Below are 72,089 nucleotides of genomic sequence, written 5' to 3' on the forward strand. Positions count from 1 at the left end.
GTGTAATTATTAGTACACTATTTTATTTTTTATAGCATAATTACTCTACTTGAGAACTATAATTACACTATGTTATTTGTATGTTTAGTATGCTAATTTAATTTGTACAATAACCTTCCCCTATATATATATATATATATATATATATTCTTACAAATCGTACTTCTTTTTCTAAGGAACTATTAGCAAAAATTTTTATGTTTTCAGTTGTCGTTGAATAAAATTTATGTTATTATTTGCTGGTCTAACAAAAGTGAGAACAAAATAATGTGTAGTTCTTGTAGCTATCAAGATACATAAAGAAGCAAAAAAAAACAAAAAGAATTTATCACACTATATGGTACCTTTTTCCTCTATATACACATGCATTTATTTAGAAAAAATATAGAAAACAAATTGAAAATCATAAATGCACCGCCTGATCAATGTGTGGATGGACTCTTAGGCCTAAGGATATGGGGTATACATTATTCTCCTCACTCGTTACCTATATGTTACGTCAGCTTTTCCCTCATCATTCAACATCTCTTCAATTAAAGAAATACACCATTGTCTATCATTCTACACCATTCCATTATTTAATAATAAAAATAATTAAAAAAAGAAAAAATAAATAAATAAATGAGGAGGGAATAGGCATACTGAAAATGGTCAGTATCTTCACGTCATGTGTAACCCTTTTATGGGAGGGGGGGAGGGGTTTTCGTGTGAGGGATGCCATGTAGGCAGACATGTAGGACCAGTGAGCGTCCCCACCGGAAAGCTAATACTTTACCCTAATTGATTTGGATTTGGATTTGGATTTGGATTTGAATTGATGAATTTTAGGAGTAACTTTTTAGGGTATACTTTGATAATGTAGGTGAATTCACCATAAAAAAGACAAAGTACTTAAATTCACTAGGATAATGTGATTACTCGCATGCATAAACGGTTAAAAGCATGTATTTGGTGGACATCAAGACTAGCGCCTAAAATTCTATGCATCGAACGCAATGGCCGGTCGTCACTATGGTAGATAGTTGGGCAAAGGAAATCTATTGTCCAACAGATAAAAGACCCCAAAAGAGTAAAGTTACACCTGCAGCTGAGCAAAGAAGAGAAGCGTCATACCGCTTTGAGCATCTCAGTTGTCCACAAGTCCACAAGAAGCTAGCTAGGTCAATGGACTTCACTATAAAAGGAATAACACATTCTAACAAATTTCTCACTCAATACCCTCTTTAATCCAATCATATTTCTTAAAGAACATCTAACTTATTCTCATAGCGTAGGCTAATCGCAAGAGACCCTTTTCTGCGGTGAGCTAATGGTTTTTTTGTTTTGCAGATCGTGTAATTACCCTTTAACCCTTGGAGCCATCAGCATCAACATATAATGAATGAGTTGTGACAGGTGACCAACTGTACGCATGTGCATTTATGTGTCAATAAATAAATGCTTAACATCATATAAATTTTCAGACGGGCATCGTGGAGTCTATTATCATAGTGGTTGCAATGAATGATAGTGTGCTTGAAGCTGTGGATGATCATTATGTTAAGTTCTTGAGGACATTAAAAGAAACCATTCACAGGTAAAGCTTTTTTTTTTTTATTGTTTCATTGTCTGAAATTTTTGTAAGTTATTCTGTATATAAAAACTGATTTAAGACTCAAAGAAGTCAAATATAAAACATAACATTTTAAAGTAGAGTGACCGAACACCTTTCTCCGTTAAGAGAATATGTGTAAGAATGTCGTCCTTATATCTTGTTCCTTTTACTACGTGGAAAACCTTTACACATTCATGAATCATGAGCAAGAAAACAAAAAAGAAATCCATTGTATCAGGGTTGTTCTCGAGATTTTAATGCATGTACGACTAGTAAAAATGAGCCCTTGAAATATAAACTTATATATATAAACAAATTTGTTAATACGCCAATTTTAAGATGATCAGTATTAGCTTTGTTGATTTTGACAAATGCCAATGTAAGATAAATTTGATTTGCTAATTTCGAGTTTTGAGTTCTCGACAACTTCTAATCGATGTCGAATATTCGTTTAGAAGGGTCTTGGTTTGATTTTGCTACTATTATGATCTTTAGATGAAATTTTTAGTTAGATTAATTTTCTTATGTGGGTTAATTGAGTAAAGATAGGTTAAAAATGTGTTATTGGTTTATTGGCCTAAAAACTTATTTTCACCTTATGAGGATATTCCAGCTATATTACATAAAAATTAAAAATCATGCAAAATGTGAAATTGTGTCGAAACCTGGTTTCAAAAATCATGCAAAATATGAAATTGTGTCGATGCCTAGTTCTGAACTCGAGACCTTATGGATAGAGGAGTGGCACACATTACTAGCATACCAAAGTTGCATTTTATGCTACCTTAATCAACGCATACCTAATAAACAACTTACATTTATGCGTGCTTGTGGTGGATTATAGTAAAAACCTATAGTTTCTTTAATATAGTTATTTTAAAGAAAAGTATGAATAAATCTATGTCATTTTATTTAGAATCTAGTGGTTGAGATTAATAGTTTTCAAAATATTAAATAGTTTTTAGGATCTAAGACTTATGCTACATAGTTTTCTAGATAGACTCGTATAGTTTCCTAACTTCAAATTTTATGTCATTTTTACTATTTAGAGAATTCTCATCCCTTCCCCGATATTCAAATCCGAAATTACATTAAAACACACTACATTTTATCTCTCATTCTCAATTAAATAATATTTCTTTATACATTTATCATCATCACTTCTCTCTCATTCACTCACAAACACTTTCAAAATATACTAAAAAACTTATGAGGTGCTACGGAAACTTTTCAAATATACTAAAAAAATCACTGCATTTTCTCTCTCCTCCACTCACAATAACCTACACCGCTCCTTTTATTATTAAAACCAAACTCAGGTTCTATTAGTTTTTGCTTAAAAGGTTTGCAATGCTTTTATGCTATTAAAAATAAGTTAATATCCAACTTTTTCAAACTTCTTCACACTCTACCAACACCCATTGTCCACCACCACCTACCACCCATCGTCCACCATCACCGTCCACCACCCACCACCTCCACCGTCCATCACCACCACCCATCGTCGACCACCACCACCGTCCACTACCACCACCCCACCGTCTACCACCACACCGATAACCGCCACCACCGTCTACCACTACCATCCATCACCACCACCCACCATTTTCCACCACCACCATTCACCACTTATCACCAATCGTCCACCACCACCGTTCACCATCGTCCACCACCACCCACTACCACAGTTCGTACCACCACCAATTATTTTAGCACTTTACAGATTTCATACAGACTACAGAGGTTTGATCCACATCTTCTTCTACAAATGTCTATAGATGTGGTCCGTAGACTGCAAATATTTTACCTCTGAGAAAACAAACAGCACCTCACTAAATTTGTTGAACAGATTGTGAATGCTCTTAGGAAACTTTTTATTTTAACCCTTTTCTACGCGTGCGCGCGTGTGTGTGTACACATACAGTAATCCTTTTCGTAAAAAAACTTATGTGAATCACACTCAAACCAAAAACAAAACGCTCAAAGCTAAAAACAAAAACGCTTAAAGCCAAAACACAAAAACGCTCAATTCAATTCCAACCCATAATACAGTCAAGGAAAAAACAGTATATGTGTTGTTTAGATGAATTGATGATTAATTTGATCAATTTGGAAGTTTAATTGATCAATTGCTAAAACAATGGCGTAAAACAAACATGTGAACAAACGGGGATGGCGTTGCATATTTCTAGCGAGTTGTCGGATACTCGCTGTCTACACCGATGATGCTGACATGAGACCGTTGACGCTGGTCAGTGGTGGATCAGTGGTGTTGGAAATGGCAGCGGTAGTAGAATGTTGATTTTATGGTTTTACTTATGTTTTGAAATCAAGGGATAGGACAGTTGGGTACGTATTGTATAATAAGGATTATCGTATTCCATATTTTATATACATACACAGGAGACAAGCGAAAACTTATGATATATATATATATATATATATATATATGTATATATATATAAATAACTAGGTTTAAGTTCAGGAGAGAAATGAGATTACTGCGAGAAATACGAAAAATGAATATGGATGACTAGTTTTATTTTAGGTTTTTAAAGTTTAAAAATAAATGAAAAAAATATAAATACAACAATAAATGTTTTCTCTCTTTTCAATTAATACAACTAATATAACCCTAATAAATTTCTCTCTAATTAATATACCTAACTAATTAACTATAATAATTAAAAAGATAAAAACACTAATTTAATTTTATATATAATTTATTTACCTCTTTTTCATTTATCCAACAAAAATACAATTTATTCATATAATACTATTTTTTATTAAAAAAAACAATTTATTTCCACTCAATTTATTAGCATATATCAACACGTAATTTTTAATAATAAATATCAAACATAATATTTTTTTTCAATTGATATACTTAAAAAAATTATTGTGATAAATAATAATAAAAAAAATAACATACAAATGTATCCATTAAATATACAACCAACAAAAAATTATATAACCTACACTTGTTTTTAGCGATAAAAACATACAACATACAAAAAAGTATACAACTTACATATGTAATTCGACATCAATAATTATATAAACTAGACAAATATACACATATCCTATACGTGTGTAGGTTATATGTTTTTCATGTTAGGTTATATGTTTTCTTATTTTTATAGCAAGTGTATGTTATGTATTTTTGTGTAGGTTGTATATTTTTTGTTATCTAATGCTTACATATGTAAGATAGTTTTTTGTATTATACACCACAATGCACCTACGTGTTGATGGATATTGATATATTAAGTTGGAAGAAATTGGTTTTGGATAAAAAAAAATTTTAATGTATGAATAAATTGTATTTTTGTAGGATAAAATTTTCGAGTGTAGGTTATATGTTTTTGTGTGTAGGTCATACGTTTTCGTGTGTGTGTGTAGTTTATTGATGCTGAATTTTGTGTGTTGGTTATATGTTTTTCGTGTGCAGGTTATATGTTTTCTTATTCTTAAAGCAAGTGTAGGCTATATGTTGTTGTGTAGGCTGTGTACTTTTTTGTTAATATTTAATGCAAACACATGTAAAATAGTTTTTTATACTATTCATCACAAGGTAACTACGTGTTGATGGATATTAATATATTGAGTTGAAAGAAAAATGGTTTTGGATAGAAAGAAATTTTAATGTATGAATAAATTGTACTTGTTTAGGATGAAATTCAAGAGAGAAAAAATAAGTTATAAAAATAAATTAATTCTTAATATTTTTCAATTATAATAATCTGATTAGTTATATTAATTGAATAGATAACTATTATATTTATTAGTTATATTAATTGAAGAGAGAACATGCATTAATATTTTCCTCAATTATTTTTAAGTGTTTAAAACCTAAAATAAAACTAGTGGCTCATATTCATTTCTCGCAGTAATTGCATTTTTCTTATGAACCATTCTCTCTCTCTCTCTCTCTCTCTCTCTATATATATATATATATATATATATATATATATATATAATGAAAAAAATTTAGACCGTATTCGGGTGTCACCTAACACATCTAGTGGTGGACCTATGAAAATTTTTTTAAAGGTATATATGTTAAATTCTTGATCGACTTCTATGAAATTTTGACACCGACCATCTTCTGACCTTTATAAGATTTTTTTTCTAAATTCGTCACTAAACACGTCCATAATGTTGACTGTTGAGGACAACATGTTCAAATACGTTCAAACTCAATGTACATATATGTAAAGTATTATTCGTATGTTTTTCTATTATAAACTTTATTATAGTATAATATATCGATAAATGCATATTTAAAACTCTAGAAAACAATGATTATATATCTTTATTTTAAATAAACTATACATAATTTTTTATATGATTTATGTTTTTTTTAATTAATAGAAAACGTATTTTTGTAATGGCCAACAAACTGAGAATTGCTTAGGTACTCTGTACAGGTGACTAATTGACAAAAGGCCACCGCCAGCTGGCCCAACACAGCCATACGGAGCCCTTAAGCGCCTCTAAATAATCTCCAGTTCCGGGAAAACGCACCGGCCCGAAAACCCATTGATGGTAAAACCGAACGCCCTCTAGATCGAACTTGAGATCACAAAGATCCCAGTCTTTCTTCATTGACGCACTCATACCCCCTCCTGAGTGTTGTCAGTGAGGTTTTAACCTGGGTACCCACCGAAAAAACCCAAGCTTCTTACCACTCTATCATATTTTTAACTTATACTTTTATTATTTAAGAAATTTATTTTTTTGTTTGTTTACGCCAAGAAATGTACTTCCTTTTTTATTTAAATCTTAATTATAAAATAAACTTATTTTTATTATTTTTATATAAAAAAGTTTAGATAAGTTAGGTACCATTGAAATGTATAAAAAGATTCTGAGTAACTCCTCTATAATTGTTTTAGAGGAATCTTTAAATTCTTTTAGATGTTTGTAAATGGTTGTGAGTGAAGAAGAGATAAAATTTTAAAGAGATGAGTAAATTTGGAGAAAAATCATTCATCATCTATTTATTTTTTAATATATTTGAAAGTGATTGTGAGTAGATGAGAGAAAAAATATAATGACAAAGATGTTAAAAAATATTATTAAATTGTATTTGAGGGAAAATAATGTAGGGTTTTTAATATGATTATAGAGATAGAGAAGAGAATGTGTAAGAAATACTTAATAAAACAGAAAATATTATATGCAAAACAGGTATTTAAAAGAGTATACCACATCATCTAACAATCACCACATCATAAATTTATTGAAGTTGTACTTGTAACAGTCAACCCATCATGAAATCAATGTGTAACGTGAGGTGGTCCCCAATATTAAATCTAGAGCATGGTCATATAAAATAAAACATGCTAGTTAAACCTTGATGTTGCAACATAATAGCTAATAATAAGAGTATGGCGGTTCAAAAGTAGAGCTTTCTTACCTGATAAGAATAAAATAAAACATGACCGGTTAGTCTCATCGTAGGAGGGGGTCTCCTACGATCAACCTCCGGCGCGAGAATTAGTTATATGATACGATGATAAGATTGTAGGAGTATAAAGAGAGTGCTTAGAGAAAATAGAGTGAATGAGAATATATATACTTTTGGCTTAAACGTTCCTTTTATAGGCAGTTGGAAGCTTCTCTAGGGGAAGTTTAAGCTTCTTAAAGGGAAGGAGTCAGCTCATCTTTTAGCTTACGCGGCTAGGTGCATGTCATTTTCGTGCAACCTTGTCCAGCTTTTGTTTGTCTTGTAATTGATTTTACTTTATGGCAGGCGTCAGCCTTTTGGCAACCATGACTTTTTCTTCCATTTTACTGTAGCAAGAACTTCCTGATCAACTTACGAATCCTATGGGGGAAGCTTCTAGATTCCCTGCTTGGCAGCTTCTGCACACTGCTTCTTTATTCCAAGGCTTCCTTATTTTGTAAGCTTTACTTTATTAGTGGGTAGGGGTACGCTTGTTACTTTCATAGCCCCCAGTCAGAAGTTTTTTGGATTGCAATGATGAACGCTTGTTACTTTACTCTTTTCTGCTGTTTTGGACTTGTTTATTGAAGTCCATAATCTGGAAAATGTTTCTGACGTATGGCCCGGAAGCTAGAAGCTTGTAGCCCGAAGCTTTCGAGATTGAAGCTTAGGGCTTGAAGCTAGGAGCTTATGGCATCGACCTATGTGCATTATATCATGTATTATACTCTTTTTTGCGATATCGTAATTGTTAAGTGTTTCTTTCATCATTTATTCTGAAAGCTAGAAACTCATGTCTCTTAAGTCTCCGTGTTTTAGCCTTAGGGTGGAAGCTTGGAGCTTCTCGTGATGATTTGTTGGTTATTATTGTGATTTATCAATTTGGCAGCTACTTCCTGCCGTCTCTGATTGATTTGAGCTTTGTGTCTGGAGGTCATTATACACCCTGATGTTACAGCAGGCCTTACTTTCATACTGACCTTCCACATGTCCTGTTCTTTAGGGATTTGAATTTGAAAGAATCATCTTATAACTCCTCCAGAAAGCGCCACGTTTTTTATTATCCCATCTTTTTCGCCTTCTCTTTCCTTCTACAATACCTTACTTGCTCGACGATTTACTTCATTCTTCTTTTTAAGAAAATAACAATCGTTCCTATCCTTTCAACATTCTAATCATGGGTTCGAAGGGCGATATGGCCACCCAATTTTCCAAATTAACCCAATCGGAACTTGATCGGTTTTGCTAGGATTATGGGATTGGGCTGCTCTTTAGCCGGAATTGCCTAAATCTTCCATTCCTATTTCTTGCTACCCTCGAGGCAAGATTCTTCTTTATACCTGGTATTTTGACCAATGTATCCTCCGATACCCTTTTACCAAGTTTTTCCTTAGTGTTATAGAGTATCATAAAGTTTGTCTTGGACAATTAGCACCCGTTGGAGTTGCTAGAATACTATTTTTTGAAGTTGTTTGCCGCTCCCTTGGTTATGAGCCCAACTTTCCGATATACCGGAGATTCTTCCAACTTGCCAAGAACGGGAACTGGTTCACCGTAGAGAAAACTCGCTGTGAAGCTGGGCTGATTTCGAGCACGGTTGGTCTGACGTCTGCTTGGAAAGATAAGTTTTTCTTTGTGCCAGATTCCATTTTTCCTTTTCCTTCGGTGTGGAGGAAACATGAGATTTCCTTGAACCCTATGGAGCCCAAGATTGAGGAGCTTGATGCTAACTTTCTTAAGAACCTTCGGTCTGTGTCCTTCAAGCTTTGGACCTTTCCAGATGAGTTTCTTGTGTATTTTGGTCTTAGCATCAAGTGACCTAACCCTTACACTAAACCCAATATCTTTAGTGATAAAAAAAAGTATGTTATATTTTTCGTTTAAGCTTCTTGTGTTGCTTAGTTTTGACATTTACCTCCCTTTTTGCAGAAATCAGTGCTCTAGACTTTCTTGACCTTGAGGATTTTTCATCTGCAAATTTCGTTTCTACTAAAGTTGTTCCTGGTCAGCCCAATGTTGTTGAGAATGCCAAGAAATTTCGTCAATCGGCGAATCATGTGGCGACCTCAACTTCTGTTGCTCCTTCCTCGAAAGGTACCGTTAGAAAGGCTGCTTATACTTCTCAAAGAAGCAGTAAGAGGGTTAAGGTAACTCCTGTCCCTAGCTCCACTACTATTGATCCTATTGATCTTATTGAGGAAGCTGCCTTGGTTGCTTTGATCACCAGATTTGATCCCTCTTGTGGGGAGAAGCTTCCTAGAAGCTCTGCTCCCTCACCATTGAAGGCACCTTCGAAGCCGGCTGTTGACAAAGAGGTTGCAGCTGTCGTACCCAAGAACACTGTTAAAACTGTTCTTAAGAAATTGGATCCTGCAACTACTGGTAAGAAAGCGGAGAAGGACAAGGGGTCTGCTACTGTTGAGCCCCCTGCTAAAGAAGTTATTGTGTTAGAGAAGATAAATGGGAAGGGTGTTGCTGCCCGGACTGCTGATGTCGAAACTGTTCTTCCAATGAGGCAACTTCTGTTAATGTTCCAGCGTGGAAGGTTCACAACTGTCATACTCTGAAGAAGGTGCATGTTTACCAGGACCTTCTCCTTCATTGTATCTCCCCTGCTGGGAAAGAAGCTGTCGAGGCGTTGGATGATGGCGCGGTGATGAAGAAAATAATTCAGTATTTGGCTTGCTTGACTGCTCTTGTCCCAGAAGGTTTGGGACGATTGAGCTATGCTCCGAGTGATATCAAGAAGCTTGAGGATGAGAAGGTGAAGTTGGAGAGTGCCTTGGTTGAGGCGAACGGGAAGGTGGGAACTTTATGTAACACCCCGGCTTAAGCGGAAACGCCCGAGTGTGACGTACAGATTGCTCAAACACACGTGGCACTATTAAGTGACCATAATAACATTAATTCATTTAATAGGTCAAGTAACACAAGTTCGAAAGTAACAATACAAGTTCAAACCAAAACATAACCATCATAATAGTTCTTTTATTGAAATACCCTAAGTAATCTAAGTGTCTTCAATACTTCAACCTCTAATCACGGTACCTGTAACATATGTATAAAATATGGTCAGCTATAAATATAGCTGGTGAGTTTCCACAGTTTAAATACGTACATAAAAACCATACAATTCATAGACATGTGATAAACGAGCAAGTCCTTTCCAGTTGGTATAACCAACGTACTTGGATAATCGCGCAAGTAAGGTCCTTTCCAATTGGTAACAACCAACGTACTTGGATAATGAGGCCCTTTTCCACTCGGTACAAATGGACCAGAGTGCAAAGGGGGGCGTATGATCATACTTAATGAGGCTTCCCAATCGTGCAAGTAATACAAGTAACACACAAATCCATGTACGAATTGTAATTTTGTAATAGAAGAAATAACACTTGAATCTTTATAAGGATACATATGCTACCCCAAAACATTAAAACATTAAAAAGGGGTGGTGAAAAACTCACCTTAGTAGTTATAGTGAAAAAGGAATAAGAATAACTTGAAGGCGTCAAAGGAAACCGAATCGGTCAATCCGTATAAACTATAAATAAGAATAAACACGACTTTTAACAGCTATTCTAACGGGATTCTAAAGTTGATTAATTGCACGAAAAATTTTTAGAATTTAGTTATTATTTTATTACGAATCTTATGGCTCTTACATTATTATATTATTATTTATGTTTTAACGATGACTTGGTTATTAGTACAATTTAAGCACTTTAATGGCGAGAAAACAAAGTTTATATGTTCGAAAAGCTTGAACTATTGTTTACAAGTCGAAAATATAATTGTTACTTTAACAAAACGATTTTTAGAGAATTAAAGTTTACTTTGCGATTATTACACGATTTTTAATAACGACTTATGAAAACGAGAAACTTGATTTTTATATGTAAAATGGTGAGATATATTTTATAGTTAATTTACATAATTTTTATTTAATTTAAAAAGGTTTTTATAAATTTATTATGATTTTTGAATGATTAAAATCGTTAATTGATTAAACTGAATTAATAAAAAGAAAAAGCATATGTCTGACCCGGGTTTCGAACCCGGGTCTCGGTGATACGGGTTTATAGTGTTAACCAACTGGTCTGGGTCTTCTATTCGTTAAGGTTATGGTTTCCATTCTTTAAATATAGTAACAGTTTAAATGATTTTTGATAATAATGTTAATAATAGTTATTGGACCAAAACAAAAACACATGACCCGGGTTTCGAACTCGGGTCTCATGGTTATGATGTACGGGTTTAACCAGTTGGACTACAAGATCAATTCATCTTGGGTATAAGAAAATATATATATATATATGTAGTATTTCAGATTCATCTTCTTCATCATAAGAACATGAACCTTAATATTTCAATTGAGGAATCTGTTTCATGTTCGTTTTAATTAGTTTAGGGGTTTTGTTTATTGGTTTAACGACGTTAAAAAGCATATATCAATTACCTTTAGATGTTAAGATTTGGTCGAAACCCAGTTGCCGGAAAAGAATTTTATAAGAATTCCCAATTACAGATTACTCAGTTTATTAGAGGGGGATTGAGAGGAATGAGCGAGTTGTAATGAAGCTTGGGCATCTATTTATACTACGGGGTGGAGCGTATATGCAATATTTGCATTAATGGTGAATCCGTGATTTCCGGCGACGATTACGGGTTTATTTACGGCGAATAAACGCAATTAACTTGTTCGTTAATGTTTTATATTGACGGAGAAACGCGTTTACATGTTTATTCGGTTAAAACGACGAAGTTTGGTGGTGTTTGGGTTACCTCCGGCGCCGATTCCGGCGGCCGGAGGGTGGCCGGAAAAACGGGGCAGGAAGGGAGGGGGGGGCGGGTAGGGTTTGGGTTAATTTAATAATATAATTTAAATATTATTTACACTTTAGACCCTGCAGTTTCATAAACATTTTAAATGATGTTTAATATCTTTTAAGCTATAATATGTTTTTAGAGTTTACACTTTTTGCCCAAACTTTATATTATAAGGTCTTCGGTTTTGGATTATTTACGCGTTTTACTTGCGCGGTTCGGTTAACATTAAGGTTCGGGAATTTATAACAACGAACAACGAATAAAGAACATTAAATGTCGGGAATCACTTTATTAAAATATATTTAATACATCGAAACGACCCAACGGGTCGGGTTTACAATACGAACACGAAACAAAAAAAATTGACGAATGTCACACTTTAACTGCTCATGAACAGAGTTTGATTCATGAGCTTGCTGTTGCTAAGGCTTCTACCGAAGATGAGCGGAAGAAGGTGGAAGCTTATGCCCAGGATCCCACGGAATAGCATCACAAGGTTAGTCAGGAGAGAAACTCTTTAGTTGAAGAGAAAAAGAAACTAACTAAAGCTCAGGAGAAGCTTGAAGCTGATAGGTAGAAACCGACGAGAAGCTAGCTGCCGATGTTACCATTGCTGATCTCCAAACACAGGTTAATGAGCTCCTTTCTGAAAAACGGTTACTGTTTGAGGAAGGTATCCCTCATGTTGTCTCTTACCTTCTGCATTTTGTTGAATTTAACTCTGCCCTTGGTGAGGTTTATTGCCTGTCTATGAGATTTGAGGCAGGTCAAGCTAGCCGTCCCCTTAAAGGACTTGTAGCTTATTGACCCCATGCTTCCACTGACTTTGCTGCCGTTGTAAGGGCCATGGAAATAATGACCTTTCCTTATCTTGAGGCTGTTTCCCGTTGTTATGATCTTCCTTTTTCAACGTTTCAAGAAATTCCAAAAGGTCTCAAGAAGGAGCTTGCTTATCAAGTGATTCAAGCTATGGTTTACAAGATCATTGTGAAGGTCAATTCCGATGGAGATGGCTCTAATGACGCATCTGTTGATGGAAAAATTACTACCGAAATACCTGTTGAAGATGCCACTGACCATCCTGATAATAATGATGAAGGCGGGGAAGTTGAGGATACTCCTTCCCCGGCTACCGATCTCGAGCATACTCCTTCTATGTGACAGGTTGAGAAAACTCCCTCTCTCACCTCTTCCAAATCTTCCCCTAATGACTTTGATGCTGAGATGAACATGCTATACGGAGATCTCTTTGGTGATGTTCCTAAAGCTCCTGGGGAGAAGGATGCTACTGCTAGTGACAAGTAGCTTTGTTGTTTGTTTGCTAAGCTTCATGTGTGAAGCTTCTTTTGTTGGATTGTAAGCCTCTGTTGGCATGAACAGTTTATTTTTATGTATGTGATGTTAGGTAGCACCTTCTAAGGTGCCCTTATGTCTAATTTTTACTTCGTAGTTATTTTGTTTTGTTTGTTCGTGATTTTTATGCTTCTTTGTTATTTTTGCAATGCCTTTGAAACTTTGTTAAGGAGTGGTGTTGCAAACACCCTTCCTTACCTTAGTAACCAAGAACCGATGTAAAGCATATCACATCCGTATGTCAGTCCACAAGAAAAATTTATAACTTGTTTTGTGGTATATTGTTACATAAGTCCTTAGCTTTTTTAAGCTTATCAACTTTGTAAGCTACTGGATTCTTGTACTTATGGAGCAAGTTGTTGAGAGATGCTCAATCTCGTTGCATGAAGATGGTTTTTCTCTATGTGGTGCCAGGTCCCGTGAGGACGCTGGACCTATAAAGAGGGTGGATTGTGACATCCCACATTGGTTGGGGAGGAGAACTAAGCCTTCTTTATAAGGAGGTGGATACCTTCCCCATCATAACGCATTTTGGGCGCTTAATGGTAGTGGATGAGAGGAGAAGTCCACAGTTAAGTGTGCTTAGGTGGGAGTAGTAGCAGGATGGGTGACCTCTTGGGAAGTCTCCACCTAGGCAACCAAAAGCAAATCAGTGAGGCGATGGTGGTACGTCTCGGCCAAAGCGGACAATATTATGGTGCGGCGGTAGCTGGGCTGTTATAAGCTGTTTCTTGATTTCTTAAGGGAGTTGAAGGAAACATCTTTCATACATTACCTCTGTTGCTGCCCCACAGTCCATGTAAGCTCCATCTACGAGGAATCCATTCAGCTCAGCTTCCACTATGACTAGAGTTGTGACTTTGTGGTAAGGGTCAGCTGGCGGGAAGCATATGCTTTTGGTTCCAGGCAAGTGTTCGTTGCCTCTTGTTATAGACCTGAGCCATGTTTACTCCGAACACATTCATTCCACTCCCTTTACCTTCTTTTGGATATTTAAGCATGTGAGCTAGTTCACCACTTTGGGAAGGGTCTTCAATATGCTTCTTCAGCTGGAAGCAGTCATTGTTGTGAAGGCTAATGTCATTGTGGAAGGCACAAAAGTTGCCTGCATCGCGTTTGCTTGCCGGCTTAGATAACGGGCGAGGAGGACGAAAGTTATGTTTAGCTTCCTCGATTGCCAATATCTCTTGTGTAGTTTTAGTTAGAACCGAGAAGATCTATCCTTATCTTGAGGTCTTTGTTGGTGAGAAGGACGGCTTCTGTCATCTGACATTCTATGCTCGTAGTGCTTTTGTGGATGTTTCTCGACAAAGGATTGGAATCGAGGCTACTTCCTTTCTGAGGGGTGATTTCTCCAGCTCCCAGGATCACGTTTTCTCGTTTCTTGTTTATCCAGAGCTTTCTCCCCTCGAAAGTAGGCTTTTATTCTTTCGAAGGCTTCCTTCATGGTTTGGGGAATGTTCTCATGAAACATTCTCACAAGCTTCTTTGCTTTGATAGCGTTCATGTAACCTGAAACGAGCATCTTTTCTGATGCACCACTTTAGTTCAATCACTCTTTCTTGTATCTTTCCATGAAGATTCGGAGCTCCTCATGCTCCGTTTGCCTGATCTAGTCGAGGACCGCAACATACTTGGTGCACCTTCTTTGCTAGGTAAAGTTGGTTAAGAAGCTTTGGTATAGATCATCAAAGGAAGGTATGCTTCTCGATGGAAGATAATTGAACCAAAGCCGGGCAGGTCTTATTAGGGTTTGCATGAACATGTGACAACATTCTTCGATGTTCCATATTTCAACGGTAGCTTCTCCCGTGAAGATCTGAAGCTAATCTTCGAGATCTTTTGTTCCATCATAAGTCTTTATGTTGGCTAACATTTTGATCTTAGTTTGGAACATAAAGTTGGGCTATTTGTTCAGAGAAGCATGACAAGGTTGAAGGCTTATATGGCTGGTAAGATTCCAAGTGTGTTAAGTCACCTGAGCTGGTAGTGACAATACTTGGGACAGGGGTAACCACACGTTGGCTCATAGTTGGGATGCGTTGAGAAGCTTGCCACAGTAGGCTTCTCGGCCATTGTTGGCCATATCGAGACATCATGAGTGCCGCCATATGAGGGTACGTCATATCGGGCAGCATGAGACCTGGTTTTATATAAGCTTGAGGCATGGAGCACGCAATTTCTGCCACTGATGAGGTCACCATGCTGCTTACAAGGGGTAGTGACATCAGCGCTTCTGTCAAGGAGGTACTCGTTGGGGGAGGTACCGCAGAAGGTGCACTTTGAAAAAGCTATTCCATGGTGTACACTCCTGCTCCGTTGGGAGTTTTGAGTGAAGCTGTGAGGCTTACCCTTTCTCGAGGAGAGTTCATGTTTTCGTATTCCTCGATCTGCGAGCTACTGAGTCCTTGAGCATATCTCCTTTACGGAGAAGGTGTGCTCATGTTTATTGGACCAGGCATGGGAGAGAGTATGACTTTAGGTTCCTCGGTATAATCTAACCATATTTTCACCCTCTTAGCTCGCTCCTCCTGAGCCTAATTGTTCATCAGCTCCCTGAGCTAGAGGAAGTTCCGTTTAACACCTTCCGGCGTCATATTTATCCTCTCCACCAGAAGTGAAAATCACTCATTGGAGAGAAGATTCCACTTCTAGATGAGGGTGGTGTTTGGAACTCGAAAGATTGTGACAACGTGACTATTGGTCTGCTCGTCTCTGGTGAACTATGACCGATATTTTCCTCCATGGAGGAGTTTTCACGTGGCCGATCATCGTTTGGAGGAATACTCCTGCCGGGATTTCTCTTTTCAGCCATGAAAGAACAACTTAAGAATAATGGAACTAAAACTACTGGAATCTTTGTTCTAAGTACCATAGCCCCATGGTGGGCGCCACTTGTTATAAAGAGATAGCTAACATATGAGTATGGTGGTCCAAGAGTGTACCCCCTAACAGAGCTTCCCTACATGCTTAGAATAAAAGAAAACACGACTGGTTAGTCTCACCGTAGGAAGGGGTCACCTACGATCAACCTTCGACGTGAGAATCAGTTATATGATATGATGATAAGATTGTAGGAGTATAAAGAGAGAGTTTTGAGAAAATAGAGTGAATGAGAATGGATCTAGCTTCGGCTGAAACGTTTCTTTTATTGGCAGTTGGAAGCTTCTATGGGGGAAGCTTAAGCTTTTTAAAGGGAAGGACTAAGGATTCAACTCATCTTTCAGCTTACGCAGAATGGGTGCATGCCATTTTCATGCAACCATCATCCAGCTTTTGTTTGTCTTGCAGTTTCTTTTACTTTATAGCAGGCATCATCCTTTTGGCAGCCATAACTTTTTCTGCCATTTTACTGTAACAAGAGCTTCCTGGTCAACTTAGAAATCCTATGGGTGAAGCTTCTAGGTTCCCTGCCTGGCAGCTTGTGCTCGCTGCTTCTTTATTCCTATGTTTCCTTATTTTGTAAGATTTACTTTGTGAGTGGGTAGGGGTACCACGTCATCAAAACTAAACAACTCCTTTTTCTAAAACTGTGATTTACGTAAAAACAAACAAAGTTTAGTTTGTAATTCTTTTTTGTATTTATCGCTTAGAGTAGCTAAAAATAGGACCATGTGAATACGTACAAGGATAGTAATAGAACTAGGGAATACCCTTCCTAGCTCTTGATCATCTCACTCCATTCTACTGTGCACACTTGATCGTCTACGTTACATTATTTTTGTAAAGCAAAAAACCATACAAAAAAATTTAATAAAACCAAAAAAAATAAAAATAAAAAACCAAAATGTTTAACAAGCATCTCTCGTTCAAAATTTTTTTTCGGTTTAGCTTTCGTGTTTAGTTTAGCTTTCAGGGTTGGTGTGTTTAGTTTAGCTTTTAGGGTTAGTTTTTGAGAATTTAGGTTTTTTATTATTATTATTATTATTATTATTATTTTAGGGGGTTGGGGGCATGAAATTAGATAGATGGTCGAAAATTTGAGTTCCTAGTTTTTATTTGTTTTTGAGCTCCCCTTTACACTCACTCTAACCTACTTAATATGACTTTACATCCAAAATTTCAAAATATTGTTTCACTAACTATATGAACTCCTTTTTCATAATAAAATATGTATTATAATTATGGGTAAAGTTAAAATAAAAAGGATAACTAAAATGAGAAGGGTGAGAAAATATCTAATACATTGATCTCATATTTGAATGGTGGAGATTAATTTAAGAAAATAAGTTGATGAGAAGGGCATAAAGATAATAACCACTTTTGTTGACTTTCTCTTTCCACATGCAAGACACATGCCAATCCCCCATTATTTTAAAATGTACATAACTTTTTCATGCAACATTACCTTTTTTTTTTTAATTTTCACTATAATAACAAGCATTTTTTATCTTTAATATGAGTGTCATATTGTTATATAAAAATTAAAAAATTAGTGGGTTTTTTTATATTGTGTTATTAATTGTTCATTATGATTTTTAATTGGATTTTCTATACATTGTGTTATAAATTTTGATCATTGTGTTATCAACTGATACTCATATTAAAGATAACAATTAAAACAAAGATTACGTCATTGTGTTTTTTTGTTTGTCATTGTGTATTTGTGCTCATCATTTGTCTTTCTACTTATGATTGTGTATTGCGTTCATGTTATTGTGTAATATGTAGTTTCTATTGTGTTTTACGTTTCAGGTAATTGTGTGACATGTATTCACCATTGTGTTTTACGTTTCATTGTCTAACTAAGGTTTACTTAGACCACATTCTAAGGCTGCACGAGAGTAAAAAAAATATAACTCGAGGACATTATGATCAAAATCCTTAATTAACTATTGAGAAGAATAGTTTTGTTTACTTGGGTTAAACACCTCCAAATTCTGATTCTTTCCCAACCTTTTAAAACTTCATTGTACAGGGAAGGGATTGAAACACCAAAGATTGAAATAAGATATGAGAATTTGTTGGTTGAAGGAGATGCTTATGTTGGTGATAGAGCTATTCCTACTCTATATAATGCTACCATCAACTCAATTGAGGTGCATTTTCTCCTACATTTTCCAACTTCTTTATTTATTTTTTTTCATTTATACTTTTTGAAACAAATTTACAGAGCACACTACAATTTATTGGGCTCAGTCCTTCCAAGAAGAAAAAAGTTAAGATTCTTGATTCCGTTAGTGGAATTATCAAACCATCAAGGTTCTTGCTTTGTTTAATATTTAATCATCATATCTTCTTTAAGAAATAAGAACCTTTGTTAATACTTTTTATAGATAAATACAGGATGACATTGCTTCTAGGTCCTCCGGGTGCAGGCAAATCTACATTAGTGCTAGCACTTGTCGCAAAACTTGATAAGGATTTGAAGGTAATATATTTTCTTTCAAGCAATAATATTAGACTAGTTATGCATGTATAGTTAACGTATTTAGAAAGTATTCATGTGTAATATTTGTCAGCATTGTGTTTGTTCGCTAATGGATCATGGTTTTTCAAACCAGGTGTCCGGAAATGTCACCTATTGTGGCCACCAACTTTCTGAATTTATTCCTCAAAGAACATGTGCTTATATCAGTCCATATAATCTTCATACTGGGGAGATGACAGTCAGAGAGACACTGGATTTTTCGAGACGGTGCTTGGGTGTTGGGCCAAGATATAAACTACTAGCAGAAATTTTGAAGATGGAGAAAGAAGTTGGAAATTGTGATATGGATGCATTCATGGATGGAAGCAAAGAAACCAATTTGATCACAGACTATGTTCTCAAGGTTTGTTGTATCAACTCTTATTTTCATGGATTATTGATACCAATTATCATTCAACCAGGAATCAAACTAAGAACAAGAGTAGAACATAGAAATTTTCTATTAGGGATCGGTTATATACGATCATTGTTAGAGACGCAGCGTTTACATTGAAACGACACATACATACGTATTACAGTTTACATCTTTGGGTTTGGACATACAGAATCCTGTACTAAATACAATGACACTTTAGACTCTTCATATAAACTATTAACTAATATTATATGAACAACCCTGAAACTTGTATAAGCAATTAGCTCCAACGTCAGCTTTGTTAGTTGTTTTAAAATTTAAGTATATGGTAATGATGGTTCGTATTGGCAATTGCAATACATAGCAACATTTTTACTGGTAGAAAACTAGAACATTTCATATGAAATAGTTGTCGGAAATGCGTATGAAACATCTGTTTCCAACAAAAGCAATTCAGATAAATTTCATAAAAACGTTTCGATTGTTTTTCTAGGCATATACGACGCAAGTTTTCCTACATATTTCGGAAAATTTTCCAACCCATTTCCGACCATGGTATTAATTTATGTTATTTTTTTCTTTTTAACTTTCCTTCATATTGTTGATCATTTTTTCTTCTCTCTCACATTTTAGACGAAAACAACTTAAAAAACCAAAGAAAAAAAAAGTCCATTTTTTTCCTGTTAAATACATATTTTACTATATCTGTTTTATAGATTCTTGGACTGGAAACCTGTGCTAATACTATGGTTGGTGATCAAATGAGAAGAGGTATCTCGGGTGGGGAAAAGAAACGTGTCACTATTGGTACGTTTCATATACTATTGATGTTTTATATTACTCTCGATTAGTATGAGTGAACGCATTGTTTTATATGTTGTGTGTCCGGACACCACAAAGACCCAAGATCCGGACCGCAATCTAGAAATGGCAACCCGGTCAACTTTCGTGGAACAATAACTACAAATTAGGAAGTAAAGTTAGTGGGACTTAGTGCTTCACGTCTGCATGCATTCCATATTTTCCTCCATGTTCTGGTTAAAGTGCATATTAAATAGGTTAGACTAGGATTTACATTGGTATCTATTTAAGCAGTTGTATTTCGTTGAATGAGGATTATTTTTAAAAATGATGAACTGATCTGACTTTTTCTCGAGTTTTCTATTCTGGTTTCCATCTATTATTTTGGACCATTAGATTAACGATTAGGTTCTTATCATTATATATATATTGGTATGTTGTTTCATATACTATGTCGGCCTATAATTTAATTAATCCATATGTGTTAAAATTTAAGGGTTGTAGTGTAATTAGTCAAAGTATGTTTATTTTGTATCTAGAATGTCGTATAGGGTCTAGAAGTGTCAAAATGAATGTATATAACTTCCATAGCATATGTTAAATTGGGGTTAGAGCTGAAAGGTTGTATCCTTTAAACGACGTGATTGTCGGTGGTGTATAGATAGGGGTCAATGGACAAATTCAAAATCATTCAAAATTGTTGTAAAGATAGTGTCATCAAATTATCATTAAAATTCTTATTGATTTCAATTATGTTTCATCTTTTTTCTTAATCAATCAATTGTTAAAGATCATAATCTGGGCAACAAGTAGTATCAGAGCATCAGGTTCTCTTTGATCGATTAATTGAAATCAGAGAAGAAGGTTGTGATTGCCGGTGGATTCCAACAATTAATTGAAGATTAGTTAAGATTCGGGTTTCAAAATTCAACAAATCAGGGTGTCATTTGTTATGGTAGTCGGCTGTGATATTACCAGAGGGAAAGGAATAGCAGTGGCGGTAGATTAGTTGCGCCGGTGGTGCAGTTCTCGCAAGAATGACACGGCGGCGATGGTAGTTTTCCAGCAGCGGCGTTTTCCAGTAATTTAAAGGTAGCGGTGGTATTTTGGGTTTCAGTTGTGGTATTTTCCGGCAGAGGACAATGCGGTGGTCTTGTGGTTCCGGTTAACAATGGCAGCGGTAGTTCATTAGTATTCGACTACAAATAGGAACCCAAATAGATAAGATCAATTCGATCTATTCCCATAAAATAGTTGATTTGTTGAAGGATTCAAACCAACAAGGAGAAAAAAGGACTTGTTCAGTTTGATCAGTTCATATAGAACATTTAAAGAGGAAACAACTACCGATGCAGAGATTATCGAGGGTGACTAAAGGAATATTAATATGAAAAATTCATACTTGCAAGATTCTATTCGGAATTTTTGTATTTTTAATATATAGAACCATTAGGTTTGCCTATACGGATAGTTTGGAAACCCTAGGCAATCAAAGTGAAAGTTATACAAATAAAAAGTATGTCAGATTTAGGAGGACCGGGTAATACCAACGTAATGGTTGCACACAAACAAGTAGGATCATTAACCCATTATCAATGCCCTATTTTAAATTCAACGACCTACACAATGTGGGCGATTTAAATCAAGATTATTCTTGAGGAGAATAATTGATGGAAAATGATTGAACCTACTGAAAACATGCAACCGATTATTCGAAAAGACAAGTCGACAATTGCATACATGTATCAAGTGATACTGTAGGCTTTCATTTTGCAAGTTGCAAATTGTAAAACGGAAAGGAAGTGTGGGAAGTGTTGAGAAAAAGGCATGTCGGTGTTGAACAAGTGTAGTGGAGTTCCAAATGATGCAAATGAAGGCGGATGCGTCGATAGGCGCCTTTATGTAGAGGATTAACACATATGCCACTAAGGTTAGTGAATTGGAAGAATCCTTGGATTAACGTATGCTTGTACGGAAACTCATAGAATCTGTGTCAAACCGGTTTAACCAGATTGAAGACTTATGAAAAACGGAAAAGGCTCAAGAAAGGAAGCCTTGGAGACGGTCAAGATAGGTTGTTGTGTACACGCCACAACAACAACTGAGGCCGGGATAAGCGATTTGGAAAGTGTGAGAGAGGAAGGTTTAATCCGTCATGAAGAAATTGGCATAAAGAAAGGCTTAGAGAAGAAGATGATGAAGAAGAAGATGAAGAAGAAGATAGTCCACGAGAAGGAAGAAAACGAAATATGCCTCGTAATAATTTCAAAGATTGTTATGGGGGTTATGATGGAGAAGCAAATACCCTAGAAATGAAAGCAGATTCAGAAAATATTTGAGTGAAGTAGAATGTTATAATTATCATAAATTTGGACACTATGCAAGAGATTTTCCGAAGAAAAATAAAGCACAGGAAGAGTCTAATTTGGTGCAAGAAGACGAGGAACCGATACTCTTAATGACAATTATGGGAGAGAATGAAGATCAAGAAGAAAATGAAGACCTCATTAAGTTGGAGAATGAAGATAAAGCATGAAGATGTAGAAGGCACGGATTAATAAAATAGGGGGTGGGGGGGGCGATGTTGGCCTATAATTTAATCAATCCATATGTGTCAAATTTTAGGGGTCGTAGTGTGATTAGTCAAAGTATGTTTATATTGTATTTAGAATGTCTATGTAAGTATAGGGTTAGAAGTGTTAGATGGAAAGTATATAACTTCCATGATATATGTCAAATTAGGGTTAGAGAAGAAAGGTCGTATCCTTTAAACGACGCAACTGTTGGTGGTGTATAAATAAAGAGTCAAAATCATTCAGAATTGTTGTAAACATTGTATCATCAAATTATCAATAAAGTTCTTACTGATTTCAATTCTATTTCATCTTTGTTCTTAATTGATCAATGGTTAAAGATCATAATCTAGGCAACACACTATTGGTATGTTTTATATTGCTACGACTCAATCAATTCAGGTTGAGTTTTAAAAAAAATCAATAAATTTTTCAAAGGCTACATGAAACCCTCAACTTCCACTACATGAAACCCTCACCGTCACCCACCGCCCCACCCACCTGAATTTAATTTTTCATTGAAAAATGCCATAAAATGATGTTTGATTTGGTCTTCTACTATTTGTGTTAGCAACAGCATACATTTGACCATCCCTATAAATAATAAATGACAATTGCTGCACCAAATCTTCAGATCACGTTCAACACCTCCAATTGTTCATCTATCTTTTTGAACACTTTTCTTCTTCTGCTAAGATTCATTATGCATGCCAAGTGTTCAACGAAATTACCCGGTGAAAATTTTTGATTTTTTTAGGGTTTGGTTTCAGACCCCGTTTCGTAGCTGGTTTTTAGGGTTCTTTGACCTTCTCGATCATCTAATCGGAGTTTGATCTTTTAATTTTTAAGGCTTGTTTGTGGTTCGTGGCTTCCGAGGTGTTTTGTTGGGTGATGGTGGTATGGTCGGGGCTAATGATGGGGGTGTTTGGGTGTGTCATTTTAGATGTTTCCACTGTTGCCCGGATGGATCACAGGGTCCAAAGGGGTTTCTTGATTGGTCACGCATGTTAAGCAGCTCCATTTGTCATCCAATAACAAGAAACAAACCTTGCTGGACGTGATCTCCAAGGATTTTGATTTGTTTGTTTCGGTTGGTGAGGCTTTAAAGGTCTCACGTCAGTGGGTGTGTGGGGTGTGTATGGAGTTACATGCTCTCCGTCGGGGGTGCCATCATGATGGCGGGACGGTCTGGTTCTAGTGAGTCACGGGAGATGTGGAGGAGTTTATAGTGGGGATTGCTAAGCCATATGTTGGGAGGGAAGTTGTTGTGGTGGGAAGGTTAGGGGTAGATGTAGCTCTCCTTGACCGTGTCTTCTCTCTTCCAATCACGACTGTTAAAAGCATCCCTCATAATTGTCGTGTGGCTTTTTCCCAAGCCTTAGTGGTTGCTCTGGGTAAGGTGGAGGCTATGCAGAGTCTATTAAGGCGTGGGTGAAACTTTTGTTGTTACCACGTTACACGTTACGAGGTTTCAGACCTTTTAACTGCTAGGAACGCAGGTCTCGCAATGGGAAGTCTCTGTAATGCCATAGTATTAAACGGTCCTTGGCAGCTTGGGGTGACGATGACTGAGCTTATTTTATCGCATTTTAGACAATCCTTAGGGGTTGCTCCGGGTGGTGATGCGTTTGTCCCCGAGTCTGACAACTCTGGGTTGTGCGCCAATGTTAAACAATTCTTGCGGAAAGTTACGGATGGCATTTCATTACTGCGTTTAAAGTTTTATGCTCTTCAAGGGTCGCACCTTTCGGTAAGGATACTTTGAACGCGCTGGTATCTAAGCATCCCATCTTGCCTCCTTCGATTATGCATGTTTCACTGCTCTCTGAGCCTTCCATTTTTGTGGACATTGATTGTGTGCTTGGGTGCATTAAATCTTTCCCTCAACGGACTTCATGTGGGAGGGACGAATTAAGAGCCCAACACTTTTTAGATGCATTGTGCGGAGAGGGGTCTGCGATTGCGGATAGTTTGCTAAAGGCTATTTCCATAGTGGTTAATTTATTTTAGGGGGCAGGTGTCCTAGGGTGTTGGCAGAGTTTGTTGCATCTGCCCCGTTAACGCCATTGATTAAACCGAACAATGGGATTATACCTATTTTTGTAGGGGGGGGGGGCATTTGGAGGAGGTTGGTCTCTAAGGTAGCTATGAGGGGTGTCAGGAAGGAGATCGCGAAATACCTCTATGACTTTCAATTTGGGGTGGGAGTCTCTAGTGGGGCAGAGGTCGTGCTCCATAGCGCGAACATGCTTCTAAATCAGTTTCGCTAAGAAGGGTCATTGGCTATTGTTATTTGATTTCTCTAATGCCTTCAACTTAGTCGATAGTATGGCCCTTCTACATGAGGTTCGGAGTCGATGTCCTTCTATTTCCCTATTGGTGGATTTTTTATATGGGCAGTCGGCTAGGTTATATGTGGGTGATGTTTACATTTGGTCCGCCATTGGGTTCAACAGGGGGACGCTCTTGGGCCTCTCCTTTTTGCCTTAGTTTTGCATCCACTTGTTTACCGAATCAGAGATCATTGCAAGCTTCTCTTCCATGCTTGGTACTTGGATGATGGTACGATTATTGGGGACACTAGAGAGGTGGCTAAAGCATTACATATTATAAGGGCCGAGGGGCTTCATTTGGTTCTTAAATTAAACGTTAAGAAAACATAATTATTTTGGCCAACGTGCAATGGGGTGAAGGTGCAGAAGGGGTTGTTCCCTTGCGGGATTGGAAGGCCAGTGCTTGGTGTGAAACCCCTTGGCGGCGCTGTAAGTCGAGATGCAGAGTTTATCAGTAGTTTGGCTATGAAAAGGGCGTCTAGTGCGGTGGAACTGATGAGTTGTCTCCCAAGGCTCAGGGACCCTCAATGTGAGCTTCTTTTGCTTTGCTCCTGTATGGGAGTCGCAAAGATGTTGTTTGGTCTAAAAATGTGCCAACCTATGTATGTGGGGGAAGCTGTTTCTATTTTTGACAATGGCCTCTCGAGGGGAGATTAAGGACATCGTGATTTGTGGGGTCGGTTCTTCGGGGCCCTCCAATGGAGGTTGGCATCACTTTCGTCCCGTTTAGGTGGGTTGGGGTTTATGTTCGTCCGAGGATGCATCTACATATGCTTTTGTGGCTTCGAGAGCACAATCATGGAGTTTGCATGACCACATTCTTCAGGGTTGTGATATTGATGGGTTGGACTCTGATTATGGGTGTGCGATGGATTGTTCGCATACTTCACTTCCCGATTTTGATCTTAGCGGGTTCTCTAATAAGGACATCACCCCCCCAAGCCCTACTTGCTTTGGCGAGTGCCTTATTTAGTGGAATCGTCCAGAGTTTAGAAGTGAGGTTTGATTTATCCCCTCACCAAATGGCGGTGTTTGAATGTCTTCGAGCTCAGGATTTTCTTATGGCCATCCCCATTAAAGGATTGGGTCAGCATATGTCGGGGTTGGAGTACCGGGCTATCCTTAAATACCGGCTAACGATCCCTATGTTTTTGACTGATGGGCCTTTCCCAGTTTGTCACAAGGTTTGTTTGGATTCTTTTGGAGACCATGCGGTTCATTGGAAATAATTACCTGGTTTTAAATACAGACATGATTTGGTTAGGGATGTTCTGTGTGATGTTCTTAAACGGGCAGGGATTTCTGCTAAAAAGGAGGCCCCTGTTACAGCCAGCTGATATTCTTGTGTTTTGGTGAGCAGGGGGAAACACGCCTGTGTGGACCTTACAGGAGTGTCTCCTCTTATTGGGCTCAAGGACCGTGGGTTTATGTGAGTCAGGCTGTGTTGAAGGCAATTGGGCAAAGTTATTAAGCACGAGAAAGAAAGCTTGTTTTAAGAATCAACATGTGTTTCTCCCATTTGCTTTTGATACATTTGGTTTTCTGGCCCCGGAGGCTGTGAATTATCTGAGCAAGGTTCAGTGTGTCATGCATAGTACTTGTTCAGCTCCTAAGTCCCATGGCTTCGTTTTTTAATAGGATTGGCTTTGCTATTCAAAAGGGGGTGGTGGCGTAGCTTGTTATCTTTTTGCCTGTCACTTTATTGCAATCGTTTTGAGTTAATGAGAAATCTATTTTAAAGATTTTTTTTAAAGAACTTTGAACTTGTGTAAGTAATGCAAATAACTTGTGACCGCTACATGTTTGAAACTACCTTATTTAATCAGATACATATATGTTTCTACATTTTGAGTTTTCGACAATAACTTTATACAGGAGAGATGCTTGTGGGACCTGCAAATGTATTTTTCATGGACGAAATATCGACTGGACTAGACAGCTCCACCACTTGCCGTATCACCAAGTTCTTTCAACAAATGGTTCATGTAATGGACTTAACAATGGTCATCTCTCTTTTGCAACCTGACCCGGAGACATACAAACTTTTCGATGATCTCATATTGATGTCAGAAGGCCAGATTGTGTACCAAGGTCCTTGTGAAAATGTTCTTGAGTTTTTCGAGTTGATGGGATTTAAGTGTCCAGAAAGGAAGGGGGTAGCTGACTTCCTTCAAGAGGTGACTTCAAGAAAAGACCAAGAACAATACTGGATCATAGAAGATCAACCTTACAGATATGTTACAATCGATGAATTTTCGCATGCGTTTAAGTCTTTTCACATTGGACAGAAACTAGAAAGAGATATTCGTATTCCTTATGATAAATCCAAAACACATCCGGATGCTTTGGTAAAAGAAAAGTATGGAATATCTAATACCGAACTGCTGAAAGCATGCTTCGACAGGGAGTGGTTGTTATCGAAGCGTAACTGGTTTCTCTATATTTTTAAGACAGTGCAGTTAACATTTATGTCACTGGTGGGCATGACTATGTTTTTCAGAACAACAATGCATGCAGGAAGCTTGGAAGATGGAATGAAGTTTTATGGTTCACTTTTCTTTGGTCTTATTATTGTAATGTTTAACGGGATGACTGAGCTTGCACTGACAGTGATAAGACTTCCGGTTTTCTATAAACAAAGAGATTCGTATTTGTATCCCGCATGGGCTTTTGCTCTTCCAATTTGGGTACTTAGAATCCCCTTATCTTTGATGGAATCAGGAATTTGGGTTGTTCTTACATATTACACTATTGGATATGCTCCAGATGCCACCAGGTAAACACACAAGAATTTCATGATATATCATTCGGTTTCTTCATCATTGAAATGAACAGTTATTGTGGTTCAGATTGGGTAAACAGTTCTTGACCTTCTTTGCCATACATCAAATGAGTTCCTCTCTTTTTCGATTGATTGCTGCGGTTTCTAGAACAGAAGTACTTTCAAACACTATAGGTCCTTTCATTCTGATGATGATAGTCACCCTTGGAGGATTCGTAGTGGCTAAGGGTACAATTTCCTTTCTGTTACCATAATGGTATTTCCCTTACATATATTATCATTATTATTATAATTATTATTAGCTTTTATATAGCTGTTAAACTGTGATCTTATTATTAATATTACTATAATTAGTATTAGTTTTTATATAACTGTTAAATTTTGATTCCCTTTATTTTGCTTCATACACATGTACTTAGAGCCGAGGGTCTCTCTGGAAGCCACCTCTTTATTCCTTTGGATAGAGGTACGGTGTGCCTACATCACACCCTCCCCAGACCCTACTTATAGCTTTGCTGTCGGTGGGATTTTACTGGGCATGATTGATTGATTGATTGATTTGATATGTTGGGAAAATGAACAGTCAAGCGGGTTGGTTGCAAGTTTTTAGGCCCTATCAAAATTGGTTTGGCTAAGTTAGCTCACTCAACTTTTTCACTCGTTTAAGTTGTAATTGTCCCATAAAATTATATCTTCTTTCGTCATGTTTGTGGTTTGAACTATATATATCATTGTCACCAAAGTAAAACAAACTGACAAATCTAGTTACTGTGTAATTTCAGATGATAAGGAGCGATGGATATCATGGGCATTCTATACCTCTCCTATGATGTTTGCACAAAATGCCTTGGTTATAAATGAGTTTCTTGACAAAAGATGGAGTACTGTAGGTTTTCTTGATACTTTATTATTTATATTTGCATTGAAAGAATCAATGTAGCATTCTTCTCATTGCAACTTAATATAAGTCTTCTACATGCAGCCAAATATAGATCCTCGAATCAACGCGTCAACGGTTGGGGAAGCCCTTCTCAAATCACGAAGCTTTTATACAGAAGAATGTTGGTTTTGGATATCTCTTGGAGTCCTTCTTGGGTTTTCAGTTGTCTTTAACATATTATCCATCGTAGCTCTAACTTTCTTAAATCGTAAGTACCTTAATGCTTGCATCAAAAGGGTGTTTGGTAAAATAATAATACAACTTGCCTCGATATTCTACCATAGTACTCATAGTGAATATGACTTCTTTGGTCAAGTTAGAGCACTCAGATAACTCATTATAGACTAAAACAACTTTAAAATACAAAAATAGAAATCCCAATATTATCTATTATAGTCAGTTTTGTTAGAATAATCATAGATTCTAGTTAATCAAAATCATGCAATCACTTTCAGAATGTAAATCCAAGCACCCCATCTACTTTTCTTTCTAGTTTGGTACTTAAAGTTTTTGATGTATATACAAGTCCTTTTCTTTCAGCTTTTGGTGATGCTAAACCAGTTATCAGAGAGGAAAATGATTGCAGGAATTCAATCAATGATAGTAAAGAAGAGTTGTATGAAGGTGAGTGTTTGCCTTTTCTATTATGATGCAGCCAGCATTGGAAAAATAAGATTTGAAATCAGGTAAAAAAAATAAGCATGATGGTGATGAATTCTTTTTGACACAATGCAAGTGCTTTTGAAGGTATTGATATGGCAATAAGAAGCACTTCAGGAAGAAACAACTCAATCGTGGAAAGACGACGAATGGTTTTGCCATTTCAACCTCTTTCACTTGCTTTCAGCCATGTCAATTACTACATCGATACACCTTATGTTAGTCACATTAAAAAAAAAAAAGACCTTTCACTGGTTATATGTATTTTGCAACTACTGATTCTCACAAGTATATGACTAGGAAATGAAGGCTAGAGGAATTAACGAAAATCGACTACAATTGCTCAAGGATGTTAGTGGTGCTTTTAGACCTGGAATATTGACTGCACTTATAGGTGTAAGTGGTGCTGGAAAGACAACCTTGATGGATGTGTTAGCAGGCCGAAAGACCGGTGGATATACTGAAGGAAATATCTTCATTTCCGGATACCCCAAGAATCAAGCAACATTTGCTCGTGTTAGTGGTTATTGTGAACAAAATGATATTCATTCACCAAATGTCACTGTTCATGAATCTCTTTTATACTCTGCATGGCTTCGTCTGTCTTCGGATGTTAATACAAGAACACGCAAGGTATTTAGTTATCATTACCATTAATGTCTTCCTGGCATATGTTAATTTAACTAATCAAGTAAACAATCTTATATATTTTCTTTTTCTTACTTAGATTTATAATTAATCTGAAATGTAGATATTTGTTGATGAACTGATGGAAGTAGTTGAGCTCCATCCTTTAAGGAATGCTATGGTTGGACTTCCAGGAGTAAACGGTCTTACAATAGAACAACGGAAGAGGTTGACAATAGCGGTGGAGTTGGTGGCGAACCCATCCATCATTTTCATGGACGAACCAACATCTGGTCTCAATGCTAGATCCGCAGCCATTGTCATGCGTACTGTAAGAAACACGGTTGACACGGGGAGGACTGTTGTTTGTACAATTCACCAACCAAGCATAGACATTTTTGAATCCTTTGATGAGGTTTGTAGCATACAAAGTAGAGGTTGTAAGTTGGGTAGCAGGCCAAAACACAAAGTTAGGATAAAAATGGTTAGATTGACGTATATAAACAACTCATCTGTCCATTTCAAATAAAAGTTAGAAACTGGTATTGTGTTAATTATGAATTGAAAATATACTTTCGAATGAAACGATTTTTAGGATGGTGTACGCACTAAAAGTAGACTTTTGAATTATTCATTTGACCCCTTCTCCTTTTAGCTAGATTTCTTTTAATCGGTTTGATGTGAACCAAAACCCAAATCATCCCATTAATTCATAAATGAATGGGTTTAAACCAACTATAGAAATGCCATTGAATTCTAATAGGATTTTGCTGCGTCTGTTTGCAGTTACTATTGATGAAGATTGGAGGACAAATTATCTATGCAGGGCCATTAGGTCATCAATCTCACAAGCTGGTGGAGCATTTTGAAGTGAGTAATATTATTCTAGGGGACTTTAAATGAAACTTTCTTAAAATTATATTTGCTATATATATGTATAGGCTATTCCAGGAGTTCCAAAGATCAAGAATGGTTATAATCCTGCTACATGGGTGTTGGAAGAGACTTGTTCTTCAGCTGAAACTCAACTTAATGTTGACTATGCTCAAATTTATGCCAACTCCACCCTTTATCAGTAAATTCTAAATCTTGATACATTACCATGTGATTGTTTTCTTAATTTCTATTATATAAGAACACCTCCAGGGTCAATGAAACACTAATTAGGGAGCTTAGTTCCCCTCAAACTGGTTCAAAGGATTTATTTTTTCCAACTGAGTACGCTCAACCGTTTATTGTACAATGCAAAGCCTGTTTGTGGAAACAACACTGGTCCTATTGGAGGAACCCACAATATAATGCGGTCCGCTTCATCACCACCATCGTTATGGCTGCTATGTTTGCTGCTGTTTTCTTCAAAAAGGGTAAACAGATGTATGCATCTCACCTCAAGAACAAATACTGTAATGAGCATAATATAAATTAAATACTGTATCAATAACTTACCTGTGAGTTTGTGTACCCAGACAAAAGGTACAAGATCTTGTAGACTTGGCTGGAGCACTATATGCTATTGTTCTCTTCCTTGGATCAATGAATGAAAATACTGTGCAGCCGATTGTTGCGGTAGAGAGAACCGTTTTCTATCGTGAAAAGGCTGCTGGGATGTATTCATCATTACCTTATGCACTTGCCCAGGTAATGAATGGATAAAAAAGACGAAACGTTTTATATGCGTTTTGTCATAAGACTACAAAATCCATACTTCCCATCCATAACCCATTTCATTTTCCCCTAATCTACTGTTTTATTTCACTCATTTAAGATAAAACATAACGCAAATCGACCCCTCGTAAGCATATATAGGGTCAAACTGCCAACTTCATAACTACTTGAATGCTGTCCCTGTGCAGGTGACCATAGAGTCTATATATATCGCGATTCAGACCACTATTTACGCCTTCATTTTGTACCCGATGTTTGGATTCGAGTGGACTCCTGCTAAATTTTGGTCTTTCTACTACTACTTGTTTATGGGCTTCATCTACTTCACTCTATTTGGCATGATGACTATGGCATTGACACCAGCACCTGAACTTTCTGCTATTTTGATCTATTTTTTCACATGCCTTTGGAACTTGTTCTCGGGTTTCTTAGTCCCAAGACCGGTATGTTGCCGTTTTTTAAACTTTCAGTATTCGGCGATACTAACAAATAAAATGCGGATATTATTGCAGCAAATACCAATATGGTGCAGGTGGTATTACTGGGCAAACCCTCTCAGCTGGACAGTTTATGGTCTCTTAACCGGCCAGATCGGTGAGGACACTTACATGGTGGAGGTGCTCGGAGCTGGTAACATGACGGTTAAAGGTTTTATCAAAGAGGGTTTGGGTTACGAGTATGGCCTCCTTCCGGTGGTGGCAATAGCACATGCTGGCTGGATCCTTGTGTTTTTCTTTGTGTTCGTCTTTGCCATCAAGTTCCTTAATTTTCAGCATAGATAATATTTCCTAGTCATATGTTATCAATGTTTTCACACAATAACTCACCAAATAATTGTAAAATAAAGGATCAAAGAGGGCATTGACCATACCATAGAATATTTGCCATGTAGATTCATTAATGTATTCTAAAATCTGAAGTGTATTTTGAGCAGGGCTGTGGTTAAAATGGTTTGGTCAACTCATTGAGGGTTGATGCTTCCTTTCTTTGGTAGACTATTTGAATCCGGTTCCATATTTATTTCTTAGTTCTTATCAATTCATTTTTTGAATATTGAATTTTTTAATATCGAATAGACAAACCATTTTTTTTCTTTTTTTAATGAGGATTGATAAATGAACTTAACTCTTTTTTAAAATATGCAATTATTCAAACATTTAATACTCAAAAACCATTTTATCGTTTATAGAAATTTAATACAAACTAGCAAGTCTGTAATTATATAAACAAAAAGTAATAATAATAATAATAATAATAATAATAATAATAATAATAATAATAATAATAATAATAATAATAATAATAATTCCAACTGAACCGAACTGCTTTGTCCGGTTAAATTGGCGAGACCTGTTAGGTTCGTCAAAACCATCCGAACAAACTTTTCCCATAAAAGTACCAAACACAGCGATTACATAGTTAGGTCAACAAGGGACCTATGTGTACGTATTAGACAATTAAGGTTTGGCATAGATTTTACAATGGTACAAGAGTTTATATCTATATCAAATGATCCATAACATCGCACGTCAAGCCCAGGCATCACCTTCCTCGCTCTAGGACACTGCGATTTACCTCCATCATGTTGAAGTTCTATACGAAATATTAGCTTCACACAGCCTTAAATAGTAACACGACAATTAACTTCATTACCTCCCAACCACACACACGTCAAACTGTCCGAAACGATGGACCAACGAAATTGTCCTCTCAGTCGAGATTTTCCACATAATGCTCACATGTGAGGATCTTTCTGAAATGCTAGATTCTTTCCTTGACTAGGGTTCTGATCATCTGTTTGCTATCCCACATTAGAGCCAATGTTTCCCTGTGTACCGACGCCCCAACATTCCGAGATTTACATCTTGCTATTTTCACATGGCGTAAAAAGCACCTATCATCCAACTGTGTCATGAACACAAACAATCCATCAAATTTCCATATACTCATATGTATACATGTAAAACTTGCATACATGCATATACATACAGCAACATATTTCATTATGTTTTACCTCTGGAATGTCAAACTCTCTGTCTTTTGCATCACATATATCCAGCGACAACTTTCGAAGCATCGGCAGCTGTTTTCATCATAAATAAATGTGAAAATACATACTACCGTATAGAGAAAAGTTGATGTTATTATGTTATATGTATGTATACCTTGGTGACCGCTTCACCAATGAAACCTTTTTGAATCCCGGAACCCCTGAATTTAAAGGTTAAAGTTAGCAGCCGAGTATAGTAAGAACATACTCCTTTACAAAGTGCAGTTAAAGGAAGCTCACACTGTGGCGCAACAACACATCTTCAAGGGCTTGGCAGTCAAAAAGAGAGTCAACCCCGTTATGTGTCACTTGTCCACATTCCTAGGAAAGTACTAACAAGAATCAGTTACAATAGTCTCCATTTTATATTCGCAGATAGATACGGGCCGTGTGAGAAATATCAGCTAAAAGAGTTTAAAGCCATTCAATGTATATTTTTATTACACACAAGTACACAACCACTTGAACCAATTTATTCAAGGATTTATGTTATTCAAAGAAGAGTCGTTAGCAGCAAACCTCTAGATGAACAGATTGATAGCCTGGCCAACCACTAGAAATGATCTTTTGCGCTTCTACATGGGTGAAAACAAAAATCTTTATTATACGGTTGAAGAACATGTGCATTTAGTATTATACACTGGAAGACAGAGATCATACATGAATACACCAACTATAAATAAAAAAGAAAAAAAAAAGTATTACCCATTGATGACATGTAATGATAATATTAAGCATATTATACAATGACAATTGAATGTATATTGTATACATAGTCAATAATAAAGCATGCCTACTTTCATGCAAATAAAGAAATGATATGACAACTACAAACCTGAATTCAGAAGCCTGCATCCCAGCAACGAAAGCTCAATCAAATTTAAACAACTCTGACTCAAACTTATCAAATCACCATTGCTCATCCACGGTGCTACTCTTTCCAGTTTCAACTTTCTCAAATTTGGCATGCTGACTTTAAAACTCAATGAAGTTATCTCACCAAGACAATGACATAATGCTAATGACGTCAGGTGTCGCAGTGATTCCAGCATATTCACTATGACATCATCAGAAATCACCTGCCACAGTTCAGCAACAAACTGGCCATATGATTTTTAAATACAAACTTCTATACATTTTTGTGTATGTTTTTGCATACCTGAAAATACAAAACTACTGACTCAAGTAAAGGACAAGTTACAGGTAGCCATTTCAGCCCATCAAGGCCCAAAACTCCACCTAAGCCCACTTCTATCACTTTAAGCAATGAAATGGCAGGCTTCAAAGGCTCAAGAGATAAAGATGAAAATCCCCATCCAACACTAATTTCATCCAATTTGCACAACTTTCCAAGCTCTGTGTAAATGTCTTTGTTTCCTTGTTGAAGAAGATTCTTACATCCTCTTGCTTTTAAACATTTCAAACCGGGATTGTGGCCTATAATATGAGCCAGAGCAGCAGCAGAAACCTGAAATTGAAAGCACATGATAATGAAGAATACGCTCCACAATAAGTAAAAAAGCAGTTTTCGTTGAAAATGTTTACAAACCTTGACATCAAGCACCTCTAATGAAGAACCACCGAAATTAAACAGGCAATCATCAACAACCTCAGTGTCCCTCAAACAAAGATTCTTCAGCATGTAGGCATGACACATAAGCTTGAAAAAAGAAGCCGTGTTGATGCCTGCAAGATAGTACATTTTTGTCTCAACTCAAATTGCTTGAAAATGAAAATATTATATTCTCTTTCTTTATACACTTTTTAAAGACCGGAATAATATTTATGTTGCTATATAACTACTCATTTATGCTGCCTGTTTAAGGTATTGTTTAGGATGATAATCCTTATATACACAACAGTACTTCCTATTGAAATTATTTGCCCAGATTTGAAAAACACAGAAAAATAAACGAATTTTATGATTAAACACCAATCATGGCTCTATTTAATATGAATAAACTTGCACAATTGACTCGATTAACTTACAATCATAAGACATGTTTAAATATAGCAAAAACTTAACCCATATGCTTAAATCAAGGATTGTTTGATTTATGCTTAGATCTTGACTTTAACTCTTTACCCATACCATAAACTAAAAATAAAAAGAGGCAAACTTACAGAAAAAGTCCGTTGCGTTTACAAAAAGTTGCAGGTTCATTGATATGAACCCATCATAAGTTGACGGGTCCAAGGGAGACAAATGGGTAAGGACACTGAATAGTCTACATAACCGCAACATTTAAATTGTGTCTATATAAGTGTTCATGTTTTAGTTTATGGATATCGATGTTTATGTTTATGAATTTAGTTGGCTAAAATCCTTGTAATGGAGATCTAATCCTTCGTGAATTGGATTAATTGGAGAATAGCCCATCTCGAATCGGGTCAACTATCCTTTAATTTCTTGTTTAAGTTTCGGGGTTTCATCATTTGGTTCCATTGACGGGAAATCAAATAGAAGATGATTTGGAATACCTGGAGATCCTCTCATCTAACCCACGGTGAAAGTCACGCACCATCACCTATTCAGAATGATGTTTTCACTACTCATTTGGAGGCCATTGAAGTTCAATTAGACATCCTGGTATCCTTGAAGGATGATGTGGAAATGCTCAAGACTTTGTTACATGGTCAGGTGTTCAGTGAAAGTGGTGATTCTGAAATTCAACCACATGTTGGTGATATCGGAGATGACAATAAGCCTGAGGATGATCCTCAAGGTCCATTGACAAATCGGGTCAAGGAGGTCGATACCAATAATTTTTCCGTGTCCGGAGTTTTAGGAGTTCCCGAGAGCTATGATTCTATAGTAACTGATGAGATCTAGTGATAAAGACGCGGGATCAGAGACTGTTTTTGGTGTTGAGCAGTTGGCGAAATGCTTTCTCCAAAATCTAATAATAATCATAAAGTTTTGGTTGTAACAATGGGGTGCTATACAGAAAACAGCCTCGAGATCCCATCTAATCTCTGTGATACAAGTTTGGTGGGTGTAGGCCAGTTGAGCACCATACTTGTAACTCATATGCCTCTCACAAAATGTTGGGGAATTGGCATTGTGTTCTGATTGAATGTCACACATCATTTGGTTCATGAAGCGGTGCAGCCCATGATTGAATGGCTTATCGCTTGGCACAACGGCCAACAAAGATAAGTTGTCGACTTGAGGACAAGTCATTTTACCCGGCGGGATGTATTGATATGAACCCGTCATAAGTTGAAGGGTCCAAGGGAGACAAATGGGTAAGGACACCGAATGGTCTACATAACCGCAACATTTATTAATAAAATTGTGTCTATATAAGTGTTCATGTTTTAGTTTATGGGTATCGATGTTTATGTTTATGAATTTACTTGGTTAAAATCCATGTAATGGAGATATAATCTTTCTCAAATTGGAGAATAGCCTATCTCGAATCGGGCCAACTATCATTTAATTTCTTGTTTATGTTTCGGGTTTCTATCATTCACCCTTCATATGCAAAAATCACACATAACATCTTCATGTTTACTTTTTGTAACAGATTCCCGTCCTTCACACTAGCTACCATCTATGTAGCACGGGGACGACAATTTAGAGGGAGTACTCGTCCCGGGGACGTTTCCGGTTAATGGGGACGGAACTAAAACGTTTCCGGGTTGATGGGGACAAATCTTGGACGTTTCTATTTATTTTTGGGGTTTTAACCTTTTCAAATTCCAAAAGCAGCCATACGACATACTTCCATATATATTCAGCCTTCCATGCGTTAATCTATCATCCTTCACTTCTCAATGCATCAGATGATATCCAAAAGCAGCCATACGACATACTTCCATATATATTCAGCCTTCCATGCGTTAATCTATCATCCTTCACTTCTCAATTCATCAGTCATCATCGATTATGGCTTCTCAAGAAACACAAGAATTATCATCTACGTCAGTAGAAAAACCTCCATTATGAGACTATGTGACTAAAATCGAAAAGCAAGGTGCAGTAGGAGGAACTTGGAAATTTAAGTGCAGCCTTTGCAATGAAACGAGACAAGGATCATATTCAAGGACTCTACTATATGCTTGATTTCTATTATGTACTTATGTTTGACTTTTGAATATTGTAGATATTATAATGATGCATGGTTACTTGAGGATTCTATAAGAATTGCTCCACATAGGGATGGAGAAATTTCACAAGAAAGAATGAAATGTTTTCGAAGGTAGTTTCCTAATGATGATGAGCACAGCAGTCCTTGATGAGTATGCAATGTTTTCAATGAAGAGTGGTCCTTTGAGGATTTAACAAGCACTACACAGATGTCTACCATGGAACCCAAGAATGGGTGGGTTAACTATGGTGCTCAAAATATAAGTGTAAACTCTAAAAACACTACATCAACCATAGGTAATTACCAATAATCAAACCATTTTCAAATTCCAGTTCATCTAGCGAGAGATCGGCAACCTCCAAAAATCCAACATCTTCCATTGAATCAAAAGCTTCTCCACCCACATCCCACATCTTTACATCATCATTCGGATTCCTTAACAAAAGTCCGACATTATTGTAGTCTTGAGCACGACTTGTAATCAACTTCTTCCTTCTAAACGAGTGAATAAATGCATAAGTACTCCTACTATGCTCAGCACAAGAAGAACTAGGTTGTCCAAGTAATCTAAAAGCCAAAGTCCAAAGTCTGGAGAAAAGGAACCAATTCTTAGGTTCCATTGTAGCCATTTGTGTAATGCTTGTTAAATCCTCAAAAGGGCCCCTCTTCATTGAAAACATTGCATACTCATCAAGGAGTCTGCTATGCTCATCATCATTAAGAAACAACCTTCGAAAACATTTCATCCTTCCTTGTGAAATTTCTCCATGCCTATGTGGAGCAATTCTTGTAGAATCCTCAAGTTACCACACATCACTATAATATCTACAACATTCAAAAGTCAAAACATAAGTATATAGCAAAAATCAAGCATATAGCAGAGTCCAAAATATTATGATCCTTATCTGGTTTCACTGCAAAGGTTGCACTTTAATTTCCAAGTTCCTACTGCACCTTGCTTTTCGATTTTAGTCACATAGTCCCATAATGGACTGATGTAGATGATGATCCTTGTGTTTCTTGAGAAGCCATAATCGATGATGATTGATGAAACGGTGATGATTGACGAATAGAGATAATGAATATCGATGATGAATGATGAATTGAGAAGTGAATAGTGAAGACGGTTGATCGGTGATAAATTGACACATGGATGGACGTATGTCGTATGGTTGTTTTTGGAATTTGAAAGGATTAAAAACCTAAAAATAAATGGAAACGTCCAGGATCCGCCCCCATCAACCCGGAAACGTTTTGGATCCATCCCCATTAACCGGAAACGTCCCCATGGCGTTTTCGTCCCCAAAGCGTCCCCGAGACGGGTACCCCCTCTAAATTGTCGTCCCCGTGCTACATAGTATATAGAATATAACCAAACGAAAATAAATATACATATTTAGTTTTATAATAATTTATAAAATAAAAGTGATGAAAAGAATTAATGAAAATAAGAAGAGGGATGCAGAAGAAAGTAAAATAATTCATAGAAAATTAAAATATTAAAATTATAAAAATTTAAATTTGGCCCTTAAGGGTAAGGGAAAAACTTTCATTTAAGAAAAGAAGTCATTATAGTTTTAACGGATGTTAATGTAAATGACGTAATCTGCTACAAAAATTTTTTCTATAATTTTACAGCAGCAACAACAGCAACAAAAATGTTTTCTATAATTTTACAGCAGCAACAGTAAAATCCTACCAACAGCACAGCTATTAGAAGGGTCTGGGGAGGGTGGGATGTAAGCAAACCACACCCCTATCCCGAAGAACAGAGAGTTTGCTTCCACAGAGACCCCCAACTTTAAAATCATAGGTATGAAACCATAGAAGGAAACACCAATAAACAAAAATAAACAAATAGATAATAATAAAGATAAAATTATTCATAGTACTAAATAGATAAATAAAGATAGTGATAATTTTAAAAATAGTAACAAATAATAAAATACCAAATAATAATTTTAAAAAAAAATATTGCAATAACAAATTAATTTAGTACTATTAAAACCGTAGAAGGAATCTAAGTCCTAAGGCAAAGCAAAGACACAACACTACCATCCCCTAAAAATCCTTAGGCTTAATCCAGCGTTTCCACGAACTCCTAAACTCAAACTAAAATCTAATACTAAATACTTTCTTGATGATTAGTTTCAAGATTAACTTCCAACGAAAATTAGGAAATACTATATAAAAAAATTAACACAGGGCATAATTTACATGTCAGATCATGTCAATTTGTATAAATATATACGAATGAAGAATAGACAGAATATATGACAGTTGTACAGAAAATGACATAAGAAATAACTTGTGTACCTTTGCAGCCACTCATACGCAGCATTTGAATATTAGAACCCTGGGGAATGTTCTGCATACTATGTTCTGCAAGGACATCATCACAACGAGCATTTAAAGAGCAAAGTGCCAGAATTGATTGTTGTCCAAAATAAGTGTCACAGGCCACAATGGAGTTTAACTTCAAACATCTGCATATAAGTGAAGATATGCCAGCATCACTCACCGAAATACAGCCTTTAAGGTTTATGTAAGTTAAGGAAACACTGATATCAGATATGCTTTGGAGGTCAAAATCTGTCACAAAAGTTTAGGATGAAAATAAGCACATTGGCCAAAACCAAATGCAACAAACATTTTTGCAGATTAAAACATTATATGCAGGTGATGAAATAGCGTGTTAAGGTTCTTATAGTAGAGATCCAATTGAAAGAAAAATAACAGATACTTATGGATGATCCATCTGGATTACGGTTAGTCAAAGAAAAGGGTCAAACGGGTCGAATAAAAAATTAGCTAAAAGGGAATGCGTATTGGGCTGAATTGGTCCAACAGGTTCGAAATCCCAGGAAGTGTATTTATAATGCAAATACAATCTCCTAAATTTCTTTATTCAAAGATATAATTATATTGTAGATATACTGTTTTAGAAATCATGCTGGTGCATTACATATATTGCCTAAAAATAAGTTTGTTTAATATACGAGCCAGAGCTAGAGCCCGAGCTTCGCTTATCAAGCTGAAGCTGGCTTGGGAGCTTAATCGAGGCTGTTCTTCATATGATTTTTATTTGTAATAATAAATATTTGCTTAAAAAAAGAGCTCAAAACAAGCCGAGCTCCAATACTAGAAAATTAAAGAGCTGAGCTTGAGCCTAGTCGAGCTCGGGCTTGGCTGAGCTCGTTTACAGAAAATTAGCGAAGTAGAGATATAGACGGTTTTTATACCAGTGAGATCAATCCGTCCCTCCAGTGTGAGCTTTGTAACATTAGATGACAATGGTTTAGACCCTAAAACAGGCAATGGAGACCTGACTGGGCCAACTGATGATGCAACTGAGGGCATTTCTGTCATTACAACTGGACCCACATCCACAGTTAAGTCAATATCACAAATCAATGGGCATTTGTCCACCAACAACTTCAACAATTTTCTTGTCCTGAATCTTAAATAATTAGCCACCTTTAACTTTCTCAATGACGGAAAAGACTTGCTAAAGCACTCAACCGCATCCGCAAGATGTAGCATTGGACAGTTAGAGATATCTATCTCGTGCACTGCTTCAAAAGTCAACTTTGACCACATCTCACATGAACTTTTAAAAGAATTTTTACTATGAGGTTCAAGATTAATAAGTAATTGCAGAATTTTGTTTCTTAACGCATGTTCGGTGACTAAAGAAGACGGAAGCATGGATAATAGAAGGATTGCTGGCGTTATTTGTGAACAGCCTGCAAGATCCACTCGCTGCAAGTAGGACAAAACAAATGAATATTAAACTAAAATACCAAAACCGCACTTCACTAGTTAATTTAGGCCTACAGCCTACTATATATAACCTTAAAAGACTTCGTCCGTCCTAGACACACAAATCACTATTCACAAGTTGCAAACATATAATGCAACTCTTTCAAAGTTACATTTTAGACTTTTAGCCCCTCTTAAAATAGCAAAACATACCCCGCCACTCTAACAAAACCTACCATCAAGACCCTGGAGTTTTTAAAAAAAAAAATTATTGTTTTTGGCAAATCACAGGTTGTCAAGTGCCTTATTTATAGGCTTTTATTTTTCGTTGTTAGTTTATAACATACACAATACGATGTTTAATAAATTTCCAAATATACTGTTGAGACGTGCTTATTTTACGTTTTAATGTGAGTTTCGTTTAAAACGGAGTTTTGCGTGATAGCGTGCAAGTCGTCTACGCACCTATTTACACGTCATTGAAGCTTATAGACATAGTCGCAACTCAAGGGGTGGGTTCACGTAAAGGTTTTGATTTTAATTTATAAAGTTTCGGGTACGTTAATTTTTTCATGGTCTACCTCGCCGCAACACATGCGGGTGTATTACTAGTTATAACCTAATTCAAAAGGCAGAGTAAAGCATCACTAAAACAGGTGGTTGCATAACATTATATTTCCACACACCTGAGTGAACTCAGTCAAACGGATTTTAAAATTAAGCAATTCAATGTCTCCTTGTCTGTCCATTAAACATGTGAGAGGTTGTTTCAGCAAAGCAAGGGTCCCACAGGAACTGCCATTGAAACACATGGATAACGATCGATGTGTGTTTCTTCCTACAAAGTGGATGAGGCTAATGAACTTTGCAAAGATATTACAAATCAGTAAGCGTGTATATAGTGTTTAACAAAATGTCAACTTGAGAAATTTTGAACATACCAGCAGCGAACCATAGTGGTAGAAGGCTAATACGAATCTGTAAACAAACAAAAGGGTACTGTGTTTCGAAGATGATAGATCATAGTAGAAATAAAGGTGACATGTTTTTAAGATTTGATTAATACTAAATGCATTATTGTGTACCTGCTTCAAAAGGGTGACGTATGCATCCTCGGTACAACGTTCTTTGTTAGCAGCAATCCAAACCAGAAGGTGATCACAAAGCTGTTTTTCACTGTGGACATCCAAAAACATTATTATGTGAAGTATTACACTTTATAACAGCTGGTTCATAGCAAATTCAAACCAACCTATCAACGGTTAAATGAGGGTGATTTATGGTAGAAAGCAGAAAATCATATGGAACATCTACAAAGGAACGACAGAATATGGCCCAAATCTGCAAAAACAACTTTCTTTCATCAAGCAATATAAGTAATTTTAAGCATATATACAAATATACTTGGATGTGGTTCCAAATACATCGAACATAGTTTTTTTATTATTTAAAATACTGGTCTTGTAGTATAAAATACCAACTAATTGAACTAATCCAAAGAAAACCATCTAACAAGGAAAATTCATGGAACGGTGTAGAGATAAGTGAAGCAACAAACGTACAAAGTTTTTTGCAAGATAGCTTGTACAAAGCTCATGGAGATAGTCCACTGCAAAGCAAAACACTTCACCTTATCAAGCATAGGCTAACAAGATCATGCAAATCAACCATTTCAAGCAATATTAAAAACTCGCTGAACAATGTTGGAAACCTTGTACAGATTGTACATAAAATGTTATTTAGATTCTCTTTATTGATTGCATTATATGTTATGATTCATAAATCAAGCATAAAATACTAATAGTGAACAACATGAGTATGTACTATGTACAAAAACATGTGTGTATGTGTGTGTGTTTTATCACAGTTCAGAGGTAATATAGGGTAGTGGTCATTTCTTTCTTTTAAATTATTCTTACCCTATTAGTTCATTAGATCTTGATAGTTATCTATATCTATACTATATATAATATAGGAGTTAGGGACCTCTTAAATTTCAAGAGGTACAATAAACAATTCTACATGTACAACACACAATTCACAAAATTAAGAGATTTTAGGGGTAGTATTGTCCTTTTGTCATCATTAGTTACGCAAACCATTCTTAAAAAAATAGTTACAACCTTAGTCCCTCTAATTTAGTCCTCTTTTGTTAATTTAATGAATATTTACACATTAACCCCTTATTTCAAACCAACTAACCCTGCAATATTTAAACGACTATAACTTTTCCATATGTTAATATTTTCTAAAAGTAATAACATCATAAAAACAAGCATTTCATTCTCTTTAATTTAAGTATGATGTTGCTATAGTTTTAAATTTTTAGAAAATTAACATGTGTTCGTAATCGGGTTGCGCGTGCATTAGTATTGGTAGCACGCTAATGTGATTGGCTCGACTCGAGTTCAATTTGGAGTCTACTTGAGCCAGCTTGGAATGAAGTTCAAGTCAAGTTCGAGCTAGACTTGGCTCGGCTCACCTTGATCATTAACAGCCTTTAAATGTCATTCCCCGTTGCATCGCGCAGGCAAACTACTAGTAAAGAGAAATCTATGAGTTGTGAAACACACAAACAAACATTCAACACGAATATTGCATTTTGTTTTCTCCTTTAAATTACATTAATTTCATAAAGCTAATCCCTTAAGGTGTTCACAGTTTCATGTGTGCAAACTATAAGCAAGTAGATGTTCTACCTACGAAGTATAACAAGTCAAAGATAGCTTCAACGCTCACCAAAGTAGGAAGTTAAAAGGAAGTTAAAAAAGGTAGCAGGTCAGCTATATCTTCTTGTTAGTCATTCATTTTTTATCACCTTCTAGACTTTAATGCCATATGTTGAACACATGTAGGAGGTGTGGTTTACAAATGTCACATAAGTACTTGAAGGACTTAAACCGTGTATACTTGTGTGATAATAAGGAAACCAGATATTAAATAGTAATACGAATATGTAAATTGGTATGGATTACTAAATCTTGGTTAATTATCAAGACCAACATTATTAAGTGTGCTAGTCTAAAACCAAACCGATAAAATTACTTTTAAGTCGTATCATGCCATTAGTTAGTGAATCCATATTAGTGCACACTCCTAGGATAGTAACTTCATGCCTCGTCACGTAGTTCCATTTTATTAATAAAAAAACATAAGTTTTTTTCATTAAGTTAAGCCTTAGTTTCTAATTTTACAAAGTGTGAAGTATCTCCTTTTGGTGCATAAAATCGCAATAAATAATTTGAAATGTAAACTCACACAGTTCAGACCCAAATTCCCAAATACTGACAAGATCACTTAGTTGCACCAAGGGAACTCCAGCCTCTGATAACGCCTTAGTCAACCATGTCTTACACTGTGAAAGAATCATCTCCATACCAAAATATAGGGCACCCTGTTGAAAAAGAAAAAAAAAGCCATATCATATCACACGCTATGTAAATGTAATTGTATACCAATTATATGTAAGAATAAACAAATGTAGGCAGGATGAGATTCTACAGATAGCCTATTTTATTGAATTATAATCATGCAGCATTCACATTGCAGATAAAAGAAAATAAAAAAAAGAAAACAAGAAGCAAGTAATTCAGTAAGGCAAAGATTACCTCAAATAGAGAGAGAAAATTTTCTGAGGTGATATGGAGAGGATAACCAAACAATGAAGCCAAGAGCCTCAAAAATGTTGACTGGTTCCATAGAACTAAGACTTCAACATCTGGATCCCTAAGCAAATAAGAGGAGAAAACTATTAAATAATAAAGGTTAAAATTAAAAGTAGATGTATCGCTAATAAGTAGAGATGGCAAAAAAAACTGGTTGGGGAACCGGTTTACCGGTTTAAACCGGAAACCGGTTTTTACGAAAACCCGTTTTTTAAAAACCGGTTTGACCGGTTTACAAACCGCCGGTTCGTCTTTCGGTTACAAGTTCTAGATCCAAAACCGGTTAACGAACCGGTTAATGGAAAACCGGTTTTTTTTATTAACCGGTTATGGAAAAACCGGTTAACCGGTTTATAAAAAACCGGTTTTTGACCGTTGTGGAAAAACCGGTTAACCGGTTTCTCCATAACCGGTTAACCGGTTAAAAACCGGTTTTTGAACGTTGTATAACGGCTATATGCCCGTTTTTTTTGTTTTTGGACCGTTTTTTTTTTTTTTACCATTTTACCCCCACAAACATCTATATATAGTTTAGGTTGGGTATTGGTTAGATCACACTCGATTATACAACTCCAAACGCTCTAAACGTTTATTTCATACGCGATTATTTTGTTATCTCACGCTCAATTATACCACATTACCACTCCATACGCTCTTATTTCGTAGTCGTTTATTTCATACTCGAGTATACCACTCTTATTTCGTAGTCGATTATCATGGCCTCCCAAAGTGCTGCTTCATCCGTCAACATGGGTGCCTCGAACACGGGAGAAACGGTCGTTCGGGTCATCCCCACGAAACGAAACCATGATGTTTGGCAACATTTCGACCTATGCGAAATGTCTAACGGTAGCCAAAAAGCTCGATGCAAACATTGTTTGAAGTTTTATGGCAAAGATGCAAACTCCACTTTAAAAGCGCATGTACAAAGGCCCTTTTGCAAGGCCTTGAAGGACGAATCGGGAAGTAGTTCGCAGCCGGAGATGACGAATCAAGGAGCGGTGTTTACGTACGACGTTGAAGCGGTACGTCAACAGTTTTCAAACTTTGTGATTCAACAAACACTTCCTTTCAACCACTTCGACAACCCTCAATTCACGGAGATGATGCAAAACTATGTTCAACCACGCTACCAACACGTAAGTCGTTCGACCCTTAGAAGAGATTGTCTTAAAGCATGGAAAAACGCTAAATCCGAACTAATTTCATACTTTTCAAACTTACAAACTGGTGTAAACTTAACAATGGATGTGTGGTCGGCACCTCATGGTTCGCCCGACTCATACATTTGTGTGACGGCTCATTGGGTTGACCCCGAGTCGTGGCAAATGATGAAACGAACCGTTGCGTTTCAATTGTTTGATTACCCGCACACGGGTAGAAATATTTTTCAAATCTTGGATAAAGTCATTCGACAATACAAGATTGAACATAAAATCTTTTCAATTTCGTTTGATAACGCGTCCAACAATACGGCCGCGGTTGGCCATTTAAAATTAAAGTATAAACCTATTTGTGATGGAACGTTTTTTCATAGCCGATGCATTGCACATATTATCAACTTGGGCGTGCAAGATGGGTTAAACGTGATCGAAACGCAAAGAAACAATTTTAAAAGAATGTTACGAGATGTTTTTAGCAACAATAAAACATTTTCAAGATACAAAAAATTTTGTGTAGAAGCTAATTGTCAATGGTTTGGGCCAAATTGGGATTGTCCAACAAGATGGAACTCGACTTGTAATATGTTTGAGAAAGCCATCCAACAAAAAGAATCATTAATTGCGTTTCATCAAATTTTGTCAAGTATGGGTAAATGTGCACCGTACGATCCTAGAAACTGGTTATTGATTGAGATCGTTACGGAGGTCCTTCAAATTTTTAAATCTTGCACAACTAGTTTATCCGGGGTTTACTATCCAACAAGCCCCATTGCTTTACCAAAAATTGCTGTCATGTGCACAAAGTTGAGTGAACTTCATTGTAGGGGTGCACCTTATTTTGATATGGGTGTAAAAATGAAAGAAAAATTTAGAAAATATTTTCAAGAACTACCCGCTGTTTTGACATGTGCTGCTGCGTTAAACCCTTGCATCAATGTTGGTGGTGTTGAAGCTTTAATAGAAAAAATTTGTGATGAGCTAGGATTAAACGACGATCAAAACCCCTATTATAGCCAAACTTTAAAGAATGCTTTCAACACCACCTTGTCAAACATGTATGATGTCTACCTTACAAAATATGGGTCGTCTTCCCAAATTCATGACTCGTTAAGAGCAGTTGCCCAATCCCAATCCCAATCCCAAACCGACCTTGAAATGGGGATGTACTACATGATTTGGGAAGACGCCGGTAAACGTCAAAAGGTAAACACCCCAAGCAGTGAACTTGGAAGGTATGGTGGTACCAACTTTGTGAAACACATGACTCCGGATGAATTTAGAAGTCTTGATTTGCTGGCTTGGTGGAGAGGTAAGGAGGATGAGTTTCCGATCCTCGCCGCCATGGCCAAAGATTTACTAACGGTCCAAGCTTCCACGGTAGCTTCGGAGTCTGCTTTTTCTGTTTCTGGCAGGGTTATATCGATTAGGAGGACTCGACTCACTGCACCAGCTATAGAGATGTCGATTTGCTACAAGGATTACTTGGACTCTTTAGATAGGGCACAACATCAACGCTCACTCGAGGGGGAAATGGAGTATGAAGCGGGCTTGTATGAAGACGAGGTCAATGAAGGACACACTCAACCAATGACCGATGAAGAAGCCGCGTACGACGATTACCTAAGAAATAGCTCGGGATCGGGTAGCGAAGAAAATTAGTTAAAGAAACAGCAAACATGGAGGCAAATCATGAGTAAGAAACAACAAGTTGTTCATGTAATCGTGTCTAAGCATTCTTTTTCCTAATATGTGCTCTTATTTACTTGTTGATTTGGATTTTTCTAATTTAGTTAAAGAAACAGCAAACATGGAGGCAAATCATGAACAAACTGCGATTGGGAACAACAGGAGCATCTGCTAGTTCACGATTTAATGTTTGTATTTTTGAGTTAAATCATGAACAACAGTTCTTGGCAGAGATTTCTTCAGTGTTAATGATTTAATGTTTGTATTTTTGAGTTACGAATATGCGATAACGATTTAATGTTTGTATTTTTAATGTAAAAACTATAAATGAAAGTTATGTGTTTTTAATCTTTGGTTTGTTGAAAACACATTCACCAACACACACTCATACTCATCTTCCAAGCAAAGAACCCTAACAACGAAAGCAAAGAATGGCTTCAGTCAGTCCGTTTTGCCTTGTAGTTACCGTTTTGCCTTGTAGTTACCGGTTTGTTTATACTGTGAAAAAATAATGGTCTTCATTAAGTACAAAATATAAAAAACAAATATTCGTATTTGAAACCGCGAAATTTAAAAAAAAAAAAAAAAACCGGTTAATAAAAAAAACCGGTTAATAAAAAAACCGGTTTATTAACCGGTTCTAACCGGTTTCTAAACCGGTCCTAACCGGTTAGACCGGTTAGGGTTTTGACAGCAAAAAACCGGTTATTAACCGGTCCGGTTATTAACCGAACCGGTTTTTTTCCGGGCCAAAAAAACCGGTCCGGTTAATAACCGAACCGGTTTTTTTAAAAAAACCGGTTTGTGCACCTCTACTAATAAGTAATAGGTCAATATTTTGACTTAATAGATTAAAAAGTCAACATTGACACAAATGTATTTGAGTTACACAATTAGCAGAGTAAACAAGCATAGACTACGACACAACTTTGGATAATAATGTAACCAGTTCTAAAGAGCCTATTTTTTTATTGCCTAAGGCTGGCAAATTGGGTAGCTGAGCCCTAAATGCTAAACCCGAAAGGCTAGGATGGTAGAGTTCAGCAAATGCTGCTGTCGAACAGTTGATAGGCTTAGCATAAATTGTGGTGGCAAACAGTTAATAGATCAAAATGCCAGCCTCATTTGTTTCTATTCTAGTAGTTAAGTTTATCCGAGTAAACATAAACTCAACTTCAATTAGAAAAGCTACCTGAAGTTTCGATTAATCTGTTTCATTAGCATAATCAATTGAATTGAATAGGAGGATTACAAGAAATAATAATAATAATAATAATATTTTGACAACCTGTTTGTTTGAGCTTTAACTTTGATGATTGGATTGTGTTGGAGGATTGAAGAAAAGTTCCAAGTGGAAACATCACTTGTTGATAGAATAATAAGTGAATCATCATTATCCTGCTGCGCCTGGTGATGATCAATATCAATGCATTTCAGGACTACCAATTCATCATCGTCGTCGGCTACACCCATACCCACACAAAATGTCATATTATTATTATTTTTTGTAAATTTGGGGATAACGTGTTTTTTTTTATTTTTTATTTTTAGAGAAAACAATAATGATTAAAGGATAAAAAAAATATTATTTAATTAAACATAAGAGAAAATATAGTGTTTTTTAGTGCAATTATAGAGATGGGGATAGGGGATCGGTTAAGAATGCTCTTATCAAGTATGCAAATGGAGAGCTACACAAGTTTTCGTGTTTATGTTTGTTGGGTGTTTGGGATTGTTTATATTATAAGTTGCAATGTTGTAACTTATTAACTTGAAAAGTTAGGGTATGTTTGGTTGGAGGTAATGGAATGGAAGAATGAATAAAATGGAAGAAGGAATGGAATGGATAAGGGAATGAAGTGACGGTGGTTGCGCTGGTGGTAAGGTGGTGATGGAGGCGGTGGTGGTGGCGGTAAGGTGTCGGTGATGGCGATGGTAGTGGTAGCTGTTGTTAGGTGGTGATAGTGTTGTTGAGAAAGTAGGGTGAAGGAGGAATGGAATAAAAAAAAGAAGGGGGTAGGAATGAATGATTTTGATGGAATGGAATTCCATATGTAATGGATGATTTTTCCATTCGATTGAGCAACCAAACACCACTTTTTTCATTCTTACGTAATGAATCATTCCATTCCCCCTATCATTCATGCATACCAAACGCTACCTTATAAGGAGGTAAAATAAGGAATCCCAAACACCCCATTAATGAATTAAAGAATATGAACAACAAATTCCAACGGTTTGTTAAATTGCGTTTGTGAATGTTTGGTAATATGTTCATAAGCGTTCGCTCATGTTCGTTTGTATATGTTGTTCATGAACTTTTATTGTGCATTTATTTATTTACTAGGTTATTGACCCGTGTATTACACGGGCAGAAATATAAAAAACCGTCCAAGTAAACGTATATATAATTTCAAACGACAACATTTTTTAATATGTATTTTGAGACAGCAATATAATTTATAATTGAAAGTCATATTCAAACGAAAACATAATATTGAAAGACGTGGACTTACAAAAATGACATTACATTGTACAATGTTTACAAACAAAATTTTAAACTTTAAAACATAAACTTCAAAAGCTACAAATTTTTACTTATAAACAATACTTTTTGCTTTGTTTACAACCTTTTCTTGCTTATCTAAATTAAGTATTTATTTTTTGTTCGTTTCTACTCTTCACTCTTGATAAATCTACATAAAGTTGACCATGTGTAAAACGGGTCTTTTAAGTATGCCAACTCTTACTAGAGACTGGCCAAGACTTTTGTTGATGATAATTGCAAAACCAAACTACAAAAGAAAATTGTCTTCTCTAAAACTTAAACAAAAGCTTTTTCTATCCGAAGGTGTCAGTTGTATATATATATGCTTATATATTTGAACAGTTTGTAAATTTTGTATTTGTGTCAAATTATTTTAAATAAATGTTATGCTTATCCTTAACTCATATATAAAAATGCATTTTAATAATCACAAAATTAATTATTCATTTTAGTGAACATAACACCATCTGTCAAAAAAAAAAAACCCTATATAAAAGGGCTCCTTATTTGTTTCATTTACTTAAACATTTTCATAAAATAGATCGTTTTACTTTGAATAATTAATTTGTTATGAAAAATAATCCTACATATTTATTTAATTTCGCGTGATAAAACAATATTCATAAATTAGATCGTTTTACCTCGAATAATTAATTTTAATTTGTTGTAAAAACTAATCCTATATATTTTATGTAATTTAGTGTGTCACAACAATATGTGTTAAAAATTCATTTTATGAAATTATATATTTTTTAAACTAATTTCTATTTAAACCATCATAAATATATTATACCAAATAAATGTGGCTATTTTATATATTTAATATTAATGTTAGTGTAATTCGGAAGAGATGATGGTTATAGTGGCCCAAACTTTTTTACTAAAAGAAATAGACATATCAGATTTTGACCAATTTAAGAAAATGTAAACAGAATATGATACACAATAAAATTATCATTTATTATTAATAGAACTGCGTTTTATATTACAATGTTACTTAAAATTACATATTACATGGAAAAATTAATCAACACATTATAAGTAGTAACATGCACAAAATTGTCACATTTACGACAAAGGATGATCAACTTGCAGTCATGTTGCCAAATATTATCGCTGAAGATTTATGTATATCCATAAAATCTTGTCGTATTTAACCAATCAAAAAAGAAAGATGAAACTATAATATTATTATAATGACGTACCGATTCAAAAAATCCCCAAATACAAATAGCTCTCTAAAAGGATGATCTTAATAGAAATTACCAATAGTTCAATTATAATATGTCTTTTCTTGTAATTAAATTCTCAATAGTTTGTGAAATGATCACCTAATCCAAATCATTGGATACAAAAACATAGCCAAGCCCATTACTAACTATCTTTGCCACATATGGTGTGTCACACCCCAACCTAAGGCAGAAATGCGGGGGCGTGATCCGATTGCTCACAGCTCGAAGATACTATCTTATATCAAAAGTGAAAATATCTATTTAATTATTTTATTTCAAATATACACACAAGTTCACAAATATTACAAAACAGTTCAAATAAATGATTACAAACGTGATTTAACGATTTTCTTCATTAACACCTATGGTCTTGGCTAAATATCCAAACTTCAATTCAAGCAACCTGCATATGCTTAAAAAATAGAGTTTGTCAACATAAAGTTGGGTGAGAACATCACCAGTTTTGCATGTCAATATAAATAAGCATAATGTAGTAAGTGCGTTAATGAATCAAACCATAAACAAGTAAGTAGACCGTTGCCAAGCGAATTGGGCGTTGGTCAATAGCATGAGCACCCAATACATGGGAATACGTTGGGCCCCTCCGAATATACGAATGAATTAATAATTAATACAAGTAAGCATGTAACACGTATATTTGATTAAGTCACACGCAATTACACGTATGCTATTGTTTGATATATATATATATATAGTATGAAATACGAATAGGTACGCATATGTCCCCAAAACAATTATAAAACTTGGTAACATAGGGGAATGATAAACTCACCTTAGATTAAATGCAAGTGAGTATAATTAAGAATAAACGAGTCAACGAATAAGCAAGTCGTCCACTACATGTCAAATGATTAAACAAATCAGAATATGAGACTTTGAGATATGATAATATAAAAAAAAGAACTTGTTGCCGCTGGAATCAATCCAAACGAATGTTTAGAATTCAAGTTATGTTTGTTTTAAGATTTAAGCGAGCTGGAACTGACCAGAATCCGAGCAGCGAGTCGGAAGTCGGGTTTTGGTCAGTAACCTTAAAATTTCGTTACGAGAATAAAAGTCTTCTTGAGCAAATGTTGAACCCGACCAGAAGTATAAGAAAACGAATAGTTAAAGTTATTGACTATTTTGCCCTTAAATAGGTTTGACTCGAATTGACCTGTCAATACCCCGAAATCTTAGAAATTAATTACGGGTTATTGACAAGTGAGTATTAATGAACGTTTGATAAGTTAACAACTTATCCGGATAAGGAATGTATTAACGAGAAATCGCGGTCAAAGGCTAACTAAATGACAAAGTCAAACTACAGCTTCAATACTTCACGTAAACGAGCAAAAACGATCAAACGAATGTCGGTTGATGATAGGTGACAACGGAGAATGCTTAGTTGCAGTAACCATTAGGGTATGGAGTTATGAAGGGTTTAAATAGGGAGTATATCAACTTGTTGGACAAGAAACATGTTAGTTTTGGTAACCAAATCACACAATTAAGGATGAAATCAGGTCATACAATCATCGATATATTAACCAAAGTACTGAGTATGAACCTAGACATCATTACACACTAAATACAATAACTTGTGGCTCAATTTTCGTGATTTAAGGTTGATTTAGGAAAGATTTAGCATTAAACGAAAATAATGAATTGATTTGGCTGATCTGGTGAGTTCTTCGCGCCGCGCGTAGCTTGGGGACTCAATCCTTCGCGTCGCGCGGAGGTTGGGTTTTTACCAAATTTTCATTTTTGGCAGTTTTAGTTCCTGAAGTTCCAAAAACGCATTTTTAAGCCATTTTAAGAGTTTCAAAGGGCTATTTGGCACAAATGAAAGTTAAGGAATTATAAACTAAGATAAAAATAATTATTTCAATAATAATTGCATAACTTTATTAATGAAAAAGATCCGAATAAGGTTCGTAACCCGATAAACGAATATAGATATGAGTACGGAAAACCCAAAATGTTGCATGGCGTCTCAATTTTGTAATTTCTAATATGAGCCTTACCTGATAGGAAAGCCCGAATGTAAACAGCATGTGTTACGACTTCTATACCCTTGGTCTATATTATGTAATTGATACACACCAAAACCGACCCATCATATCCTACTCATTAAATAAAGTTAGCTATTTTGACTTATTCTAATTTAGTAGTTTTTTAAACAACTCGTTTCGACCAGAACTCATTATGATCATTATTACCCATTTTGACCCAAATCTAATTTGGCCTGTTACTCCATCGAACCCGACCCGCTTATTTAAAATAACATAAAAATTAAGAATGCGTCATTAATGAATTTGTCATTTAAGTTTATACTACAATTTAAAACAACTGGTTTTAACCCAAACTCGTTATCTTGGGAATTTCCGTCCATGGAAATTCTTAATTTGCCATTTACTGTGTATTTTTTTCCTTCTGACTCTAAATTTTAAATTTGATTTTGCAACATAGGTGCGCGTGTTTGATGTATGATAATTTACTAACAAAAGGAGCAAGAATAGAACAATTTATGGGAGCATGAGTGACTCTCCAGTGGAGAATAACAATTTATTATCTTCTACATCTAACGCTTCAGTTGCAAATCAAAATTTGCAAATGATAAGAAAAGTAGTTCAATTTTAATTTAAAATTCATTTGCAAATGCAGTTAATTCAATATGTGAAGATACCAAACAAAAATGTTATTAACAAAAAAGGTCAAACTTTAGGCAATATTAATATAAAAGTATATAGAGATGAAAGATTATGATTACCTCCAGATAAGACACAATAACTTCTGCTTATATTAGTCCAACCACTAATTCCATTTGTCGATTCTAAACTATTTAAAAACACCAAGAGCTTGATAGCATTTTAGACACGAAGCATGTTAAATTGAGGGAAAGATACATATTTAAATAAGATAATTCGAAAATGGTGTGATTCGCAAACAGTGAGTTGGAGAGAAGGAATGAAAAATAAGGGCTATGAAACGTATATGGGTCCATAATTGGTTGCCTAGGAGAAAACGCATCCAATTAAATGATTATTATGATTTTAATTTTGAATTATTTTATTAATAAAAAATTCGATAAGGGCTTATTATTTTGGAATATAGTAAATTCCACCAATAGGAATTGAGCCAAAAAGAATGTCTTTAATAGTATTTATTATATAGAAAGAATGTATTTAATAGTATTTATTATATAGATTAAATGATTATTATGATTTTAATTTTGAATTATTTTATTAGTAACAAATTCTATGAGTGCTTATTATTTTTAGAATATAGCAAAATCAACCAATAAGAATGAACCAAAATGAATTTCTTTAATAGTATACTAGGTTATTAACCTGTGTACGACACGGGTGGAAATACAGAAATCATCAAGTAACTGATATATAATTTCAAATGATAAGAAATTTTTTTAATCTGTTATTTGAGACGACAACATGATTTATAAATGCAATTCATACTGATACAGAAAGAAAGTAGTAAAGACAAAAGGTTACAAAACATGATGTTACATAATATATAATATCTACATTTAAAATTTTAAAGTTTCAAACATAATCGTCATAAGCTACTAAATATTTCCTTATAAACCATATTAGGTGAAATTAGAGTCACCTAATCAGCAAAAAATGACATATATGAGCCTCCAGCAAGTGCTGCAACTTTGAATTTATCTGAATTCTCTGTAACAATATCCAAAGTCTGCACATAAAAATATGAAATAATAAAACGATTTATATAACTTAAACAAAAATATTCGTAATTAAAGGTTTTTATATTCTTGCATGTTTTTAGGCTTTTAATGGATTTGCTCTAACTTTTTCCTAAGCTAAAATTTGTAATGAATTCCTTAAACGCAAGTATATTGATCCTTTAATTACTTTGTCAATTTCCAGCAAGACCTAAGGTTTGAGGGTTCTTGAAGTTTTTGCAATTCTTTTCTTATGCATTCACTGTTAAATGTAAAAAAATAACTTCTAAAACACAAATTTGCTAAGGACTGATAACAATTAAAGCAAAAAAAAAAAAATTAACAGTAAGTATGTGGCCAAAAAGGACAACACCTACAGGTTTTGCTAACAATTTTGATATATATTGGTTTTGCTAACAAAGTAAACAAATAACATTAGAAACATTTGGTGAGCTCACTTGTCGGATGAACGATAACTGGAAATATGATGTGGATTATATACCAGAAGTGTGCATGGGCTAATATCATTTATAAAAAATATTATAATTGTGGTAATATTACAAATTATGGAATGTTTGACCAGTCATTTAAAAAGTTCAACCATAATCTAAATTTGAAAGTTTAAAAAAATTTAAATTGAAAATTGTTTTATAAAAAATTTTAGTCATGGTAATTTTAGACGTTAATTTTGGAATGTTTGACTGGTCATTTAAAAAGTTCTAACTTAAGTTAAATTTGAAAGTTTAAAATTCAAAATTGAAAATCCTTTTAGAAATAACAAATTTTAATTGGGATAATGTTACACGTTATGGAAAGTTTGACGGTTGATTTGCAAAATTCACCTTTAAGTATAATCTAGAAGTTTTAAAATTTAAAAATGAAAATCGTTGACAAAAATAAACAATGCAATAGGGGTGCCCAGATTTCGATTCGGATTAAACAAATTCAAAATTTGACTCGATTCGAATTCGAGGTTCGAATTCGGTTGTAAAAAAATCAAATTCGATTCACATTTGAGTCCGATAATCAAATACAAATTTATGGCAACTAAGTCTAACTGAGACTGTACGTGTAAATGAACTTTCAAGGAATCCCATGAAAACAATGTAGTGAAGTGTGAAGTAAGAATACCGTAGAATGTACACTTTACTCACACCACTAAAAGTTTGAGCCATTGATAAATTTGAATATTTACTGCGGGAACCGTTCACCTCGACACAAGTTTGTCTGCAAGAATATAACCACAGTTGTTCAAAACATGTACTTTAGTTAATATTGGCATGTAATTTGGATCCTCCAAAAAGTTAATTTACAAAAGTGTGTCCTTTAGTTGCCGAGCAAATGTATTAACAGACTATGGTACATGATTTGTATGGGTGCTAATGCTCTTTCTCACAACCTATATACCCAGGCTATACAAAACCTCCTTTGATGCAGGCGAGAGGCACAAAGGCGGACTGAACCGGAAAAAAGTCACCCTGAATCGCCTAAAAGCAGCTTCAAACTAACTGTCTGAGCAATATTCTTTTCAAGTAAAAAAGAATAAATTGTTGAATTCAAGCACAAGTTTACATGATTCAACAACATCAATTTCAAAATAATGTGACATTAACATACATATGACATAACATGACTTGCTACAAATTTGATGATGCAAAAATTATAAATATGATCAAATACATAATTGGCTACACAAGTTTTCATCAAATTAGGGTTAATTATACGATCTGTGTTAACCAGAATTAGGGTTTACAAACAAACAAACCGTACAAAATAACTTGAAGAAACTTTAAATCAATGAAAAATAACATCGATTATTGCAGCATCAACAAAATTAACATGCCTTGAATAATAAATATGGATTTACTATATCGTGAATTGATTGAGAGATGACAGAGGTGTGCAATAAGGTTTCTAATAGTTTAAAAGCAGCAAAATTTTAAAAGTTACATGTTCAGAATTTTAGGATTTTTGGTTTAATGTTCGAAGATGATACAGATAATAAGAATGAAGATGGAGGCGATAGGTTTGGTCAAATATTATAAATGTAATTTCATTATTGTGCTTTAATTTAGGTTGAACATTGATTATGTATAAATACCTTATTGAATATTACCATTTTGGAAAATACCCATCAACAAACATTTACTACTCTTAACAAGAAAAATCAAACTTTTTTTCAAAGTAACCATGTTTTTGAAGAGATTTTTTTAATTTATCTTAGAATTATTAAAATACTAAGAAATTCTAAGATTACAAGTTATTTTTAGAAAAAAGTCAATTGAACCAATAGTAATGGGACATGTGTCCAAAAAAGATGTTGATTTAATATAATAAGTATATATAGATATATAGATATTTTGGAATATAGTAAATTCCACCAATAGGAATTGAGCCAAAAATAATGTCTTTAATAGTATTTATTATATAGAAAGAATGTCTTTAATAATATTTATTATATAGATTAAATGATTATTATGATTTTAATTTTGAATTATTTTATTAGTAACAAATTCTATGAGGGCTTATTATTTTTAGAGTATAGTAAAATCAACCAATAAGAATGACCAAAAATGAATTTCTTTAATAGTATATATATAGATATATAGATTATATAGAAAGAATATCTTTAATAGTATTTATTATATAGATTAAATGATTATTATGATTTTAATTTTGAATTATTTTATTAGTAACAAATTCTCTGAGGGCTTATTATTTTGGAGTATAGTAAAATTAACCAATAAGAATGACCCAAAATGAATTTCTTTAATAGTGTGTATATATATATATATATATATATATATATATTACCTAAACCATTTTATATTTTTTTAATTTATTACCTTAACATAAAATAGGAAACAACCTAGGTAGTGCTTCTTCCATCCTTGAGTTCGTTTAGGTAATTGCATTGAAATTGGTTAGTTTATGTCTTCTTAATTAGTTAATTGTAGTTTAAGACAACTAAATTTCCAAAATCAATTAAACCAATTTACTAAGTTTCCAGTCATAGTCTAGTTTAGGTGCCTCTAGTATCATGTGGGTTCGATATCTGGACTTCATTAAACTTTACTAAAGTCGATAGGTACACTTTCCTGACTAGTGGTTTAGCATTAGGAGAGTATAGGTTTAACTAGGTTGTCTAGGTTAGGTTTAGTTTTATACACCATATTTAGAACATAAAAAACCTAGATCCCAACAAGTATTGTAACTACCACGAAGACATCGGTCACGTCACATATAGTTGCATCAGCCTGCGGATGGAGATTGAGTCGACCATTAAGTTCGAAAAACTTGAGAACTTGGTCAAAAATTGCAGGAAAGGCGCCCACAATCAGGATACCAATCATGTAGAGGGGCTGCTAAAAAAGTATATCCACAATCTGAATATACATATGATTCAAAGCGGAGGACACCGCGGGTCTAAAGGCCTAGTGCCACTTTAGAGACTTGGCGGTAGAAGCCAGTCATCTTTCCAAGAGTTAAGGGTGGACCTCGCTTGAAGAGCCCGCTGATCATCACGAATCTAATTACTCACTACAGAACTAGTACGTCTTTATAGACGCGGGGAGCACGCCCGACATCATGTACGAACAATGCTTCAACCAGATAAAGATGACAAAGCTCATTTGCATCTTGTCAATGGACTTGTTTCAAGGTGCTCTAGTGAGGGTGTTCATCCCTTGCTCAGATTTCTTTTCCCTTCACCCTCAGCGCCGGGAAACATTTAAGAAGCGAGGTATACCTTAGTTATTACGTATCGAATAAACGATTAACTGTTTATTACGTAACAAACAAACGAATAACCAAATGATATTGGTTACGACTCGGATATCTCGGGTGGCCATCTATAAGTGATATACCATTATTAGAAGCTAGCATATTGATATTATGGCATAGTATATAGCAAACTAGTTAAATGAAACGATTCTCATTTAACAATACTCTATGACTTTAAACACGAAAGCTAGTACCAAAACAAGCATTGTATCATTCGTCAAGCCGATAAAGACTTATAAAACACTTGTTTGAGATTTTTAAGCAACTCGTGAAATTATTTTAGATTTTTACAACCAAATGGTATGTTTTTCTTAATTTACAAAAATTTGGCCGAAAAACACTCGTTTTCGCACTGTTTGTCGCACCCGATCTAATTTTCTTGCCAAACACTGAACCCGAAATAAATTTGGACTCAGGATTTCATGTACGGGACATAAAACGATGCACAATATACCAAAGGTGGGGCCAAAGGGAACCCCACATGTGGCGGCCGCAAGGTGGGGGACCCACCCCTTTTATGTTTCCTTCACATATAAGCCATATTAACTTGATATTTTCACAAATATTTTAAGAGAAATTTTGGACACCTTCTGCTCTCTCTCTCTTCTAACCAAAACCCTAAGGTAATAATCCTTTTTTTGATGATTTTAAGCTTGTTTTAACAATTTTATATACATAAGATTAAGGTTTGATTAGTAAAAAGCATATCTAACCATGTAAATCTCTTCAAAATGAACCAAAAACATAATTTGATGTTGAACATGGTTAAAAATCAGAATCAAATACTTTTTTGGCCAAAAAAATGGATTAGGAAGTTTAAATCGCGTTTTTACGATTCAAAAACAGGATTTGAAACCCTAATTGAAACCCTTTGTTTCAAGGTTGGATGATTGATGTTCTATGCTTGGTATTGTCATATATGGCCTTTAGATACACTAGCTAGATAGCCAAGAAGCCGGAAAGGCGAGAAAAGGGCCTAAACAATTGGAAACCGCAAAGGTACTAACCGGATACTCGTTTAGGGGCTATTTGTGTCTAGATTGTGACGTGCTTGTCCTTAGCCTATGAAATTTTGTCGAGACATCAGGGCTCATATGAATGAGTCCCTTCCCAAATTTGAGAAATTTTTTGATAAACTAAGAATATTTGGCGATTTTATTATCGTTTATTAGGGTTTATTTGAGAAAAATAGTTAAAATGCTTGAAGAATTATGAATATTTGTGGACAACTCAGGTAATGCATCACAAGATCACATATAAATTTTGGAGTCAATTGGAGAACCCTAGCTCTGATTTCTGAATTCGCGTTTATTCGAGTTTTAATGATCGTTTATGGCTCAAAAGGGTAATGTAGCAGAAATGTTAAGTTCTGGAAAGTTTATAGGGAATTTTGGAAGCCAATTTGATCACTTAGAAAATTTATCGGAAATCTTTTGGTATAAACGAAAACGAACCCTATAGCGAATTCAGGCGTCTAAACTCTGATTTTTCTTTATAAATTGAATCTTTTTATCAACCAACACGCTTACTCAAGTTTGTGTGACCACATTTGTTTTCGAAATGCGTAAACGACCAACTTGGCCCAACACGCGAAACGGTGAAAATGAGTCAAGTTCGATTTTAAACCTTAGATATGAACAGCGTCACAATCGAAGACTATTGACATGTTCTGGGCGTGACAGCTATACCCAGACAAGATATACAGCCCGATTCAGTATGGATGCTATATTATTATTAAAATATTAAATATATGATACCGATTATAGGAACCGAGTTGTAATAAGCTATACAAGTTGTGAACTGATATCGTACTGGTTATATTCCTATAAGGTGATTTTCATGACCCCTCTTTTTAAACTGTTTTACGAACATTTGGGGTGAAAAGCATGTTTGAATACATACATACATACATACATATGGAAATATTGTATGATGTGAATTATCTAAGTGCTAACACATGAAAAGTCCCCACCTACACAATGATTAACTTCGAGCCGATGGCTTATGAATAGTACTATTGGTTTGACAAACCCAAACGTAGCCGGCATGGATGCCGAGACGATACGTCGTTTGCACATGACCATATTATACAAACACGTTATGTAGTGTTAGACATATCTCTTGAGGTATGTTGTGGGCGGAAGGGGGGCCACAGTGGTAGACGTGGAAAGTGGAGACACGTAGAACGAACAAACAGTCAAGGTTTCACTGTAGCTTAGCATAATTACAATATAAACATACAAAAATACCTACGTACCTACATAGGTGAGTACATACAAACTATGAGTGTTGTGGTTGCGCATAACAGATTTCGTTGAAACTTACGAAACTCACCAACTATTCATAGTTGACCCGTTTTAACATGCTTTTTAGGTGTACCGAAATTGGAGTAGGATAATTATGTGCTACGTGTTTGGATTGTGATCGATGTTGTGTGAATAGATGCAGCTGTACTAGTACGGAGTAAAGCAATGTAATGAACTGGTTTTGATCTATATCACTTAGTTTGTAAACGAAGTTAGAATGATGTAATATATTGTAAATTAGTTTGTAATGTTTCTTTATAAACAATGTGGTTGATACCAGAAGTGTCTGTGACATTCCCGTTTTACGCTTCCGCAATTGCAAGTCGGGGTGTGACATTGTGCAATGTTTAAAGCGGGCGATTATATCTTCAATCATCGTTGGGTTATGTGCATAATAATGTCAAAATTGATGTGTTGTTTAGTATGTTTTAGTCAATATGATTCCCTGCTCAAACTCACAAAAATATGTATTGCTTATCGTAGTTGTATTGATTTTGATTTTTGTTTGAATATTTGAAAAATTACAAAAATATTTTTGGTGTGTTTTTATATAAACTTAGAAAATCCAAAAAAGATTTTTTTTTCTCCTTTATTTTTTATTACCTGTGACATTTGAGACAAAACCAGGTAGGGGTGTTCATGGTTAGGTTTCAAACCGTGAAACCGCCCAAACCGTTTATCGCTTTGGTTTTGCGGTCGGTCTTTTCCCGTTACGTTCGGCCTGTCGGTTCAAAAGTTTTAAACCGTAGCGAACGGTTTGGTTTACGGTTTATACCAAAAACCGGCCGTATGAAACCGGACCGGACCAGAACATGAGAATTAATTACCATTTAAATTTTTAAATATATCGTGTGTGTGTGTGTGTAATAACTATTTAAATTAGCTCAGTTAAAATTTTAAGCGAACACTAGGCTAATTTATGAAATTTTGAGTGAAACAGTTTTATTTTGCTAACTATTTAAAGTGAATTGGCCCTTAATTATTGTGTTTTTCTTGTTCAAACCTACAAGACTTCTTTTTTATTTACGTCGAAATGAATTTTTAAACATAACTACTAATGTTTGATTGGTTAAAAAAATCACATCATGTAATAAATTTTCAATATTTAATTATTTACTGGAAACCAGTAAGTCGGCTTTCACCTTTAAAAAAATTATAATTTAAAACCGTGAAACCAAACCGGAACCAAACCGTTTATAATGGTTCGGTTTTAAATTTCAACGGTTTGGTTTTGGTTTTCGATAATTATAAACCGTTGACAACGGTTTGGTTACGGTTTGACTCAAAAACCGTCAAAACCGGACCGTAAACACCCCTAAAACCAGGTACACCTTAGTATATATTACCCGATTAAACGATTAACCGCTTATTACGTATCGAACTAACGAATAATCAAACGTGTCTAGTTATAATCCAGATATACCGGGGGGGGGGGCATCTATAATCGATATATGTTTAATATAAGCTAACATATTGGCATTATGGCCTTAGTGCGATTGCAAACCCATTAAACGAAAAGATACTCGTTTAACTACCCGCTATGATTTTAAACACGAAAGATAGTTATAAAACAAGCATTGTATCATCCGTTAAGCCAAAAAATACTTATAAAACACTTAATTGGGATGTTTTAAGCGATCATTGAAAATACTTTCGATTTTTATAAGCAAATAGTATGTTTTTCTAAATTTACAAAAAATTGGCCGAAAAACACTCGTTTTCGCGCTGCTTGTCGTACCCGATATATTTTTCTTCCCAAAAACCAAACCTGAAATAAATTTGGACCCGGGATTTCATGTTCGGGCACGCAAATCGAGGCAAGTGGGCCAAAGAGGAAACCTCCCCTAAGTTTTCTATTTGTATTAATTATACTTAAGATATTTTAGCAAGAATATTCATCACTTCTGAACTTCTAGCAACCAAACTCTCTCTAAACCTCTCAAACCCTAAGGTAAATTAACAAGTTTAATCAATTTTTAACTTGTTAATCATGTTTGAACACATATAAACATAGTTTGATTACCAAAAATCACTTCTAACCTTGCAAAAATCCTAAAAATTGTCCATAAAATTTTTTTGATCACACACATGGTTAGGAACCTGGTTTAATAACCTTTTTTTTGCCATAAACACGAATTAAAGGGTTTAAATCGCGTTTTTACAGTTTAAAAGTTCGGTTAAAGCCCTAACCGAAACCCTAAGTTTCAAGGCTTATTTATTGATGATTCATGCTTGGTATTGTGATATAGGACCTGAAGTTACCTTAATTAGAGGGATAAGAATCTGGAAAATTAAGTAAAAGAGCGTAAACGAGCAAAAACCGCAAAGGTAATGCCGAAACACTCGTTTAGGGACTGTTTAGGATTAGATTGTAACGTGCTTGCTGTTAACTTTTGAAATTTTACAGGGACATCAGGGACCATATGAATGAGTCCCTGTCCAAATTTGGTAATATTTCGACCATCCGCGAATATTTGGGGAATTTATCACCGATTAGGGACTTTTATTTGGGAAAAATACTTAAGATGCTTGAAAAATTATGAATTTTTTTGGAGAACTCAGGTATAGAATAATATTATCATCACATATGAAATTTGGGGTCATTTGGATACCTTTAACTATGTTTTCTAGATTAGCGTTTATTCGAGTTTTTATAGTCGTTTTTGGCTCGAAAATGTAACTTGGTAAGATTATTAGGTTCTGGGAATTTTACAGACTATTTTGGGAGATATTTGAGTCACTCAGAAATTTTGTCAGATTTTTCGGAAACTGTTTGGTATAAACGGACGATTTATGGGTTAAATATAGCCTAAAAATGAATTTTTATAAATTAATAAATCGTTAAATAATTCTGAATTATTTTTATAAAAATCTACATATTTTAATTAGTGAATGTCTAAATTTTCATAGTTTAATGATAAACGGATAATTAATTGTGCTAAATTGAAGGTTGAACGAACCTATTGGAATATCAGAGCATAAAAAGTGATCAAAAATCATATTTTCGGGTTAATTGAGTAAAACCGAACTTTTTTTGTGAGAAATTTGGAAAATTTGGTGAATTGTGCGTGTTTTTCTCCAAATCAGACTGAATAAGTGGAAATGAGCCCTGTAGCGAATCCATACATCTAATATATGATCTATCTTTATAAATTTAATCATTTTATCAACCAACACATTTACCCGAGTTCATATGGCCATACCTGTTTTATAAAAGCGTAAACGATCAACTTGGCCCAGCAGGTGAAACTAATCCAAGTTTAGTTTTAAACATTAGACATTGAACAACGTCACAATCTAAGACTATTGACATGCTCTGGGTGTGGCAGCCACACCCAGACTAGATATACATCCCATTTTAGTATGGAGATTTTAATAATATTAATATATTAATATTATTAAAATATTGATTATATGGACTAGTGATAGCAAGTCGAACAAACTGCGAGCTGACACCGTGCCGATTACCTACTAAATAGTGAGTTTCATGACCGCTCTTTCTAAACTGTTTTACGAACTTTTTGGGTGAAAAGCATGTTTGCTTATATCTATACACTTGAAAACATATGATGATGTGAATTATCTAAATTCTAACACATGAAAGTCCCCACTAACACAGTAATTTACTTTGAGCCGGTGGCTTGTGAATAGTACTATTGGTTTGACAAACCTAAACGGAATCGACCTGGTTGCCGTGCCACACATACGCCATTTGCACATGACCGTAATTATACAAACAGGCTATGTAGTGTTAGATATAGCTACTTGGGGCATGTTGTGGACGGAAGGGGGCCATAGTGGGTGATTGTGCGTGGGAAATGGAGGCATGCAACACGAATGAATAGTCAAGGCTTCACTGTAGCTTAGCATGATTAAATCACATACATACATACATACATACATACATACATACATACATACATACATACATACATACATACATACATACATACATACATACTTACTTACTTACTTACTTACATGCGTATATACAAACTATAACTTGTGATTACGCATAACTGATTTCTTGAAACTCGTGAAACTCATCAACTCTTGTAGTTGACCCATTTTAAACTGCTTTTCAGGTATTCAAAAGTTGGAATGAATTGATGACGTGCTACCTGTCTTGGAATATGATCTATGCTATGTGAATAGATACAAGTATACTAGTAAGGAGTGGGACAATTAATGTATGATTTTGCTTTGTGTCACCTAGACAGTAAAGGAAGATAGAACGATGTAATATAATGTGAATTAGTTTGTAATGTTTCTTTATAAACAATGTGGTTGATACCAGAGGTGTCCGTTACATTCCCGTTTTACGCTTCCGCATATGCTAGTCGGGGTGTGACAGAAGTTGGTATCAGAGCCATTGGTTATAAAGGATTAGTTTATCCCTTATGATACCTAAAATATAACCGTAGGCTCGATTATCTCTGGGAAAATAAATAATAAATTAATATTATATACTGGTGGATGCCGAATTGGACTCGAAGGGCAAGTGAATTATTATGGTCCGGAACATAATAACCGACTTGCTTGTACGAGGGTATTCGGGGAGAAATTGCGAGATATACCAATAGGTAAAAATGGCCACATATGTGTATAAAAGGTAATGTTAAGTATATATATATATTGACACTACAGCAGATGGTGCTGAACTTACAGCAGTCAAACGCCTACCACTGCTAGTGCTTGGATAGGGTGACAGCCCAACTTCGGGGCTGTTACTTGATGAACATAGTATTGTTCTTTTTGTGTTTATGGTTAGCGCATCATTTGTATAGATAGATGTAGAATGTTACACATCTGTATACATGGTCTTTTGATACTTCATGCATGCATATAGTAGTATGTTATGCTGACATGGAGTATGATTTTGATGTATTATTACAAGCACTGGCCCTCACAGGGTTAAGTCTAACCGTCACATGTTGACAGATTTTGACCTGCACATGCAAGCACTGGCCTTTATCGGGCTAAGACTATGTGTCATTCTGATAGCGATGTATAGTACCGTATGTGAAATACAAATATGTTGTTTGGTGTACTTGTATAATCATTATTGTGATTATTGTTACAATGTGTTATGTGCTGAAATTAGTATTAATTAGCTTGTATTTGATTATCATTATAGAATGGCCCTAAAGAAAGCAAAACCAGTGACTTAGGCGGACGTGGCCCAGATGATAGCTCAGCAACTGTAGGCAGTAATTCCCACAATTGTAGCACAAGTAACTGCCGGCGTGAGCACAAACATAAATACAAATCACCCGCTAAACAATAATATCCCCCCAAATACAAATACCCTTGACAATAATAATCCCCCTTCGAATACAGATACCATGCGTAACAATAATCCTCCACCAAACCCGAACAATGACCATAACAGTCCTAATCCCCCGCAAAGAGAATACTCAATTAAACAGTTTATGGCTTGTAAACCAATAGATTTCAAGGGTACCGAAGGGCCAAATGGGCTAATAAAGTGGAATGAGATAACCGAGTCTGTCATTAATATCAATAATTGCCCGCCTGAACGCATAGTCAAGTTTGTTACCTCTACGTTTGTTGACCATGCCCTGACGTTGTGGAATAATACTGCACAAATTAAAGGGCAGGATGCGGGTCAACCGAATGACTTGGGCAGAACTCAAAACGCTGATGCTGGAACATTTTTGCCCAAAGAATGAAATTCAAAAATTGGAACATGAACTTTGGAGTTTAGAGATGAAAGGAGCGGACCATATGGGATATGCAAACCGCTTCAACGAATTGGCTCGCATAGTACCATGGTTAGTAACTCCTGAGCTAAGCGTATCGAACGCTATATTTGGGGTTTAGCTCCATAAAGAAGGAGGTTGGTAAATTCAATTGGTCACACATCTTTTGAGAATGCCATGTCTCAACTCAGCATTGTAACTTTTGACTTGGTGAGAAGTAGTGTATTGAGAATGCCCGGGGAATCAGTGGGTATGAAACGAACCGACTATGCGATGAGACCACCAGGAGGACAATCAAGTAAACGCTCACGCCCGGTAACACAAAATTACGCCATGACCAGTTCCTATATGAAGCAGGATAGGTATAAGGGATCCTAGCCAAAACGTGACAAATGTAATTATGATCATGTGGGTGAATGTAGATCGTTGGTATGTCAAAAGTGTGGTAGAATTGGGCACTATGCCCCAAATTTCAGAGCTAGTACTAAAATTATAAACAGACCATCCCAAGCAACCCAACCTCGTGATCCACAACCACCTAGACCTCAACCGATTCGCTAACAACCTATCCAACAGACCCCAACCACAGCAACCCGTCATGCATGCAATGAATGTGGCAGTACGGAGCATTTTAGATGGAACTTCCCCAAGCTGAATCAAGTAGTAGTTGCAAGACAAAACCAAGCATCGACTTCCAGTGCGCCTAGAGGATGCGCTTCTGTAATTAGGTCAGGTGTTGGTGCATGAATGTCAGTAGTTCATAGTCTAGTGTCTGTAATCGAGTCTGTAATGTTATTTATGTTTTTGTGTGAAGCGAAGCTGTTAACAAGTTCGCCTAGGCGAACTTGTTAACAGCTTCGCTTCACACAAAAACATAAATAACATTACAGACTCGATTACAGACACTAGACTATGAACTACTGACATTAACTTGTTGAACAAGCGAAGTTATGGACAACTTCGCCTGAACATATCAGGCGAAGTTGTCGTGTATTTATATTAGATGTTACGACTTTGTTTAGAGTTGGAAAATCAATTAGTTAGCAGTTTTGGTTATCGAGTTTGTTCGGTAACATGAGTCTGTAATAGTGATATCATATCACGTGTTCGGTTATCAATATAACGTGTTCGTTTATCGTATCGTGTTTGTTTGATTTGCTTTCTACACTCGTAACGATCTACGCAGGGATTCCGCACATGAGTAGACCGCGATATCTCGTGTGATCCGTCCAGGGAACCTACAATTGGTATCAGAGCATTTGCTCGATTGTGTGGTTCGGGATATTCACGCGGGTGTAGAAATCGTCCCGTTTCGACTATTCGCGGGACGTGTTTTCTGTGTTATTGATCATTCTTACCTCCTACCATCGTGTTCAAGCCTTTACACCGTCAAAAACCTCGTTAAAATCCGATTTACAGATCTGCAGAAACTTCGTGTTCATCAGGCGAAGTTGCCGTCACTGTTCGTAGGGTTTCGGCGAAGATATAAGGTTAAGCGAAGTTATCCACAACTTCACCTACATTCTCAAGTTCGCCTAATTCAAGCGAAGTTCTCTACAACTTCGCCTACCTCTTAAGTTCGCTTACCTCAAGCGAAGTTAAGAATCAGCGAAGTTAATCAGCGAAGTTCGTCAGCGAAGTTCTTCAGCGAAGTTCTCTACAACTTCGCCTCTTTAAGCGAAGTTATCCGTAACTTCGCCTACAAAAAAAAAAAAAAATTTCTTAATTTTTCAGGTTTCTTACTTTTCGGGAAAAATGTCGTCGATCAACATCTCTGAGTTAGTGAAAATGGAAGTTGAAGCAGGGTCAGCTACCAAGGCCCCAAGATTGCTGAAGGGAACCGATTTCGTTGCATGGAAGGATCGGTTCATACAGTACGTCAAATACCAGGATGCGAAGATGTGGGTATGCATCCAGGATGGATATATTCCACCAATTATGGAGTATGAAGGTCGTGACCAAATCAAGAAGTATAGTAAAATGGAAGAAGAAGAGAAAAAGATGTATGAGGCTGAGAGCAAGGCTCATGCTGCTATTACTATGGCTCTTCCACAAGAGATCCTTCATACGTTTAGAAAGTACACATCAGCAAGAGAGCTTTGGGAAGCTCTTGAGAGCAGATTTGAAGGGAATGTAGGAATCCGGGCTTCAAAAATAAAATTGCTCAAAACCCAGTTTTCAGTCTTCAAGTATTTGAAGAATGAATCTTTAGATGATATTATCACTCGATACTACCATCTGATGACTGAATTGAGCAACTATTCCATTTCCTACCGAGAAGAAGAAATAGTTGAGAAGCTTCTAGATGCTCTCCCACCAAAATGGGAGATGTACACTGTGCTGATGAGGGAAGACAAGGACTTTCCCACATATGATCTTGAAACGGCAGTCAACAAGCTCAGAACCTTTGAGCTTAACATGGTCAGAAAAGAAACACCGATGGATCAGGTTCAAGATCCAGGTATGTATGGAGCTAAAGTCAACACTAGCTCAGGATCGAAGACTGAATCGGCTGCCTACTACACAAAGGGAGAGTCGGGCCCCAACTCATCACATGAGGGGCTTGTGTCAGTTAACACAAATGGGGATGTTTGCTATGTAGCAGCTGGATCGAGTGGTTCTCAACCCCAGGTAAGCAAGAGTAGTTGCTCTCCAAGTTCTTCCAGCAACAACTACTCCAAGATGCCTATGAGTGTCAAGTCTGCTGAAGAGCAGTTTGGTCTCTATGCTTCTTTCATTGCTTCCTATGAGAACTACATTCAAGGGAAGATTGTTGATCCAGCTATGTTGGATGAAGATTACGATCAGATTGATGCTGACGATATGGAAGAAATGGATCTACAATGGCAGATGGCCATGATTGTGAGGAGGGTGAAAAGGTTTATGAATAAGACTGGAAGGAAGTTTGTCGTTGGTAAGCCGGGGTTTGACAAGGCAAAGGTGAGATGCTACAATTGTCAACAAAACGGTCACTTTGCAAAAGAATGCAGGAATGAGCGTGTGGAACGAAGTCAGGGTAGGTCTCCACAGCAAAGTGAGGGTAGAAAAGATTACAGTGCCATGATGTCTAGAGCAGATGGAGAATACAACTGGAACCTGCTTTCTAAAGAAACTTTTGAGCAGGCAAATTTGGCAAAGGTAGAAACTGAAGAAAGTGAGAAGGTTACCAGAGAGGATAAAGCTCTTATGGCAGACGTTAATGACCAGCTCTCCGAGGTATGTTCTAAACCAACTTGTTCAAAATGTGAGAACTTGTCTGAGCAACTAGCAACCATAACCGATCAGTATGTTAGGTTGGATGCTGAATTTAAAACCATAAAAGAAGATCATCACTTTATTAAATCAAGAGAAAATAATTATAAAATTAAAATAAAAGCTTGTGAAAAAGATGTGAAAAGTTTAAAAACAAAACTTGCTGAAAAAATTGAAGTGATTGATTTGAGCTATGAAGTTTTGGAAGAAAAGACCAAACTAATTGCTGAGAGAGAAAAACAGATTGCTGACCACCAGGTGAAAGTGGTGGAACTGAATCGAAAACTGGAGCAGTTCAGAAATTCTTCTGCTATTCTTGATCACCTTGTTAGTGATCAAGGTTCCTCTACTAAGAGAGGAGGAATCGGTTATCATGAGGTTCCACCACCGTACAATCACAATTACACTTTTAACCCTAGTGTTCAGAAATCTGTTGATTTTGAGGTTGCTCAGACAGTGCCGATTAAAGTAACTGTCAAAGAACCAAATGTTAGTAGAGGCGAAACAAGTTCGCCTGTTTCAAGTGCTGAAATTTCTGATCAAAGTCCAGTCTCGTCAGATTCGGACAAGTCATCCGAGTCTGGTAAGGCAAAAGAGGAGGTTGTGTTACCCAAGAGTGGAGAAAAAGATAAAATGAATAAAAAGAGTACTCCACTAAACTCGTACGTCCCACCATATGTGAGACGAACGGGCGGTAATATAGCCTCGACATCTAAAACACCGGTTGATAAAAAGGTTGAGCATATGTGTTGTTTTAGATGTAATCAGTTAGGACATCTTGTTGCAAATTGCCCTCTGAAGCAGCGATTCAGAGGTGTAAGGCCTACTAAAGCTGAGAATAAACCTAATAGTAATTATCATGCTGCTAAAAATGAAAACCACTTAAAATTCAAAAATGTGACTAATTCGGGTTTTCATAGAAACAAATCTCAGTTTTACACTTCTAATAACCAAACCACAAGCTATAATTCTTTCAATTCTCAAAGTTTGGAAGGCCTCACAATCAATCTTCAATGAGATATCCTAATGGGACCTACAGGAATTACCGAGATACTAACTTTGGAAAGCCAAAGTTTGGGATGTATAGATCCAAGACCAATTGGTCTTGGGTCCCTAAATTCTAATCTTTTGCTTTATTGTGCAGGAACAGTTGAACAGGGCTGCCAACAATCTTTGGGTTGTAGATAGCGGCTGTTCCCGGCACATGACGGGTAACAAATACTTGTTACACGATTTGAAACCTGTTCAAGGAGGGAGAGTTAGCTTTGCCGGTGAAAGTGGTGGCAAGATTACTGGAATGGGAACGGTGTCAAACGGAAAGATGACTTTGGAGAAGGTTAACTTTGTAGAAGAATTGAAGCACAATCTGCTGAGTGTGTCGCAGATTTGTGATAAGGAGTACACCGTTCACTTTACGAAGAATGAGGCGATTGTGTTGAAACCTGGTTTTCAGATACCAGACGAGTGGATTTTGATGAAGGCTCCACGTGAAAGAAATACATATATTATGGATATGAGATCAACTGAAATGGCCACGGCAGAATCATGCCTTATGACGAAAGCGAGTGAATCAGAGTCCGAATTGTGGCATAGGAGAATGGGGCACATTCATCTTCGGAAGATGAACCACATTGTCAGGAATGGACTTGTGCTGGGCGTTCCTTTGAAGAATTTCAATTTTGAAGATAAATGTATTGCGTGCAAGAAGGGAAAGCAGCACAAG

At 35.8% G+C, this 72,089-nt stretch overlaps 1 protein-coding gene and 1 pseudogene across 2 annotated transcripts; one reads left to right on the top strand and one right to left on the bottom strand.

Annotated features, from left to right (window-relative positions):
• The first annotated feature begins 13,100 nt into the window (after positions 1–13,100).
• On the top strand, positions 13,101–32,207 carry LOC143531622 (ABC transporter G family member 39-like). Its single transcript, XM_077026882.1, has 20 exons — positions 13,101–13,177; positions 18,148–18,268; positions 18,343–18,431; positions 18,516–18,600; positions 18,734–19,003; positions 19,732–19,822; positions 26,598–27,498; positions 27,572–27,732; positions 28,287–28,390; positions 28,487–28,652; positions 28,985–29,057; positions 29,181–29,322; positions 29,405–29,737; positions 29,856–30,146; positions 30,518–30,601; positions 30,673–30,806; positions 30,878–31,105; positions 31,198–31,369; positions 31,585–31,839; positions 31,909–32,207. The coding sequence occupies exons 1-20, from the start codon at positions 13,101–13,103 to the stop codon at positions 32,176–32,178; spliced, it is 4,047 nt and encodes a 1,348-aa protein (XP_076882997.1). The 3' UTR covers positions 32,179–32,207.
• A 903-nt stretch (positions 32,208–33,110) lies between these two features.
• Positions 33,111–49,307, bottom strand: LOC143531632 (BTB/POZ domain-containing protein FBL11-like; annotated as a pseudogene). The gene is made up of 17 exons (XR_013135053.1): positions 49,105–49,307; positions 44,911–45,028; positions 44,561–44,696; positions 42,865–42,911; positions 42,555–42,643; positions 42,388–42,478; positions 42,240–42,280; positions 41,989–42,136; positions 40,783–41,302; positions 39,857–40,132; positions 34,996–35,132; positions 34,606–34,914; positions 34,282–34,525; positions 33,966–34,021; positions 33,562–33,767; positions 33,411–33,479; positions 33,111–33,301 (listed from the first exon to the last, which is right to left on the bottom strand). The product of XR_013135053.1 is annotated as a BTB/POZ domain-containing protein FBL11-like (transcript).
• Between the last annotated feature and the right edge of the window lie 22,782 nt (positions 49,308–72,089).

The sequence above is a fragment of the Bidens hawaiensis genome, unplaced genomic scaffold, assembly GCF_021521415.1.
Source record: "Bidens hawaiensis isolate Kalapana, Puna unplaced genomic scaffold, B.hawaiensis_p1.1 tig00000697_1, whole genome shotgun sequence".
Taxonomy (NCBI): Eukaryota; Viridiplantae; Streptophyta; class Magnoliopsida; order Asterales; family Asteraceae; genus Bidens; species Bidens hawaiensis.

Bases quoted from the DNA above. Each gene is read 5' to 3' on its own strand.
- LOC143531622 (XM_077026882.1), top strand. From the start codon at position 13,101: ATGAACATGCTATACGGAGATCTCTTTGGTGATGTTCCTAAAGCTCCT. The intron at 18,601-18,733 runs GTAATATATTTT...TTTTCAAACCAG, and splicing joins AACTTGATAAGGATTTGAAG to GTGTCCGGAAATGTCACCTA. The intron at 28,391-28,486 runs GTAGGTTTTCTT...TTCTACATGCAG, and splicing joins TTGACAAAAGATGGAGTACT to CCAAATATAGATCCTCGAAT.